A 72089-nucleotide genomic window follows, 5' to 3' on the forward strand; every position below is an offset into this window, starting at 1 on the left:
GAGAAATGCTATAGGGTTTGTCATGATTAAGGAAATTTGCAACAGGTGCTAGATTAACACCAGTAATTTGTAGGTATCTGCAAGTGTTCTCTTATTTTGATGAGTTCTTTTTAACATATTTAATTAAATTGTTTTATACTGTGCTTCAGAATACAGTTAATTTAGGTCCTTCTGCACCTGTTAGGATAACTTCAGACTATGACATTTAGCAAATTGTAGGTTGTTCTCTGATTTTGATCTCCACTTTAACTTTAAAATACAGCCTAACTAGTTCTAGTCTTGAAGAAGAGCCTGTTTAAGACATTTTATGAATTCTATTTCTATTATATGAAAGAATAATTTTCATTTTCGGATGAGCTAAACCTTAAAAGCAAACAAGCACGTAAACTAAATTAAATAATGCAAAGAAAACACAATAAACATGTTTACCTAACATATACAGTATGTGTAATATAAAATGCCACTACTCTTTTCATTAAAAACTCCAGCTACAAATACAGTAATAAGTCTCTAAATATTTACAAGAAATAAACATTTATTGCTTAAAAAGACATAGACAGCATATAAAATGCAATGGTTTAGAATATAATGCCAGCATTCCTTTATGAAACACACATTTAGCTTATAATGAGAGGAACACAGTTCGCAGAGCTCTGGACTGAATGCATTTGCATGTGTTAGACATTTTAAAAGCATTTTTCACTTTTTTTTTACTTTTAATAAAAGTAAAAAAAGTTAGAGTTAAAATTGACACCACTTCTGAGGAAGCCCGCATGACAGTGCTCATAAAGACGTTTTGACTGTTTTTGTCCTTACAATGAAAGTTAATGGGGTACAACACAACAGTGGAACTCATTGACTTTAAATGAAAACACAAAAATAAACACTAATACAATTTTTTGTGTGTGTTCCACAGAAGAGTGTCATACAGAACTGGAATGACATGAAAATGATGACAAAATGTAAATTTTTGGGTGGACTATCCCTTTAACCCACAAGACACAAGTTGTGGTTTACTGGAGTGTGACAGCCTATTTCAAACATGTGGTGAGATTATTAAGATTTACAACTATGGTGAGGCATTTGTTAGAGAGGCTGTCAAGACCGCAGTATCTGCTAACCAAGGATATCTCATGTCAGGCATGCATGATGCCTACATCCTACATGAATACAGCACACTTGTGATCAGTGTTAGTGCTAAACTTGATTTAGGCTAAGTAAGAGTGATGTAAATCTTGAGCATCACTGTTTCTGGGAAACACTAGGCCTGATGGGAACCAGCTCTATGTATATGTTTATGAGTGGGGGGTGAGATTACAGCAGACATTAGAGGTATAAGCAGGTCTGTAGAATGAGCAAGAGACATGCAGTGAGAAGCAGAGCGAGGGAGCGTCCACACTGAAGACATTCTGAGACATTGCTACAGGCCACGACAGCAGTCGACGTCTGCTCTGACTTCAGCTCTGGAGGAGAGATGATCACCCCTTGAATCTAATAGATACAGAAAGAACAACTTGAATCAGCTTTCTGATGTGGATAAGCTACATAACAGTTCATAAACTTGGGGTCAGTAAGAAGTCTGTCATGCTCACCAAAAATGTGTTTATTCGCCTATGCATATATAGAAAATAAAAGAACATGGTACAGATCAGAATCCCTCACCGACCACTCATCCTTGCCGATCTTGGAGCAGCGAACGTTCATGGGGAGTTTGCGTACGAGGTCATTGAATGCTTTCCCTCTCTTTCTTGTCCACTTGTATTTATCCATGGCTTCCGTGAAGGAGAGGTTGCTGTATTTCTTAGGACTCTTAATCACAAAGGGCCAAGTTCTTCAAAGGGAAAAAATATATAATTTGATACATTTACTTAATATCAGAACCTTACTTGCAAAGTGATAGATTTTAAGTTTTCTATACTAGAGTTTTCAAGCTTCAAAAAGGATGCAAAGCACCTGAAATATACCACAAAATGTGTTTATATAGTTATTTTAAATTCAGAGACACATTTGTCCATATCACTATTTTGAACTTTGAATTCAAATAATAGAAATGAACTTTTTTTCTTACTGAAAGATCTATTTGTCTTATTGATTTGTTCATGAAAGAAGTGTTTTAAATAGATCTGTTAAAATTAATAATGATTTACTCAGATTTTAATGGACACTCTGAACCACTTTTATGATATTTTTCAGATACTTTTGTATACTGGAAGCTTCCATTTTTACGCACAGTTACATTGATTGCATGTGGACCAGCACAAATTGTGTTTTATTGAAGAAAGTCACACAGGTTTTGCTCGTCTATACATATTAAAACAAATATAATACTGTAGTTCACATTGATTTAGGTAAGTACAGTCAAGATACTTTTTAGAAGTTTACATTTTTTTTATTGTAAATGAGTAAATAATCTGCAATAGTGAATAATGGTTATAATTAACCTTACTATTTTTTCTGATACTTTGATAACTTACACTTAATCTGTAAAAGTAAAGGAAAAAAAGTTAATTGAAATATTAAAAAATATTTGGTACCATTTAAATGCATTCCTCACAACATATATGATGGTTTGAGTGTCATTAATTGAATGACTGATCAAAGAAACTTCTGAGGCAACTATATATGCTAAATGAGCTTTATGTGTGTGTGTGTGTGTGTGTGTGTGTGTGTGAGTATATGAGGTGATCTACAGACAGGGGGCGCTTGAGGCAGAGCTTTGAAACGAAATCTATTAAGAGTTGCCAGATCTGTCCTCTTATAATCCCCCCTATTCCAGCATCTGAGCACAATACTGCTCTGAGCCTCGGGGTCAAATAAACACACTCCACCAGCAGGGCACTTCAGATGTTCCTCGTTTATAGACGTACACACACACCCACGTCCATCCAAAACACACACATTCGCCCACTCACACGCAAAATCACAAACAAACATGTGCGGACATAACAAACCACACATCTCTCTTTCTCCATACAAAGCAGTGAAAGGAATCTGTGCAAAACATCAGCAGCTCAGCAGACGCCCACAGATCCGGTGAGTCGCAGCTGCTTGACTTGAGACATGAATATATCTTATATATCTTTAGATTTATACTGTGGCTGTGATAACATCTCAAAGAGCTAGTTCTGTCTAAAACTAGCCAAGACGTATTTTTCTTTCTAGATGACTGTTGTAGAACCACCATGCTTGAATGTGTTGCTAACATAATGGAATATACAACAGCGGTGTTATAATGACCACAGATGTCATGTTTAGCACAACGGAAATTCCAGACACATGTGAAAGGAGAGAACTCTCTAAGACTGATGGATTTATTTAGTTTTATCTCAAACTACAAGAAGGATGAACATGATTTGGTCCCATGTGTCTGAAGGCCTTGTGGCTTGCGGTTTCAGAGTGTCTTTCTTTTTTACAAACACATTTAACAATGACCATTCCAGATGTTGCTGTGGGTCGGACAAACAATTTGTACTTTCTGATGAGAGCAAGATGGCACATCTTCTTGCAAAGCTCTTGTGCTGACATGACAAGCAGAACACTTGGATAAGTGAAAACATTTATCCTCATTTGATCAGCTAATCATCCAGTGAGCCATCAATCAATCAATCAATCAATCGCTGTTAAGCTATTAGATTGTGACGCCGGCTTTATGTGAACTAGGCTGTCATCGGAAGGTCTCCCATTTCACAGTATTGTCTAAAGTTTGTTTCATTTAAATGAACTTTTCGTACTTGAACTTTCTTTCCATTTTTTTTCTTCTCTCATTGTTTCTGTTTTTCCCACAGTGTTTGCCTTTTCACACAGTACTCTTCTTTGTAAGTGTTGATGTTAGCTGTTCTGGAACTTAGACTAAAGTCCGTTATGCGGCTTGAAACTGCAAACAGTATTTGTTTTATTATTTTCATTTATCATCATAATATTAAACAAACTCGTTTGCAGCACAGATAGCTTTATGGTTTACTAGACTCAAAAGTTGGACCACGTGTGTACTGTGATGGTGACGAAATTCACATCACACACATTGTAAGCATACTCTCTAGTGGTGAACATTAAAAACACAAGTATACTTGAGGCTTCACAGTGGAATGGAGAGGCTTTTCGAGTAGTTTCAAAGTTTCAAAACATTCCATTCGAACGCAAACTCTATTTGCATGCTAGAAAAACTGAATCTTTGTCCAGTGTCTGCATTATTTCTCTCCAGAAGTTATGACCAATAAAACTGCCTTTGTACCCATTTAACCTAAAGTTATTCTGCAGTTATTCTAACCTAAATCTATTGTTGTTGCAGTCTCCATTAGATATAGCTTGTTGTTGTCATTCCATCTCACTTTTTTCTTTTTTAAGACTGTAAAACAATAGCCTGGGAAAGTGTTGCCACCTTGTGGATCAACAAATTAGAGCAAAAAAGGCACATGTGTGAGTCCTTTGTTTTGATAAACAAAAAAATCTAATTTTTACAGTTTACAGAGTCTCGGGCACAGGGACATATCTGATATTTCAGGATGCTTAATACAGTCATTGGGCTATTTTTGGACTGACGTTGCATTAAATCACTTACAGTACATTTAACATGAACATAATTTAAAATTGGGTATATACAGGGACGTTCATAATAATGAGATAAAATGAAATCATACTACAGCACCATGTACAGTAGATATTCATCATTATGAAGCTAATATGAGTATTTGCCACTAACAAAGAAAGCGTTCACTGAAGTGGTTTCTCAGACTTACGTAACAGGCTCCTGGATCTCTTTGACCCCAATGAATTTAAGCTGGCCAGTGATTTCTGGTAAACTTTCACACCTGGCTAGGTTGACCCTGGGGTAGTACAGCAGATATGACAAACACATCTCATCCCGTGTACTAAGACCTCCCTGTAGAAAAAAGAAATCCACATTTTTAGGGTCAAAGCCTAGGAATACTACACTGACATAATGCATCTGAATCACTGTTGCAGTCAGAGGCCTGTGATAAATTATGCCCAGTACTGAGCAAAGCTGAACTGACATGCATAAAGCAGCAAATATATCTTGATCTCTCTAATATGAATCCAAAACACCAGTGATTTGGCCCTGATATTTATGGATTGTGGACAATCTACAGAGAAAAAGCAGCTCAGCCTATCAGGAGTGCAGCTCACTGGCTGCATGTGTATGGGAAAACGTCAGCAGCTGGATCCATCTCCAGAGACCTGCAGCGGTTTGCAGACACATTGTTTAGCCAAAAGACTGGCTAGAGAAAAAAAGATTCAAAGGCATTTTTCTAATAGAGCTGTTCAGTTTGTAGTCCTAAAATGTCTAAAAGGATTTGCATTGTCGTGCAGTGGGTTCCTTCTGAATACTTTTTAGAATCTTTCATTAATATTATACTTTTGTTTTCAAATGTTTTTGTTTCTAGCAAGATAATACACTACATTTGAACTATAATGGTTGAGCAATTTGTCAAACATGTAAACGGCCAGCCTTACAGCCTTATATTCTTATTAGCAACTTACATTTTTAAAAGACATTAGAGGTTAACAATTCATATTTGAGATAATTTTTTATTTAAAGGGATAATACACCGCAAAAATTAAAATTCTGTCTTGAAATGTTGTTCCAAAGCTGTATGTCAGGACATTAATGGACACCTAATATGCAAAATTTACTTTTACATGTTGTTTGGAACATAAATGTGTGTTGACAGTGTTTGTACACATCCACACTATAATGATAAAAATCCACCCGGTCCTTCTTTTTAATCCCCATACATTTTACTGTTTGTGGGTCATATTTATGCCTAGACAGCAGTATATGTACTGTATTACACGGCTCAGACTTAATAGACAGATCTTACATAAACATGCGATTTCTTTCCCAGCTGTCTACCTTGACAGACATAACCGACAGTGTTTTTGTAACTTGTGTGTTTTTAACATAAACTTGTGTGTATTTGACAGCAAGACAGTGAATTATGCACTGTAAAGTCAGCCCTATTCTGGAAAAGGGGGAGGGGAGCAGCAGCTCATTTGCATTTAAAGATACATGCTCGAAAACAGCCTTTTTCTGCTTTATTATAAATGATCTGTGGGGTATTTTAAGCTGAGAATTCACCATCACATTCTAGGGACATCTGAGAATTATATTACATCTTGTAATATAATGGAATATAATATGTAATATAATAGGTCATAGAATGGCCTACAAATCAGACATCATGACTGAACAGTTCTATTATGTTTGGCTTAGCTTGCCGTTAACCAGGATTTCTATCATGAATAACTCTACAATTTGTGTAATTCACAGGAAAACCTAGCCAAACTATATGACACAAATCTATATAATTGTTAGTAAAAGAATACATGGCTTTAGAAGCCTTAATCTTACCCAGGTCATGTTCATTCTGCCTTTAGTGTTGTATCTACATTCAGTGATTAGAGAATCCCCCTGGTGACAGAAAAACATGTCGCTTAACACACAGATATTAAAAGCAAATTACAAAAAGACATTTGTTTATCTATTATGCTCACTGTTGGGTGCTTGCCAAACAGAATAGGCCACTCAAACTCATTTGAGTATAAACTGTTAAAACCTTGCTGATTGTTATTACACAACAGAAAAGGATAACAAGTCACAACTCACACATGAGTCACCTCTGGCCTGTGGGCACTTTTAAACACACACCAGGCCTGCAGATGCACAGTGTGTGTGCTCTTTACATGCTGAGTTATTACACCACTCTTAGGTAATACAAAGTGTCTGGCTATGGCTGAGACACTGGAGCAGATAATGATAATTGCTCTATTCTTTACTGCTAAAACACTACCAATCCCTCAGCTATAAACTAAGAGCCCTGAAAACAATCTTTATTCAGAGTAAACAGCATATTTAATTTGACCCAAACGAGACTGAGAGGGATAAAAGCCCTCACGTCTAAATTTAATAGCCCATGTTTTCTGGAGTTCTAACAAGGAAATGTGTGAGATGATATTGACACCCAGGAACACATCACTCAGACATACTGAACAGACTGTGTTTCTGTTCCTCAGTCAGCTACACCTTTTGACCATTCGATTGATCCATTATTTTTCCAAGGCTAGAATTCCCATTTGAATCCCTGCTATTTCTAGGTTTTCCATAAATTCGGTAAAGTGAACTGTGAGGTTCACTGTATCTGATGACTATTGCAACATCAATTTCACCCTCAGATGGAGCAACAAAGATTATGAAGCTGAAATGGACTCTGACTGACAGGCAGGATGGTCCTCTCGTGGCTGAGCGGCTGGAACTCCTGGAAGTTGAAATCAAACTGATCGTCTGAGGCTAGTGGCTGGAGCTCGACCTGCTGGCGGAAATGTCTGGCTCTTATAGCTCGACCAGCCAGGTGAGCATGGAGCAGAACTGCAAACACATGAATTCCACTGGGCATCTCGCTGTCTAATGACTTACAGGAAGGAAGAGAGACACGTTATACTTCTTTTTTTTTTTTTTTTTTTTTTTTTATCTAGGCTTTGAGAAGCTTGCAATAGCATTCAAATGTTAGGAAACCAAATTAAAAATGTTTCTGAAGACAATTATTGCTTGAAATTGGATTTAAAAAACAAAAAAAAACAATACAAATATTTATATTTTTATACAATACGACGCACATACTATTTTTATACACTACCAATTAATATCTTTATTCAGCAAGTATGCATAAATGGTGGTCATAAAAAATCCTGAAAAACTGTATCATCATTTCCTCTGCAGTATTAAAGAGCCCATGTGTTTTAAACATTGATAATAATATGAAATGTCACTTCAGCAGCGAATCAGCCTATTAGTATGATTTCTGAAAAACCATGTGACACTGAAAACTCGAGTAATGGCTGCAGAGAATTCAGCTTTGCCATTATACAAATCAATGCCATTTTAAATATATGAAAAACATTTTATTATTTTAAACTGTTCTAATATTAAATAATAACAGTGTTTTTGTTTTATTTTGATCAAAAAGATACAGTCTTGGTGAGACTTTTAAAACAGAGTTTATTTACATAAATAGTCATTTGTAATAATATGTACTGTAATTAACTGTAATTAAATGCATCCTGAGTATTGATTTCTTTCTAAAGCACTCTGTCATAGTGATTACAAATGTTTCAGTAGCAGAGCAGGTCTCAAATATGATTTTATAAAGAGTAAATGGAGTGTAATAACAATCATTTGTGTGTGTGTGTGTGTGTGTGTGGCCCCACCTCTTGGAGACACTCCTGTGTACAGTGTCCTTCTGTAATATAATCCTGCATGCCTGGGGGCAGCATGTGGTAGAGACTGACCCACACTCCTGTCTCGATGACCCCAGCATCATAGCGCCTCAGGCTGGGGCTGTAGTACAAACGCAGGCCTGAACTGTCCACTATCCCTGTGGTGAGAGCAAAACTCTGAGAAGCTCAGACGACTCAAACCTTACAGAAAAGCTCATTAGTTATTAGCTGAAAACCACTGTTATACACCATGGAGACTATACTGATTACTTATCAGATACTCACAGATACATAAAATAGACTAACAGGAAATACTGTAACTGTAAGGTTCTTTAGTCGTGCCGTATGTCACTTAGTGCAGTGTGTGAGTGTATCATGATGTACAGTACCTCTTTGTATAGATGGGTTATCAAAATGAATCTCCATTTGTACATAGACTGGGTCTATTGAGGTTCCTATAGACATTCCAACATGAGGAGGGTAGGTGAAGCCCTGCAAGGGATAAAAATAATTTCTATTCAATATCTGAAACTTTTTACTATTAGAATGATTATGAACTTATGAAATACCACCTCTCCCCCAATAGCCCAAGCAAACAGGACAGTTTCACAGGTGAAGAAGGAGTCTGGCATATTTGGATGGTAGCATTCATGTCCTCTGTTGATCTCACTCTCGTTTAGATCACTGTCACACTGGTAGAGCAGAATGTGATGAACCAGATTCTCATGACCCTTCTGAATCATTGGCTCTATCTAAAAAATTACAACAAGCAGAGAGGAATATGAATAGCTGCGCTGTGCGCTCTCAGAATTGAATCCAATTCTACTTCTGAATTTGAACAAAGATAGTATCCAGAATTGTTAGAAGTTAATTTGAAGGAATTAAAATGGTACTAAAATCAAACAGGTAAAATAGTAAACTTAGCAGTATAGAAACCTTTATTATTGAGGACTAATTGATAAATGTTATTATTTATTTATTATTATTATTAGTATTATAGCATTATTGTATCAGTATTATTATTGTATTTGTTTATTATTATACTGTAGCTATAGACGGAATCTGAAAGTTGAATCATAAATGCCAATAAATATATCAAACAATGTGGTTAACATTTTGTGTTGCTACTTGGTAAAATTATTTATGCAATATTAATACATGGCTAAATTTAGTTGAATTTTGTTACAAGTGTTACAAATTTTAATGCATTTCAGAGAATGAACTGAAATATTTAATCCAAATTGTTTATATTTTGTCACAAAATTCACTAAATTGTCTTTCAAATTCAAATTCTAGTTCAACAACAAATTATTACATACAGTACAATCTGAATTTAACCTAGCCCTGATTAATATTTAGTTAATGTACATTAACACTCAAAAGTTTGGAGTTTGTAACAGTGTCTTACTCACCCATGGTGCAATTTGATCAAAAATACAGTACAAAGGTGCTGAATTATTAAGATAAAAAAATAGATTTCTATTTGTAATCTGTTTTAATTTGTTTTCCTTTGATGGCAAAACTGATTTTTTTCATAATTAATAACAATGCCTTTTTAGTCACTTTTGATTTAATGTGACCTGCTTATTAAAAGTATTAATTTCTTGAAATAAACCTACTAACAACAAACTTTTGAACCGCAGTGCATATATAATATAGTGAAAGTATTGCTTTAACAAATCTGAGAAGTTCATTTCTTGAATCTACAACAAGGACACTTTCCACTACACTGTTCCAAGCTTTGATAAGGATAAGCCATGCAGATTTGATAAATGTAGGTTATCTTTTTAAACCACTTTATTTTGAACTTCTAAAAGAAAACTCTCTCTCTCTCTCTCTGTGTGTGTGTGTGTGTGGATTGTTGAGCTAAATCTAGCTTGGATAGCTCTGAAAAAGGAAGTGGGGGATTTTAGTATTATTTTTCTCCTCACAGTGGGCTTCTTCTGTCGGAAACTGGAATTCTAAATAAAAGCATTTCCAACAGAGTGAACTGTGTCCTTCTCTTCCAGGGGTCTCTGCCTGAAGGAGTGGGACCCAGGGCCAAACAGTGGCTAAATAAATATTCAAACATTCCTTTATTTCCCTTCCACCTCCTCTTTTTTAACCATTTGGAGCCCTTTTGTTTTGAAGCCCCCAAATCTAGTGAACATGTAGATTGTGTAGCAGCATTCTGTTGTTTCTAACCAATAACAACATTTCTGATCCATCCAACTAAATCCATCTTATCATCCTTATAATGCTACTGTTATACTGTAATACAGTGGTTCCCAACCCTGGTCCTGGAGGCACCCCAACATTGCACATTTTGCATGTCTCCTTTCTCTAACACACCCATTTCAGGTCTTAATGAGACATGCAAAATGTGCAGTGTTGGGGTGCCTCCAGGACCAGGGTTGGGAACCACCACTGTAATACATCAAACAGTATGATTGTATGCACAAGGCTGTATCAATGTCACTCAAATGGATGCTTTAAATGATGCAACAACATTTTGTGCACTTTTCACTGAGAAGTTACTAAAATTGCTTGCAATCATTCAAAAATGTCATCATTCTGGGAAATTGCTCATCACAGAGCCAAAAAAGTGAAAACATTTGTGACAATTACCACAAGCACAAACCTAATTTACTGTAAGTATGTGTATGTGTACTGTATTTGCATGAGCCGATTTATGCGTTTATTCCTAGTAAATAATCTGCAATATGACTAAACATATAAAGTACACTGAAAATGATGATTATGATTATTAGAGCACATTTTTACAAGTCTTTATATTTCAATTAAATGTCATTTTAATTTTAAAATGTCAATGCCCCCCATTGTACCCTTTATTTTGGATCTTAGTAGCACTATACTGTATAAAGTACACCCAGCTAGCCTCTTCTGGCATCAAACAGCATGAGGTTTTTGATTGAATAAGGACAGTTACAATATGGCCTGAATAGAGACAGTGAGAACACAGTGTCTGGAAAATCTACTTCTGTTTGACAGTTCAACATCTGCTCCATGAAACTGAGTGGGAACAGAGCAGGAAACATCCAGACACTGCTGTGGTTATGGGGCAGCTGTTGGCATCTGACTAACACAGCCTGGAGCTTTCCGAATTCCAGGCTACTGTATGTAGAGAGGACAGGAAAAGAGGGCGAAGAGGGGTCACAATAATTATTCACTAGCTGATGTTAATGAAAGGTTAAATGGAGGCTTGATGTAATATCTAACTCAAACATGATCCATTTAAATGTACCCAAGCAATATTTAGGCCACGATTAAAGTGCATCTAGTGAATGTTAGAATGTGTCAGTGTGCACTTGTCTGTTTGTTTCATCATCTTGTGAACCCCCGGACTACGCACAAGTCTATTCACTGTAGAGTCTTTGTCTCCGGTGCATTAGATACTGAACACTGCAGCAAACTAAATGGGTTACATTCATACTGTGAGCTGCTCACTTCTGCATGTGCAGCGCTTATGTTTTCACTAAAAACGTGGAGCTGTAGCCATAGTGATGAATTCATGTCGATGAATGCATGCCTGGCTTTCCACAGCTGAATTTTACATGGGCACGAACTGGTGACTACAAAAATTAAATTAAATTAAAGGTTAGTGCATGTGAAAAATTAGCCTGAAAGGATGATGCTAAATTGTAGTATTTTATCATATGATTAAAGTATCTATTCTGCCTCTAATTAAGACAACTTGAAAAGCTTAGTTACGAGAAGACTCTTTCATCTGGGTGAGAGTGTATACTTTCAGAAACATGTCTGATCTACAAATAGCAGCTGCAAAAGACAATAATAAGCAGGTGAAACAAAAAGAGAAGCCGAGGGAGAGAGAGAGACAGAAAGAGATCTGAACCGATGCAGGTGACAAGATGCTGTAGCAAAATAAACAATGTAAAAACAACCAATATGAGGTAAAACATACCATGTTTTGAAATGAAATAATGTATGAGGAATCTAATTTATGCTTTATTTAGAAAATATAGCATCCAACAGAGTAACAAAAGTAACTAAAAATAGTGACACTACTTAATCAATAACATGAAATTCATGCTTAAACCAAAACTGTTCAGCATTCACACTGACACCAATTAAATCTGTAAAGATCACAGATTTGGATCCTCTCTGTCTTACATTGTAGTTTTTTATTTTCTTCTTTTTTTATTTTCATGATTCATTTCACCCAAACTGTCAACTCTCTCTCATATGTAGTGTTGGAAAAATCTGATACATTTTAGTGAATTACATGTATAAACCACAGGGCTTATAATAAAACAAACCAATAAAAAAACAGGTGCAGACACTAATCAAATCAATTGGTAACTAAGATAATCTGTTGGTGGAAAGTAGGAACAAAGGAAACTAGGTCAAACAACATACATATGCAGAACATAAATGTGACAGATGCATTGTAAAGTTAGATTAATTCTTGTGAATTGTTTAAAGTGGTCCTCCTTCACATATTATTTTAGTGAATCTGTTAATTCAGAAATGAACCGATTCACAAAGATGATTCACTAATTTGAGTTGTTGTGTTAGGTTTTCAACATAGTTGTGTAAATTATTGTTATTGTACTAGAAAATATATATTTTAGTGTTGCTAATTTTAAAAAAAAGAAGCTTGACTGAAGCTTTAACTGCTTCATACTATGTTTGTTTTGTAGCTTGCAAGCTTATCTAGATTTTCTTGGCATTTACATTTTGTAAAGATCATATAAGTTAATAACAGTACTTAATTGTCAGGAATCCATTTAAAACTTCATGAAAACCCATAAATGTAAGTACAAAAGAAGTGAACTGAACTAGCAGAAGGTACTTCACAACAGGGAGCCGTTAATTGGCATTATGTAAGCCTGTAATTTCCTAAGCATGCATCTCTGGAATAACAGTCGCTGTATATCTTCTCTGGTTTAAAACATGACTTTAATGAATTTAAATGTTTTAAAACATTATGATTTGATTATGATGGGCATTCTTGAAAATGTTAAGAATTGTAATACTCACTCTGATTATATGATGCTTCTTCTTCAGCTCTGGAAATTTAAAGATCTGACACCAGTACGTCGTATCCTTATGTGGTACAGGAACCTACAATATTTGCACGTTAACAAATTTATAGACAAAATATTTGCATCAGTCACAAAACAGTTAAATGTAGCAGTTAGACGGCAACAAGGAGAAGTATTCCATTGTGGACTGGAGAGCATGGACGTTTTATTAATCCAATTTCCTGTTTTTTTCCTATTCAATGCTGAGTATTTGTTATGCGGTTGTAAATATGTACACTCTTATAAAATCTGGTGTTTGGCAGTATCCCACAAGCATAAAAGGGGCCTTGTTTTCATTCAGAATACCCAATCAGGAAGCAAAAGGGTCTTTATGTAAAAAGGATTCATATGTAACCACAAGGACTTTGATTCCTAAGCATGCAAAAATAGATGAAACATTAGGTATTACACTGCCTAGGGCTAAACCGTTCTCTGTCATCAAATGCTCCAGCAGTCTGCTGAATGCACTTTCCTCACCTCTTCGTTTTGAAGGTCAAAGAAAGCTGTTCCTGCTGGGATGCTGGAGCTGGTTCCAGGGTTGAGTAATCGCAGACTCTTTCTGCCTCTGTTCGTACCATGGTAGACTGGTCCTGACATTCCCACGTCCTCCTCATGGAATGCCCAGATCACTCTCACTGTACTGCCCTGGGCATTGACAAATTATGGGTACTTGTAGACAACATTTTGGGGAAGTGAGTTTATTTGACTCCTCAGTAAAACACCATACTGTACTATAATTTCCCCTGAACAAAAGGCAATGTGCTAAAATTGCAACCAAGATTTCAAACAATGGCTCCAAAAAAAAAAAAAACTGGTTACAGACACTGCCACTGATGGTTCCAGATTTAATGATGCATGCAGTCAAACCTACCGTAATGATTTGGTCATTGTCATCACAGGTCTGGAGGTTTCTGCTAAAAGCCAGAACAGTATGCGTGTCATTCTCTCTGCCGTACAGCAGCTGGTAGCTCTGAAGCGCATCTTTATGGACCTTTCTGTTTGAGTCTGTATAGTAGTCCTGAGCAGAGTGAGGAGGAACGAAGTTAGCCCATCTCAGGTTTGAGTCTGAATCAGAAAAGAAGCTATTTTTGAGGAGTACTGGGATCATGTGAGTAAATGGATGTGTGTGTGTGGTCACATTTGATAACCTGCTCAAAATGTTTGCTAAGCTGCACTAGCAAATGTCCCATTTGTTTCCAATACATTCAAACACCATTAAAAATATGTTCCGGAACAAAAGACGTCATGACTCGTGCTTACAAAACTAAAACAGAAATGTATTGATATAAATGAGCCTTCATTACACAATGCTGATGAATAGTGCTGTGTTGAAATCTAATCATAAACTACTATTGTATACATCAGCTGGATGGAGATTATATGCTGAGAATATACAGCAGTGTGGATGTAGTAAAATATTGGGCTGCCTGCATTTGAAACAGTAGTGTTTATGTGAGTACTGTCTGAATAAAATCCAGGTCACAACAGGGCAGCTGATTGTTGTCAGGTCAGTGGGTCAGTGGATGATCTCATTGCAGTAGATTTCAGGACACAAAAAGCTATCACTGTAGATTTAAATGTTTCAAAGTGAGAGTGGAGAGTGGCCACGCACTCTTAAAACCTGAATATAATTTTAAAAGAAACTCTTTGAACATTGCATGTTTAAGATTCCCATTTACTGTAAAAAATTTAAATATGGAAGTCAAGTAAAAATGACAAATTCTAACAACAATCAATATAGTTTTTGTGACCATTACCAATACAGATGTTCTGATAATATACAATATACAGAATATGGATTTTATTTCTGCTTTATTGACACACACAAATAAGTAATAATAATTACAATGATAATTTCTAATATTTATGCAAAGTTGTTTTGTGATCCAAAGTATTGCTCATTATTTTTCATGTTTTGGGGTATGTTTAATTGAAAAGGTTGAGCAATTAATATAAAAGTTGTATATTATATAACTTTAGTAGTTCTGCCTGTGAAGTGTGAATGCTGATGAACTGAACTGATGAATGCAAAGTGGCATCATGGGACTGAAACGTTATTTATGCATTCATATATTCTTACAATTATTGTTATATAGTTAAATGGATGGAAGAAAAGATTATCCACAGCAGACTACCCATAACACAGACTGACCAAAACAGATCCATTCCAAAAACTTTTTTTTTTTTGTTGTTAGAAAAACAAACAAACAACTAAATACGACTCAAATGTCATCATTTTAGTACGTATAACAGAAATACTAATAAATCCAGCTCGACATGTACAGAGATCAAATGCAGCAGACTGATTTTAAATTGTGAGTCAGTGTTCTCTAACTGTATGATCAGCGTTTCATGTAAGATGCATTCAAGCCCAAAGGTGTGTGCACACTTACCTGCAGATATGGACTTCCGCTGAGCACACCACCTATCACGATATCGGACGAGGACATCGCACCGGTCGGTGACAAACCGAATCCTATATATCCTCTCGTTTCCACTTCTACTTCAAACGTTATCGTGGATTCATCAAATCCCCACTTAATGCTGTATCTCCCATCCGCATCTAGTGCAGCTGAATGAACGAATCGTGTCCCCTGTGAGCATGCCGAGCAGAAGAGTGAAGTTAGGAAAACTAGAGCCCAAAGAGGCTGATTTTCAGACATTTCGAGCTTAATCGCAAACAACGCCGACTGGACTCAAGGACGCTTTTTATCCATAGAGCAGTTTATAGATATATGCAACTTCCGAGGGCAAGAGTGTTTGTTTGCTTTGGTGCATTGGAAGCGAAGGATCCTTTCAAGCGCTGGCAGCCTCCCACCGCTGAACTGTTGGAACTTGTGTGATTTCGCTTTGATGTGGAAAGACATGTAGAGCTGAACACCGTGTCTACGAGCGCGACGCGACAAAAGTAGAACGCTCGCGTTATTATCAAGCCGTTGGCGTACAGTCATCAGCGGCGTGATTACAATACGCTACTGTTAAATCTGTGTAAATGTATCTATTTTCAAGTACAAGGCGAAGAAAATGTTGAACTTTGGTAACTAACTTGGACCCAAACGTTGTTTAGATTAGAACCTGCTTCGTTGAGTAGCTTTTTTTCGTTCCGTTATACACTTTCAATTAAAACAATTAATAACCTAATTAATGTATTCATAAGTAAGTGAAAAGTAGCCTTAAGCTAATCTACTAAAAAAAAAAATATATATATCAGATGAGTAGGATGTCAGCATGTGTATTTGTAGTATGAGAACATCATACCTGGATGACCTCGGCTACAGTGGTTGTCAACCAGGGGCCCGGGGCCCACCTGGGGGCCTCAGAGGGGCTCAAGATCAAAGGGGGCATAAAAGGCAATAAATAAGCCAAAACATTGAAAAATCAGGTTGTCCATCAGGTTATCTATTTTAATTAATTTTTACTTTACTTTCACTTATATTTACATTTATGCCTGGATAAATCATGAAATTAAACTCAGTCACTTTTACAATAGTTATGTCAAGCACTAAATATTCCATTGAGTTGAAATTTTTTTTTTTAATCACAAACACCTGAAAAAGTGATTGGGATGTTCAAATGTTGTGGATGGTGGTGTGCCTTGGAGTTAAAAAGGTTGGGAACCACTTCATGCATCCAGTGTGATTCTGAAGTGTGCTTTACATATCACTTTGGTACAACAGGGAAACATGGCTCATATTCATTAAACTAGTTTAATTACTGTACCATATGTATTTTTTTTATCCTTGTTAATTTAGTCTACCAGTGAAATACCATTAATTTAAAAAATACAGTTTCAAACGGCACCGGTTGTATATATTATTTCAACTTCTATTCTGTTCTACAATTCTGACGTGAACATTTGTAACTTAACACTGCCATCTACTGGTAAGAAAGCACATTATATTTAACACTTCACTTGTAATGACGATGTGCTTCACATCCATCCATGAAATCCTATTCAGGGTGATGAAAAAACACATTTTGTGCCGTTTTAAACTTTTATATTTAGTCATTTATCAGGCGTTCAGTTAAATAAATAGAGTAGAGTTTTTTTAGGAATAGAATTAGAATAGAGTGCTAGAGTTAGATGGGTAAATAAAGATGGAAGAGATGTGTTTTTAGCCGATTCTTGAAGATGAGGATTGAGTTGGGCTGGTCATTCCACCAGGAGGGAACATTTCACTTAAAAGTCTGTGAAAGTGATTTTCTGCGTCTTTGGGATGGCATAATAAAACAACGTCCACCTGTATTGCTTAGACAAACCTTTTTTTTTTTTCAGATCGGAATCTTAGAAATCTTAGACAAAAGTACAAAGTATGAATGATTTCAGTAAATACCTGTTTCTTTTTAATTGATGTATATTGCATTTGACATGAACTGGTGGACAGAAAAATGCTAAGTGTGTTAGCTCAATGGCTTGCTTTTGATGTTTAAGAATGCTGTTATGGAAACAGATTGAGGTGGTTGAAACGACTGATTTTTCTTTAGGCAGAATATCAGAAATTGTATATATATACTTCGTGAGGCTCATTTGTTTGTTGTGCCTTTCTCATTAATACCTTACATCAACAACAGCAGGACCATGGTTTTTCACGGACATTCCTGGTACCTGCCTTTTAGTTTCATCTACAGACACTAGAGGACGGCAGAGGACAGGGATTAACTGAATAGCGTGAATAACATCAACTTTCCTAAACAACAAAATGTGTGTGTGTGTTCATATATATATATAACACACACACAAATATATTTAACTGTGGTAACGTACCTTCGTTCTAGGGGATGAGTTAAAATTCCCATGAGTTTGGGATCCAACAGTTTTTTTTACCTGCTTGGTAAGTCTTAAAGTAGCCTATTTTCTGGTGGTCTTGCTGTTATGATCAGAGTTTGAGACTGAAGTATTACTGACAAGTTAAATTGAGACTCCATGACAGTTTGTATTAAATATCTACTTTCTATCTGTATTATTTACTTAAAGCCTGCATGCGCACGTATAGGCCTACAGTATATATAATTTTTGGGCATGACCTCTCAAATTTACACCAAAATCTAAATGTTTTTTTTTTTTTTTTTTTTTTTTTTAGTAGTTTAAATTTAAGTATTTGGTGATGCTATAGATTTTTTACTATAAGTTTTGTTAACATGGTGTGTTGTCATTCTTATAATTAAGGGGTTTTAATGTGCAAACAAAGTTTTCTAGTCTTGATGTGTAATGATGTTAATTCCAACAAGGTAGTGTTCAGATCTTGGAATGAAGCGTGAAATTGCTTTTCTTTTGGAAATGTAGAACACTCCTCCACCTAAGTTTAAAAGTTGTTAAAAAAAAGAAGAAAAAAAACTTTCGCTAATGTCCTTACCAAGAAGAAGTGTTAGAAAAGCCCTATTAAAAAGTTACTCTTTTGTTCAAGTGATGCAGCTTTCCTCTCTGGAGACCTCCAACAGCGTTCTGAGAGCTTCTTCATTGAGACTGACTCATATTCCCATATATTAGGCCAAAGGACATTACTGTATTTGCACAGTTATTTTATAGACACTGTAAGTACTTTACGTCAAATGGGTGCTTTCAGTCGCATATAATATGCAGCATAATTGACTTCAGAAGCTTGTGTGGAGTTAAACTGCTGATAATGGCTTCTGACCACTCAGCTGAACTTTCAATATATATCACATTGAAGATATTTAGCCTTCACCAGAAGCAGCTGCCCAGACTGAGATTAGCACACTGTCAGAAGCACAAGCATGCATGCTGACCCATCCTTGTAAAACGAGCATATGGAATGCATATTTTAACTGAGGAAAAAAAAAAGAAATAACATTCTCCATTATAGGGGACTCAAAGATCTGCCCATGTTTCAAAAGCCATACATTTTACATTTAAATAAATGTTTTATATATATATATATATATATATATATATATATATATATATATATATATATATATATATATATATATATATATATATATATATATAATATCTTTTGCATTATGGGAGATGTAGAGATCTGTCTATGTTTCATTTTTTTTAAATATGAAATAACTGTGACCATGGACCACAAAACCAGTCATAATTGAGATGTATATATCATATGAAAGCTGAATAAGCTTTCCACTGATGTATGGTTTGTTATGATAGGATAATATTTGATTGAGATATTTTATCTATTTAAAAAAAAATTATTTGAGGGTGCAAAAAAAGAAGAAGAGAAAATTGTCTTTAAAGTTGTCCAAATGAAGTTCTTATCAATGCATATTACTAATCAAAAAATAATTTTTCAAATGTTTACAGTAGGAAATTCACAAAATATCTTCTTGGAACATGATCTTTACTTAATATCCTAATGATTTTTGGCATAAAATAAAAATAATTTTGACCCATACAATGTATTGTTGGCTATTGATTCAACTATACCCATGCTACTTATGACTAGAATACTTTTCAGAATAAATATATTTGAATAAATTATTTAAAAAATAGATAACATTTATAAAAAATATTATAAAGATTATAATATATATATATATATATATATATATATATATATATATATATATATATATATATATATATATATATATATATATATATATGAAAAATTTCTTTGTTTTTGTGTGTGTGTGTGTGTGTGTGTGCTCTTGTTTTTGTGACATATCAGGACACAACTCTGTATAATGACATGGGTATGACACAGGTATAACAAGGAGAGGGTGACTTATGAGGACATAACCCATGTCCCCATTTTTCAAAACGCTTATAAACTATACAGAATTAGTTTTTTTGAGAAAGTAAAAATGCACAAAGTTTCCTGAGAGGGTTAGGGTTAGGTGTAGGGTTGGTATACAGTTTGTACATTTTAAAAACCATTACGCCTATGGGATCTCCCCACTTTTCACAAAAACAAACGTGTGTGTGTGTGTATATATATATATATATATATATATATATATATATATATATATATATATATATATATATATATATATATATATATTGCAAAACCCAGGATATTATATTCAATATTCTACTTCTGTATGAATTACTAGAGGAAAAAGTGCATATTGTAGCACTACATGCATTACTTTTTAAATAAGTTAAAACATAAGTTTAAATCAGGACTATGAGTCTCTATACTGTACCTGTTTCGGCATGGTTCCATAGAGACAGAGACTGAATCAATCCCACTCTCAACACTCAACACCTGCGTTTTCACTGATGCACATCACACACATGCAGCACCTCATGTAGTGCTGCCTAGCAGACAGATCCACTGCGAAGGGTTCAAAAGGTCTCTGAGGGCAGCCCAGCCTCTCTAAACATGCCTCCTGTCCCTGCCAGTTTCCTTCCTGATGAATCTTTCTGTCTGTTTTTGACTTTGTGTCTCATACTCGCTGTTCTCTTAGTCTCTGTGATGCTTTGCAGTCTCTCTACATTACTGTCGTCCTCCTAGTCTCTCTCTCTCTCTCTCTCTTTCTCACCCCCTCTGATTAACCCTAGGCCCCCGCTGAGCTGACTGCCAGACGGAGCCATTTAATTTTCACTCAGATCCTTTTCATTTCTCTCCTCCAGGCATATCCCTCTATCACCTCAGAGTGGATAAAATACGAGCAGCTTTCAGGGGACACTCTCTGCGAGAGGAGACTCGGTCGCACAGCTTTCGTACGTGAATTGTGAGTTATGTATGAACTTTTAAATTTTTGTCTCCTTTTATAGCGCGTCACCATAAGCTATCATTGTTTTAATGTTCAATCAACTTAATTTACCATCTGTTCCTCCATGTATAATTGGAAATACCTGTGCTTTTTAGAGACTCCCACCGGATGAGATTCCCCTGAAAGTGTGTGATGTGAACAAAAGAATAAAGGATAAAAGAAATAAACTCTTGTTTCATTTATGCTAAAGAAATATTTGGTAATGAACTGACACAAAAAAAAAAAAAAACATTTTCCATCTGTGTGTTCTTTCATTTTGGGCCGCTCACACAATGAGACATGTAAACAGTGGCTTTCTGGCAGGTTAGATTGGGCTGCTCAGTGGATTTAAATGTTTATTACAGTACATCTTATGCTATCGGGTTTTATCACTGTGTCCACCTAGCAAATCAGCAAGGTCTAAAAATAATGGGTTTTGCATTTCATGCAGCATTAATCTGGCATAAGTGCTACACTTTACACATACGCAGACACCGCGGACGCCAACCTACTTGTATTTATACTACCGAAATTAGACGTTCCATACATGCGCAGGAGATCGGCTTGAACAGTAAACAAACATCTGAACAAACAATTGCCAAGAGTTATTACACATCTGGCTGTCTTTATATCGTTTTATCGACTGATTGTACTGGTCCGAGTAACAACGGGCTTCTTCACACATTTTGCGCATGTGCAGTAGCGTATTGATGGGAGTCACTCGAGTGATGGGAGTCCTCTCCGATGACGATTTTTATGTAACATGGAAAATATAACACAGGCTTTAGGTACCAAACTATTTATAACCATTGGACTGAAAGCACAAGCAAAGCTGTGCATATCCTTCAGGAAACACAGACACACACACACACACACACACACACACACACTGAGGTGGTCACAGTCAGCTGCTGTGTATCATTCCAGTTGTGGGGTTAAGTGCCTTGTTCAAGCACAACACTGGCAGATGGACCACAGCATGCTTCTGCCTGTTACTTCACTCCTATCACCCCTTGCCAGCCGTGGAAACCAGCTATTTTATGTTGATTTCCCCATCTAGAGATTCACTGACCACCCAGTGCATTGACATCTTAACACAATATCTATCAAAAAACATTATATCTAACAAATATTACATTTTAAAGGTCCATTCACCCGAGATGATTACTATAATAATAACAATAAAAATGTAGGTTTTAAAATATGTTCTAGATTCAAAACAAAAGCTGAGTCCATACCACAACAACAACAGCAACTGCATAAAGAAACAATGTCAAGGGCATATATATATATATATATATATATATATATATATATATATATATATATATATATATATATACAGTATTTATTGTAATTTTCTAGCTGATGGACTATAAAAACATCGACAGCCAATCAGAAACCAGCCTGTTCAAGCATTTAAAGTGGCAGACAACAAAATGTCAGTTCGTGGCTATAGTAAATGAACTCTTCACATGATCACTTCAGCATTTTACCGCTGCACTGCTGTTTGTAATTGTGAACAAATTATCACAAAATTTAATCTTTATGAATGGTACACTGGTAAGGATAGCTTAACTAGAAACTTAATATTAAATTAATACTATTTAAAAAAATATATATATCCTACTATTATATAGTTTGCTTATACCAAAAGCTTTTAGGGAAAATACATTGACAAAGATGTCCATTCAAGATCTTAAGGGGAATTAAAGTTACATCCCAATATGTGTACTTGTGCACTATTCTATTCCACTTTATAAATAGTGTGTTCACATTGAAAATTCTAAGAAAGATTGAAAGAAAGAAAGAAATAAAGAAAGAAAGAAACTGGTACACTTATTTTTTTCACCTTTTATGTAACATTGTTGCTGCTTGCAGTTTTCATTCAACAGCAGCATTTTAAATATGTATATAGAGCCAAAATTATTATTCAGCAAGCAAAAGTGAGTAATATTAAGCTATCCATGGGACCAAGATTTCAATAAAATAAAAACAGCTGTTATGCCATTTATATAGCCTTTATTTCATGTGAAAATGCATGCTTTCAGAGAGAGAGAGAGAGAGAGAGAGAGAGAGAGAGAGAAAAGATTGATTAATGATGATTAATGCGTATTCTGTATATTTATGTTGGTTGAAATTGTACACGAAAAGCAAAACTAATCTGTACAATAAACAATGTATCTCTGTCTCCCTCTGCAGGCACAGTGTAACAATACAAGCAAAACAAAAGCAGGTGAGAGTACAACAGCTGGAAAGGAAAGGAACATTAACACCCGTACCCAAAACTGTTACTAGGTGTTCCCAGCTTTCTCCATTTAGAGATAATTATGTAAATGGTGTTAACACCGAGCCAACATCAGCACAATTTCCCCCCATTCCCTTCTCTCTGACACCTTCGTTCTAGCCTTCAGCTTGTGTTACTTTGTCATTGATAACTTGTGACTGAGAATGAATTTTCCAGCATACCGCATACACATACATATGACAGAGTACAGACGTGCAGGAATCTAATCTGAGCTGAGCTGTTTCCACTGAATGGTCACTGTGTGACCCAGTAAGACCACCATGCTCCTTTAATCGAAAAATAAACTCCGGGTGAGAATTAGCCTTCAGGTGCTAATTACAGTCCTTCAGCTGCCCGCTGTCTCCTCTGAGGAGCTGCGAGCACGAGCTGAGTGAAAGAATAAATGCTTTCATAGTCATAGTCTGCGTGTTCCTAAAGGAGACTACAGAGGTGGCACAATTGGTGGCTTTCACATAATTTCGCTAGTATGGTTAGGCGGCAAAGTGGCCATTGAGTGAGACTGATTTACATTCTGTGAAGTTGTTTCAAATGTTCATTATTCTGATAAACCCACTGTTCTAGATGGAGAAAATAAATGGTACTTTAGTACTTTAAATATTTAAGGGGAACGCTACGGCAGCATTAAAGTGAGAAACCTTTGTCTTGGGGAAATTCATCTGCGTTCCCCTTTTTTTAATCCTGAGGGCTGATATGAAATATTAATCTCTGCCTGTGAATATATGTCCTACAGACGCCTGCATGTGGAGTGTTTTGCTGTGGATCAATTGTTTGAATGCCTCAAAAGCATTAAGTCAGATTATGAATAAATAAGAAGCAGAACTGATAAGGCTTCATTGCGCTAAAGGAGGGGCAAGAGTTCATGTGTCTAATTCTAGACTTCAAAGACCGCCGTGCCTTTTTCATGTGTAGGCAGTCTTTCAAGAAATTAGGTCGAGTTTTCTCAGTGTTTTAGAAATTAAGAGGGTGTCTCTTTGAAATATAATCACAGAGGAGAGCATGTAGAAACACATAACTTTCATTGGTTTTTGCACTTTCATTTGCATATTAGGCCTAGTTAACTAATCTGGGCTAGACTAATAGTGTTTATGAAAACAGAGACTAAAAACCAGAAATGCGCTTAGTAATAATAATAATAATAATAATAATAACAATAATAATATATGCCTTCTATTTAATTTATATTACTATATTATTCAAATAATAAACTAATATATTTAAAGATTATATGATTATTAATGACAATTATTTATTTTATAAATTATTTTAGGATTAATAAATTATTAACTTAAGAAATGAAAATATTAAATAATTGTATTTAATATAATTAAAGAAATATATTTAATGTTTTTTTTGGTAAGAACAATTTTTTTTTACCAATTGACTTGTTTGTTTTCTTCTTTAATTTCCATAGTGAAACAGTAATAATAATAATAATAATAATAATAATAATAATAATAATAATAATAATAATAATAATAATAATAATGAATATATTCATCTGTTAAATGCATATATCAAATCACAACACTTTTATTGTGTTGTGATTTGATATATGCATTAATTTTTTTATCCATTAATTTATTTTTATAGAATACTGTTTACAGATAACTTTAACATATCAAATGCTGCCTAAATGATTAATGAGGTTAAAATGGTTGCACATCTGAGTTTCCATTGAGCTTTTACTACTGTCCTCCCACAAGTCAAGCTTTCTGCCTTTTATTACTAGTCATCCGCTGCATTGAGCTCATTGTGAGTGATGCTGATGGCAGGCACTGGGCTGTAGAAATGTGCTGCTAGGCCGACGCTGGTGTTCTCGAGGTGTGTGTGTCTGTGGGAGGGAGATAAGTTATGCAGGAGAAGTCGTTGTTTAGCACGATGAAGCGCTCCACAGAGATCTATAGCAGCATGATGAGGAGATGAAATTAAGGTCAGCAAGACCACAACTTTTCCTGTCACAAGAAAGATGCAGTGAATGGGTGGGGGAGACGATGACTTAAACTGTCCCTGGTTGTCTGCGTGGGAATCTGATTTCTGGAGTCATTAATTTTGTTCTCTAGCCATTAACACAGCTCAGTTATGAAGGGCTGAAGCTGCTGCATTGTGTAAGGATACCTGGGATTTTCAATACCATAGCTGGAATTCACTGAATAGTTGTTTTTACCTTTCATGCTCAAAGAGAAAGCTGCTGTCATTTACTCGGTGGAAAATCATGAACAGCCTTTCATTTAATAATTCTCTCCACTTGACCATGAATGTCTGCCAGTATGTCTGGTCCAGCATCTTTCTTCGTCCTACACACACCCACAGAATCACCAGAAGGGCCAATCATTGACACCAAATGCATCAATAAAGTGACAAAGGAAAATCATTTGAAGCTTTGTATGTGAGAAGCCAATAAAAGTGACTTTTGTTTTCATGATCTTCAAGTGTCATCCACATAAGCCAATAACTACAAAAAAGGCAAGTATTTTTGCAAACAAATAATTTAGAGTCCATTAACGTACATTATATATTAAACTGTTAAACCTTGATAAGTTGGCAGAACTCACAAAATTTGAGTTAATCAGTTTATAAACTTAAAGATTAAGTTAGTAGAACTTTTGATTTTGTACTATGCAAGCATGTTAATCACAATTATATTAAAATGTTGATTAAGATAACTGGTCAAGAGCCAGCTGGGATTCTCAGAAAGTGACTGAACATAAAAGGTAAAAAATGTACATTCATAAAGAATATATAATCTACTGGACAGCCCTGAAATCACTGGCCTGTTCTAAATTCTTCACATCACACCACAATGCAATGAAAAATACAATGCAATGTCAAAAGTTGCAGTGACTGCACTTTAATGAAAATCAACATCAATTTGTCACACCAGCTGCGATAAGAAAGTGTAAACACTGACTAGAGGTTGTTCAAAATTACTGGCTCAGAAACTCGTCTATTTTATGATATATATAGCAATTTTAGCCACTTTTTTGGAAACATTTTAGCAAACATGTGCATTTATCTCCAAGCAGAAAAATACACAATGTTCTTTCGATTGAACATTGTGTCTCTTGGCAGTTAAATAGGTAAACTTAGATTACATGGTCTGTTCCCATCACACAGAAAAATTGATATAATTATGAATCAGGTGCACCGTTTCCCTATGTTGGGAAAAAATATATGACTGCAGACTATGCTCTGAGATAAAAATATCATATCTCTGAGGTAGTTTTTCTGAAATCCTTTTGAGAATCAACATATCAAGTTGAAGTGAACACAGTATGCCATACACTATCTCAGCTGTAGTGCGGTAGCTGAGAGAACTATGTTATCCTTCAGCAGGTTTTCTATAGGGACCGGCTATAGTCAGTTTATGACAGGGCTCTCAGGTTCAGCAAAACCTACATCTCTGGCAAGAGTACATTTCCCCCTTTCTTTTATTTAAGCTTGTTTCATCTCTTTCCTCTTCTTTCCCCCTGAAACTGTCAACCCGGTGTGGTCCAAAAGTGTTCCGAGAAGCCACTCAGGGTTTGATTGTCCTCAGCAGGGACAGCGTGCCATAGCTTATCTGTGGGTTAACTGACAGCAAGAGAAGCCCACAGTAACAGATATCAGCTCCGTTACACCAAAGGAGCCCCGGGGGACACTGGCCGGTCAGTTCCACACATAGACCAGCCTCTCTGACACTATCCTGTGAAGACCATGGCACTGGTTACACACCTGTTTTGAGACAGATGTAATTATATAAACAATGAATCTGACCAGTGCTAGACTTTGGCTTAGCGATTAAATTCCCCTTATTGTATCAGAAATTAGATCATAGTTATGAGATTACTTCTACAGTATGTGAAGGAAAACACAAATCAGAATGTAATTTTGCAAGTTTAAAAGCACATCTGTCAAACTCCTGTGACAGGAACGTAGAGGCAAAAAAACATAATATGCTACTGTTGTAATTTTTCTTTCTATGACTTCTCTTCCTCTACGTGTCAAAAGTTTTTTTTTTTTCTTAAGGCAATTTATCAAGAACAAGAGTTTCCTTTCGTGTTTTGGTGGCATCAAAGCATTGGTGAGGGTTGATTCATAGTGATGTCCCAGCATGCACCTGTCAGTCTGAGGGGTTCTCTGCTGAGAGATCTCCTTGACTGGCCATCTGAATCCACAGGAACATGTGCTGCCCGCTCTAGCCAACTTGACAGATAGCTAGGGTTTTCCATAATGTCTGGAGATGAGGTTAAGCCATGAAAAGAATTTAAATATTTATTTATTTTACTGCATATAGTGTAATGCCACACACCATATGAGGGAAATGATTTATGTGAACAGATGTCATAGGGTCTGGATGATAGCATGTGAATTTGATTTTGTAGGTCAGTATTTTTTCTACCTTTTATTGATTCTTTATGAATCCCACAGCCGTTAAGGCTATAAACCAACAATGTCCTGCTCATTTTGCATTAATATTAGTATTATTTGAGGCTATTATTCTTTTAAATATAGTTAAAAAACAACAACAACAACAACAAAAGATAGTGTGAAAAGTTAAATTGCAAGAGGGATGTTTATATATAAGAAAAACATTAATTGTCTGAAAAAGAGCTTTTAGGTTTGAAAAATGTCACCTGGGGCGAGAACACAAATATTTTTCTACTTTTGGAACTGTGGTGTGCCAACTTTGCTTTTCCGTTTTTTACATAATACATAAATAAAAATGATGAATAATAACTGATTTTAGACACACTATTGTAATTTAAATTTTTTACATTTCATCCTTAAAAATAAATAAATAAATAAATAAAATAAAATAAAATAAAAAAACTTGTTACACATCAAGCAAAACATTGTTTTTTTTGTTCTTGAATTAATGTTTTTGAACAAATTGGCTGAATAAATGATTCACTGACTCTGAATATGCTTCCGTACTATAGTATACTGGTGAAAAAAACATGCAAAGAGTACTAGGTACGAATTCCCAGTATTCATAAAACAGTAGACAAAAAGTATCCAAATTACCTATTACTTTTGGCAAGATTTTAAAATGTGCAAACAGCGAACACTTTACTATTTCATGAGGCAACAGGACAAAATTGGTAAATGGCCAATGCAATCTCATGACCAATTCGTACGTATTTTACAAGGTGGCTAATTCGTACAAATTTGTTAATGATTTGTCTAGACCCCAGAAAATGTAGGTTTAGAGATGGGGTTAGGTGTGGGTCATTCGTACAAACTCATACGGAATGAGGAACTTGTAAAATATGTACAATTTTGCAAGAAAGAGCCACCTTATTAAAAATGTTCGAATTGCCATGAGATCGTGTTGCAAATGTCAGTGAAATGTAGTACATCCAGATTCATCATTTTTAGTTGTCAAAGTACAAATTCAGAAGGAATAATAACTGCGAACTGCGCTGATAATAACTGCGAACACACATACACTTTATATTTATATTCACATACACTTTATTTATTTAACACACATACTTAGTATACACTTAAATTTTGCACATAATATACATGTACATACATAACTGCATTTTGTAATATACCTGCCTACAATTGTCAATTTGCATATTGTCATTCATATCTACTTATTTGTATTTTTTATTCTTTTATTATGTGTTTTATGTTCTGTCGCAAATATAATATTATAAAAATACAAATTCCTCATATGTGTAAACATACCAGGCAATAAAGCTCATTCTGATTCTGATTCTGATATCTACCCAGTATGTGATTTTAGATGCAGGCATTGTGTTTTTAAATGAATCTGTTGAGTGGATAACTCAAATTTGTTTCTGCACAAATTGATGTTTTAATGAATCATCTGAAATATAAAATCATTCTCAAATAAAATCAAAGGTTCATACTCCTTCTGAAGTCACCACAAATGTTTTCTGACACCCATAATGCCCATCCATCTTAGATCTTAACTTAAAAATGTATATTGCAAATTTTAAAACTACAGAGATGTACTATATGCCATTTTATTTTTTTTTCAAGTACAGTTGCTAAAATTCAACTTGATTTCAAAAAAAGATAAAAGAGTGAATGAGAGAGTGATAGAAAGTATTAGAAATAGAGAGCGACAGAGACAGAAAAAAAGAGATGACCAAAGCTGACATGTGTGAGTCATTTACATTCTGTTTCCGTTCAGGCCTCTGAGAGGAAAATTAACTCCAACACCGAATTAATAAGACTCCAGTTAAGTCTGAGTGGCAGTCTGTTCTCTAGTAGCATGCAGCATTTAGGATGTATTTTATGCCCATAGCTGGACACCTTTATCAGCCATTACACAGCCCAAATGTGCACCTCAGTAGGGCAGGGGGCTTGATGCAGGGTGTTTTAGTTGCCTCCTGTGGGAAAATGTGAAAACACAGTGTATGAGATAAAGAGTCTGTGCTTTAGCCTGTAAGGATTTCATGAATTCTAAAGTAACTCACAAGTTAACTTTTTTGTACAACATAGACTCAAAAATGTGGCAGTATGTACATTTTTGCAAAACTCCAAAACGTAAACATACAATGTCCAGCCAAAATGAACACTATTGGGAGTTAAACACCAACAGCTTTTATTCCTTTTCTCACAAGTTCCGATTACTGGGGCAGGTTATCAATAAATATTTTTGCATGGTTCCTTGCACAAACTATATTATGATCTTAAAACACTTTTCTCACAGTGCATTATTTGTAAATGAATACATTTTGGCATTTGAATCACATAACCAGCTCTATATCTGTGGTAAACTTGCTTGAAAGCTCACCTGGTACAGCCCTGCCCTTGCAATGCAAGAGTGCTTGGGTATGATTCTCATGAAAGAGGAATATATGAAAACTCAAAAACTTGAGAAGCAAGCTGAATTGGAATGGTTACTTCATCTAATGCTTTTATATCTCACATTTGCTTTAACATTATCGGTTAGGTTAAGGGCAGAGTTTAGTATAATTTGTATATTATTTTCACGCAACAAAGCCTATTAACCTATTAGCGCTACTCACCAGATTTTTATTTCCAAACTATTATGATACAACAACCAATATCATAAAACAGTCAGATTCATGTTCTTCTATAGTTTAGGATAAAATTTGCTTAGCAACAATCACTGAACATTTCACTTTTAAAATGAAACAAAATGTGCAAGAAGCAACATAATATAATTATGAAGTGCTTTACGGTGTCTAGAAGATCACATAATCTATTCTACCTCAGGGTCAACCTGAGCCTACATACTGTTAAAAGGTTTTGGATCATCATCGTGGTCACGATAGCGAATATACTGGCACCCTCCCTCCCTCGCTCCCCTTATGTTGACCCAGTGTCTTCCTGGGCTGTCAGAGGAGCTGTGGTCTTGAAAACAGTGGAGACTGGAATATGTGAGGTCTTTATGACATCATTAATCACTGTCACCCACACACAGCAGCAGAACCGTATCAATACCACACAGAACAGCATATCTATTTTTGCCTTTACCTCTGTCTGCTGCAACATATTGCTGTCACATGTTGGACACAGTCAAAAGAACATTATATCATTTTCTGTTTGATTGTCAGAGCATTTGGCGATGGAGTTGCATTGCAATGGAAGTGTATAGAAAAGATTGCTCAGATTGTATTGTAGGCAACAGAAGAGAATCTTTTCCGTCGTTTATTCAAATGAGATCTGACACGAAAATCTTACATAAGTAAAGAGAATGGAAAGCAAAACTCAATGTGTGGGAAGGCTGATTTCCTTTGAAGACTGCAAACCAACTATGCAAACAGCCTTTGGATAGCACTTAGTCTCATTTTAGCCATTGAAAGTTTGACAATTTCCACACGCTGAAGTAAGACACACTATGACCTTCCTCAGAAACAGATGGGGAGGTTTCATGGCTTTAACACTACACAGACAGGTAGTGCAAAAATGGATTTTTTTTTTACAGCTCATGTTTATGCATGAGCAAGCATTAGATTTCATCCTTTAAGTCATATTCTGCTGTAAAAAATGAACAAGTTTAAATATCTAGGAGTTTAAAAGTTAAAAACCCTCTGAGACATGTCTTACCTTCAGTGGCTGGAAGGAGGTGGGAAAATCAGTCTAGCTGAATGACTGCAAGGCTGAAAAAACTCTCAGTACATCTGATTTACATTATATCCCATTATCTCCAGTTGTCCACTCAGCAGATATATTTCATCCCTGAGATCTCCTTTAAAACTCAGGAGGGGTATATTAGCCAAAATGAAGATTCAAAGCCAGCTGAGAGTCACTTTCAAATTATTGGACTCATTGCAGACATTTAAGCAGTGTGATGTTTTAATTTAAGCATAATTAACACAGCATTATTCTAAAGTTGAGCTCCATACAAATCTAATACAGCAAAATAATTGCACCATTCAGCTAGAATAAAAATAAGGCAGCATTTTCATTATTAAAGACCCAATACTGCAGTATTACAAAGACAACGTTTTTCCCCACATCAAAGTAAGAAAGACTTTCACAAGTAATTTAAAATAGATTTATAAATGTAACATAGTCATGTGTTAATGTGTGTGTGTGCAAAATTCTGTAAAAATATTGTGCTTAAAAAAGGATACCATAATAAAACTCATTAAAATATAATAATACAAATATAATAATAATAATAATAATAATAATAATAATAATAATAATAATATTTTTCTTAAATTGTCATTGGCCCCCAGTACCCCCTTCTGGCCACCTGTACCAAAATTATAGGGATAATAATAATAATAATAATAATAATAATAATAATAATAATAATAATAATAATAATCTTTACTTGTCATTCATACAAGGAATGCAACTCTGAGTACTTTATAATAATAATAATAATAATAATAATAATAATGATAATAATAATAAACAGTAACAAAGCTATTAATGACAAAATGAAGTGGTATGACAAATTATGTTAATGACATTTTGATGTCAAATGAGATATTTTGACAACTAATAAGACTTTTTAAAACAATTTGGCCACATAATAGCATCTCATCTTTACACTGAAACTGAGATCCTCAAAAATGATCAATGGCATAGCTGTGTTCTAACCCATTTTTGTTAATGCTGCAATCTATTTTCATTTATTTCCAATTTTTCAGAGCTTAGTTAATGTTAACAGGAAACAAATGCATATTTTTGCAGAGCCACGTGGTCCACAATTTAGCGGGACATCTGCCCACATGATTCATGACTGCTCCGAAAACACATATACAGACATGTGCACTTACACACTCGCACGGCTGGTGGGCAAAAGAGTTTAACTTTGCCAGAGCAGTGAGCAGAGGTTGCAAAGGGAGTGTGAAAAGTTCATTTGGATTCATCATGAAAAAATCCAGAACAAAGTATAAAGCTCCACACGCTCCTCCGGGACCTGTATCTTCCTCCTGATTTACATAAAGGTCCGTGCATCAAAAGTAGCGGATGCCCTTTTTAAAATATTAATGCACAGCTAGTTTCTCTCTCCCTCATTGCTTTGTAGCACCCTCTATCAAAGGCTGTGTGTGAGAGAGGGAGAGGACAGGGAATACTGTGTGTGTGTGTTTCTGTCTGTTTGGGTACATCTGTGTTTAGTGTTCTTTCAGTTTTGGCCCATTTTCCATCGTCATTTTCGCTGGCCGGCTTGGCAGCTTCTCTGTGCGGCTTTCATTGTCACTCAGACAGCAGCCATTTCGCTTATCTTTCTGGAAGAAAATGAAACAGTCTAGTCTGGTTTAAAATGGAGTTAATGCAAGCATGAATGTATTGGACGGGTTGTTGTTATATAGGAACGGGGTGAAGATGTCGGTTGTCTACATAAGCTGCGAAAAATGCAGCCACTGCAGTTTCATAGAGCACCGCGTCTGAAAGCATTGATGAGTCACTGCGCTTCCTCACTTTGAGAAAGTTTGAGTCGTTTCTGACCCAAAAGGCACCATAGCAGGGGAAAAGTATAAACATTTGGTTGTCGTTAAAGGAATACATACTTAAAAATGGAAAATAAAGTTATTTACTCACCCTCCTGTCGTCCTAAACTTGTTCTTCCATGGAACATAAAAGATAAATTTATGAGGAATATCTTTTTAATTTAACCTGTTAACTGTCACTCACATTTTTGAAGATAGACATGAATGTGCATGATACAAACCTACATTTTTATAATTCATGACTGAAAACATTTTGTAACATGATTTTGATGTACCATTTACATGGTAATGCAATGTCTGATTTTAAAATGGGTTTTAAAGGATGAATTTTGAGATTTTATGTTTTCAAGTGATATATAACTTCTGATGATTTCTAAAATGTGATAGAGAAAAAGGCAACGAGGAAGTATATTTTTTAAACAAAGGTCAAAGCTCCTTTTGTAATGTAGATTTCTGAGGGTGCACTCTTGTCATAAATTAATCTATTACTTTTCCTACATAATTTTTAACAAAAAATATTGGTAAAATATATATTTGGGAGTCTTAGACCTTTCCAACGATATATAGTTTGTCAAGATTAGATTAGATTTAAAGGTGCTGTAGGGAACTTTTGTAAAAAATATTTTTTACATATTTGTTAAACCTGTCATTATGTCCTGACAGTAGAATATGAGACAGATAATCTGTGAAAAAAATCAAGCTCCTCTGGCTCCTCCCAGTGGTCCTATTGCCATTTGCAGAAACTCCATCACTCCCGGTAAAAAATAACCAATCAGAGCTGCGGTCCGTAACTTTGTTTGTGTTCAACATGTAGAAAAATGCATATAATAAGCGAGTACACCATGAATCCATTTTACAAACCGTGTTTTTGGCTTGTCCTGAATCACTAGGGTAATAAGTGTTTATATTGGACTATTTTAGATTGCTGCGGAGTAACCCAGTACCTTTGTGATTCTTCATAGACCTAAACAGAGAGAAGTAGTTCCGGCTACGATGTTCTTCCGCAAGACGCAAGCAGTTCTGTTTATTAACCGCTAGAGCGTCTAAAGTTCCCTACCGCAGCTTTAATTTTAAAATAGTATAGTCAACGTAGGCGTCCCGTATACGGGACGGGGTGACAGTTAACAGGTTAATAAAAGTGAATGAAAACAACAGAAAAACAGTGCAGTGGGATGTAAAAGTGTGAGAAACAGGTTGGTGGAATGAAAAAAATAACAAAAACACACCGTCCAGATATGCAAAATAAATCAAACATTGAGTGTCACTTTGTGAAATTGCAAAATATATGCAAACTCACCTGTCTAGCACATTTTACATAGAAAACAGGTAGAAAACAATTGAACCTAACTTCATTTTTTTTTGAAAGGCCCCTAAAAAGTATTATAAAAATGGTCCACATGCATTGTATTCGAGTTCTTCTGAAATCATACATTCAACAGACCAACATTTACTTTGTATAAAAAGAAAAGAAAAGTTAATGAGAGAAGCACTGTTTGATTCATGAACATATTATTGTTTTGTATTGAATCAGAAGCAACTTATTGATTCAATGGACCAGTGTAAAAGGTTTGAAAGAAATCTTTAAAATGGCCAGATACTGAAATGATATTATACTGTTCTTCAAAAATTCTTCTTTTGTATTCCACAAAGAAAGAAAGTCACACAGGTTTGGAACGACATGAGGGCGAGTAAACGATGACAACATTTTCTTTTTGAGTGAACTATCCCTTTAATCAAACCCAAGCCCAACAGTAAACAAGCTCTCTGTCAGTAACACGTATCATGGCTCTGTGCACATTATCAACATGTTTCTTGTTATAAATCTTTATTTTGTTGTTGTTGTTGTTTACAAAGCACCTTCACATTTCTTTGGGCACAGTGTGAATAGAGAGCAGCTTTGTCTTCTGCAGTGGAGGTAAAACAAGTTCAATTTGCAGTGTTTTGATGGGACACTGCTCTTGATGTTCACTTTCACACACAGATAAAACACACACACACATGGACACAGCTGTTTCAATATCTTTAGGCTTTAAAGACAGGAGATGAGAGGATTTGTGTTTGTGGGCAAGTACTGTTGTGTCCTTTACACATCATACGTGATTGTTATTTTCGGTGTATGCTCAGAGGGAATAGCAATAAATCAAATTAAAAAGTAATTTCTCCCCAGTGGTCCTCCCCAAAGTCATTTCGGCTTCATTTTTCATCACATTACCTTAGTCATTTATCATGTTTTATTGTAGTCTGTGCAGTGGTCTGATTGGAGAAATATTAAACCAAGGTGTGTATGGAGGTCTACCTCATTAAAATTGAGTAATTTTGTTACTCGATTATTTTCCCGAATTGGCCTATTTCCAAAAATGGCTAACGATATTACCGCCTCTGTATCTTCCCAAATGTTACCCGCTCAGAGACGTTGATTGGGCTTCCTCGTTCATTTCTTTTCTACTCCGTAAATACAACAGTACTCAATAATTATATTTTTGCTCTGTGCGGCTGTATAGTCACATAACCCGCTTTAATATCTCACCGTAATTAGTTAAGCTCCCCTCCATCTGCTTCTAACTGAAAAAACAGGGGTCACAGAACCGGTGTGAAACGCTGAGCCTTCAGCCGAATTCTCAAAGGTAGTTCTCAAAATGTAACTCTTTTATATGAGTTCTCTGGCAGACAAGTGTAGGAACAAACCACAAAGCTGTTTATGAAGTGTAACTCACTCTGATGACAGAGAAACTTGCTAGCGCCTACATTCTCTATCATAACTTCCCTGTATAATCTACATGCCCATAAATGAAGACGTCCCTATAGTATGATACTGCACTCAAGGGACTGGAACTAAACAGGGCAGTTTGTAGATGATTTCAACCAGATTTATTATTTTATTCTCGTTTAGAATAGCACACTTGGCCAGCTATTAATCTACTGCTAAAGGGAGAGAGAATCAGTGCAGATACAACAACATGGTTTTGTTCTGTGTGAACTTGTTTGGATGTTTGGAGTTTTCATACAGTATTATCTCATATATGCATAAATAGCACGACAGCATAAAAAATTAATTTGTGATTTCTAATATATATTCTGTTAATAATGCGAGTCAATGATTTGGCACTCGTACTATTTGTCTGGATCTATTCATTAATTCAAAAGCAATTTGTACAATCAATCACTTGAATACACACATGATCATTTCTGAATTAAAGTAGATTTAGGTATTTTCTGGGGGAATACATTTAGAAATGTCAGGGTGATACATAATACAACAATGAAGAAAACGCTGAGCAAAAGAAATACTGTCTTGGAAATCAATATAAGAAGTTTGGCATAATCTTATTATTTATATTTTTTTATTAGGAAAAAAATGTTTTTACAAAACTTAAATGCTAACTAATATTTAAAAAAGCCTAATCAAAGTCATGCAACCTGCATTAGCAGCTGTGAAATGTCATGTTTTAATAATAAAAAAATCAGTTTTTGAATTCATTTTTCTTTTTCAGTTTTTCAAAACCAACATTAAAAGAAGAACTTGTTTCTTAAACTAGATTTCTATGAATATTTTTATGTCATCTTTCTCTGGAAGAATCTGACTTTGATCTAAAAAGTTTAGTGCATTAACAACATCATGTGACATTCTTCCATAGGACTGTGGGTGCAAAGAAATGTCTAGCTCCAGAGTAAAGGGAATTCATAATTAATCACTTGAAAAAACATTCAGTGTGATACCTAAGTGATCATAATGAAGAAAAACAACTGATTAAAATTATTCAATTCTTGAAAACCATAATAGGAAGTTTATGAAAAATATATTAACAAAACTTCAATGATGATTCATATTTGAAAAACATCTATTTAAATCCAAGCAACCCGCAGAAGCAGCTGTAAATTGTCATGAGAAATTTATTTAAAACAATTAATAATAATAATAATAATAATAATATATATATATATATATATATATATATATATATATATATATATATATATATATATATATATATTACCTTTTTAAAAATATTTATATTTAAACAATGTTTTAAAATAATAAGGAAACATTTCTTAAACTTTTTTTTTCAAACCCATATAACCAACATATAAGAATTTACATTTTAAACCAGATTTGTATGCATAATTTCTATGTCATATTTCTCTGGGTGATTCTGTGCATTAAAGAGTGCATTAACAACATCCTGTGACATTCTTCAATAGGCCTTTCAGCTCCAGAGTTCAGCTCTTACACTGGGCGCTCAGTGGCCCTTGTCTATGCTGTTCATGAACCGCACCGCTTCAGCAAGTTTAGGTAATGTAATCTTTGATTGATTTTCCTCCCTTTTTTCAATAAAGTTTTAGCTGTGCTTCGGGGTGCAAACGGCGAAATGAAAAACTTTGCTTTGGCCACCTGCCTAATTACCTGTGCGCTTACCAGGTGATTTATTTTTTTGTTTGTTTCAGGGTTTGACAGTTAACTTTACAATATACAGCTTTTAAATAATTCTGAAGTTTGGGCAGAAAAGCAACAGCCTGGATTTCAGAGGGCCCATGCACCCAGTTGAGATGCTGGGATGTATGGCTCTTCGCTAGTGTTGCATTTCCTTAAGTTGGCTCTAAACTATACACTTTAAACAAAAAGTTTCTCTGTAGCTATACCTCGCTGATCAGGGAGAATGTTCTGATCCAAGTGCATTGGACATGCTCACATGTGCAAGACCTTGAGCAGCACTCAGATTGTGCCAGACTATTTCCACACCCAGAAGGTTCCAAAGCCCCTGGGAGGAGCAGCAAACCAAAGCCTGTGCTGCTAGCTGCAGTCTGCTTCCCAGCCAGTCCCCCCGAGGCTCCTAATCATAGCTACAAACCCAGGAATCAGGGTCAGTAAATGCAAAGCAGAATTTAACAGAACGAAACCCACAGCACCCCGGCAATCACATTCATTGCAGACTGCCTCCTTTCTTTGCAGAGAGTCCCAGTATGGCATGTTATGGGCCCAGTCTGCTTTGCATATATTTATGTAAACATAAAACCACTGCAGAGTTTGAGACACAGTGATATTGTGAGGAAAGGAGATTCGGATGTCTTTCCATTCTTCCACTGATGCAGATACAATCCCATTCGATCTGAAGATGTCAGCATATTTAAAGAGTCAAATGCTGCTGGACAGATGTTTTATTTCTTTGATCTGAAAAAGTCTGTGGCATATACTATTGAAATAGTGTAATCAGAGAGTTTTGCTGGCTCTGTGATTACCAACAGTGCTTTGTGCCCGAGTTCATTATAACCCTGTCTCCTGCTCATTCTGATGTCAATTAAAAGATCTTTTTTATACTTCTTTCCTCATCAATCAACATAGGGACTAAATTAGCATTCAGTCCATGCCATGCAACTCCATTCCAGATGATTTCCTCCCAATTTATCATGACAGGATCCACCAAGGTCTCCACTTTAAAGCTTTGGATATTGGATGCAATTTACAGCATTTCCTGCCGGGACACAGGCCCTTCCTGGGACTTCATGAGGAAGCAATTAGATACAAAGTGATGTAAATACAGCCATAACAGTGACTTAGGCTTGAAGGTATTGCTTTTGAGAGCAGAGGGTAAACACAGGTGAATTAGATTAGGGCTATTAGGGCCTACCTAGGTTTTAAAAATAAGGAAAATAATGTAATAAAAACAAGAAAAAGGAAGCCATCATTCATTGATATTGTTTACATTTGTATCACAATGGATAAGCTCCCTGGTGTTTACTGTAAATCTTTATTTTTGTATTTTTTTATAATGATGAAAATGTTCATTGGCAAAGGTTTTATTTTTATTTTATTTCTTTTTTCGGCAATGATGACTAAAAATGTATATCATAATGATAATTTCATGTTTTTAATTAAACCATACTGCTGACTAGAATACCATAATACTATGCACAGTACATGTTTACGCAAAAAATAATACAGAAATGTACAGTGAATGCTATTTAAAAAGTAGTTGTTTTTCTTGTGCTTATCATTATAGGAGTCATGAACTGATTAACCATAATTCCCTTTATTTTCTGACATATAACAGGTCATTGTACTATATATATATATATATATATATAAAAAAAAAACATTCTGTAAGTTTCAGAAGTTGAACTTTTTTGTTAGTCTAAAAACAGCTTATATTGAAGCCAATCTGCCAAAATGACAGCTTGTGGAATGTAAACAATATGATGTAACAGTGTGGCTAAACACCACCTCCACAGAAGAAGAAACAGGACAGAAGATAGCCTATTACTTATCAATTATGATGTTTTTTTTATGTACAAATCTTGATAACATTATAAGGATCCTCAGAGATGAGTACAAAATCAAAAAGGCATGACCCTTTTAATTAATGAGTTACTGCACCTGAATACCATAAAATCAGTTTATATAACAAAACGCAGAAGTGCAAAAGTCATGGGACTGTCTTCGTATTGTCTTTCTTGTAGTTATAGTATTTGTCCTTTTTGGAGTTTGACAATCTCCTGTCATTTTATGGAGTACAACTTCAGTTGTGGAACAGAATATGAATTTTTTTCATATATATATATATTTTTTTTTTCTTTTTTATGTTTTATGAAAATCTGGGCCCCATGGGCCTGGGATGATGTAAGGGTGAGCACATGATGACAGATTTATCATTTTTAAGTGAATTAACCCTTTACCTTGATGCTTCCTTTTAGGCACAGACCTGAAAAGGACATTTTAGGACAGACACTGCCAACTAAAATTTTATTTCTTTTTCCTCAACTTTTTTTTTTTATTACTCAATATGATGAAATATTTAAGATATTTTCGTTGAAAGACAAAAACTATGAGAGGGAAAACTGTGAAATTGAACACTGCTAGAGGAGGAAACAATAGAGAAGCGCAGTTGCTCAAACATGTGTTTGCTTTAACGCTCAGTGTGTGCATATTCATTGAAGTTGTTGTGTAACACAACAGTGCTTAGGGGAAACTTTCATTTGCAAAAAATGAGATCAAAACTCATCAGATCAATCGGCCACATCGAGCAACACAAGAACCCTGCTGTGGACGCAATGTCATGCACTAAAATGGCCACCAGCACACGATGACACACAAACAGCAGCTCACCCCACAGAGTGTTTTTCTTCGAGGCAGAGAGCACATTTGAGCGACTGCAGTCAGGACACCCTAGCCTTGTGGAGTGACAAGTTTAGTCTTACTTTTTTCCCGGGAACGATGAGAGCTAGACAGCACAATGTACTATTCTTCTAATTTACCGTGTCCATGGCAACCAAGTGTTATTTCATAGCAGGTTACAAACTAAAAATATGTGGTACAGCTGAAAGCTCTTGGGATGAAAATGTGTAAAGAATAAGTAGAGCAACAATGAAGCAGAAAAAGGACACTGTGGTTTAACATCAGCTTTTTTCTAAAATGCAAGTACAAATCAATTCATGTTCTGAACTCAACCCAGGGTTGACTTGATTCCAGGGAGAGAAAATGAGGTCAAGGCCATGATATCTCATTTTTAGTCATTTTATTCCTCATTACTGGGTGCTTGGATATACTTATAATACAATTTAGTTGTTATTGTAGGCCAAACATTTTTTATTGATCTTTATGTGTATCTATTGAGTGCAGGTAGCATTTTAACCTATTTTAACCAGGGCTGTCAATTTAATAACCATCATGTTATTTTTATAAATTAAATAGTGGCATTAAATTTAATTTAATAACTGCTTTGATTGACTTATATACACATACAAAGTTTAAACATCACTGTATTCACACACACACACACACACACACACACACACACACACACACACACACACACACACACACACACACACACACACACACACACACATATATATATATATCTTAAGTGTCACATGATGCTTCAGAAATAATAAGTTTAATATGCTGATTTATAATCAGTGTTGGAAACTGTGCTGCTCAATATTTTTGCACTTATTTGATGCATTTTTCAGGAATCTCTGATTAATAAAAATTTAAAAAGAGTAGAGTTAATTCAAATTAGATTTTTTATATACAATAAACAATACTATTCAAAAGTTTGACGTTAGTAGATTATATTTATTTATTTATTTTTAAAGAAATTCATACTTTTATTCAGCAAGAATGTGTTAAATGGATAAAGCGGTACAGTAAAGAGTTACATTATTCAAAAATATTTTTATTTTGAATATATATATATATATTGTTTTCTTTTTATCAGAGCAATTCACTTTCATTGTTTGTATCAGTCTGCTTGTGTCTGTTCATTAGACACTTTCTGCAGGTTGGTAAGTGGCAAAAAGTGAGTCTCTTAATCATTCATTCAACTGATTCATTCAAAACACTAATTCATTCAGAACAAAACAAGTGAGTAACTCATTGAATCATTATTTTAGTGGAGCTATTAAATCACCTATTCAACCCATCATAAATGTCTGAAATGTAAGTTCCTCAATATTGAAACTTTGTTACTGAACTGTTGTATGAAAGCTATATCACTCAATCATGCTTTTATATAATCACTATTACTATTATCTACTGTAATGTGTTTCATATAAATTAGACATTCATTTTACTGTCAGTTCTAATTTTCCCAACACTATATAAAATACACACGTTGTTCAGAGCTAATGAGCAGCAACATTTCTCATATCCCATCATCCCGAGCTGTGAGAAGGTGAGAATGCCACGCTCAACATAACTCAAAAGAAGTCATCCTGTGTTGAAGAGGTGCATATCTGCACGTTGCCTCTCTCGTCTTGTACGTTTAATGTGTGTTGTACCCTTAGGCTACTTGTGTGAAATTGACATTAATGAGAACAAATTGTCGAGAAGAGATACGGGGGTAAATTCCTCTTGACTTTTTAAACTCAGGTGAACTCCAGGTAACCTCCAGAAGTTGAACGCATATGACGAGGCATTTTTCACAACTTCGTGACAATTCTGGTTGTCAGAAACCGGACAGTCTGTGTCTGAGGATGTGAAGTGCACAGATGACAAGACAAGACTCAGTATTTAACGTCAAGATGCTATTTTATGGATGTTTTGGAGGGTCTGTTACAAGCAGCAGTTTTTATCCTCAAACTATTTAATGCTGAAGAAAGAGAGAACAGCTCACAGTGAGTGAAACAAACCACTCAGGTATGTATAGGAATCAACTGTCTCGCTCTGCCTCGCCATAAAAGAATAAAAACTTCCTGTTACCCTGACATTTGAAGGGCCTGCTCCCTCAGAGGAATTAACTGATACCTATTTTCTGTCAGAGTCTTGCCAGAGAGAGTAACTGAGCACCCCCCACCCAACCCGCATCTATATTTAGATCTCTCTCCACAGTAAGACATGCATGCCAGTATCACACATTAGCAACAGCCTCCTGCTGTTTAGCTCTCTATGACTAGCAGATTGGATGTTTGTGAGAAGTACCCACTCATTAGCAAGTGATGGGGCGGAGGGTTACATGTGCAACTGTGCACTCAACTTCAAGATTCTGTCAGATGCTTCAACATGTTTTTATCCAAATCAGAGACTAACTAATTAACAGAAGCTAATTAATCAGATCCACTGATCAGCTAGAGAGCTGTATAACATGATGTATGACAGCACTGGTTGTTAAAGTCAATAAAGGGGAGACTGGGGCAGGTTGTCACAAGGAGAAACTGTCATAAGGATTTTAACTCGGTAACTGTGAGCTTTTGAGTTAGTTTTCTTTAGCTTGGTTTTAAATTGAGGCTTTTTTGTGAGACTGTTTTTCATGTCAAGTTGTCACATGCGAATGGTACAAGTGCTATACGCTGTAATTTTACACATTTCATTAATCACTTTAATATTCAGTTTGTAGACGAGTTTAGACATTTTGTGCATGCTGTGATTTATTTTTCTTGATTGTACAAGTATATATACATTTCTGCAGTAAAAATTGTGAAAGTTAGTTCTGGCTTTCTGCTGTATGAGATAAAACACTTCACAATGTGATCCCATTAGATAGATCGATTTTATAATATTTACTATTATTATATTATTTGAACAAATAACAATGAGTACTGCAAGCAATGATTGCCATCCAGCACCCAGATTAGCTTCAGTAGTTCTCATCGAGACACCCCAGACAGCTCTTGGTATTATAAAAGTGATCTAAATCAAACAGATTGACAGTGAAAGCTCCTTGATTGCATTACATGATACGACCCTCTTGAGCACATGCTGGGCTGCTAGTGCTAATCAGATGCTACACAGTTTAGTTCTTGTAGCTGATCTGTTAACAAATAAAATGCATTTTCTGTAAGCCGCCAAGCACAAGGAGTGAGGTGTCACTATCTACATGGCAGTCAGAATGTTAGAATTTTACATTGGAGAGTATTTTTTGGTTTGTTTTCAAGTAAAAAAGTTTATCATTCTGATAAAGTTTAAAGAGAGAGAGAAATTGGGACTTGGTTGAATTGTTTATTTTTCTTAGTCAACTAGCATTTCCTCCTTGTTTTTGGCATGAATCATGTAAGCATACAAAAAAAGGGTAATATTACATCCAAACAATGTTTACTGATCAGTTTGAGTCTGTATAATCAGACAAAGGGAGAAACTGCCGTCCACATGCTCCAATCCCTTTAGATTCAGATGCTAATCTGCTGAAGCATCTCCTTGATAAGCATCAGAGCATCTTTCTCACACACTGTGGAACCATAGGACAGGCTCTAATTCTCCCTACCTGTGAAGCTCAGGACACACCTCATGCATTTATGGGTAGATTAAGCGAGTGCTTGAGCTCAGCGTGAGGAAACAGTGGGTACATAATAAAATAAGGCACCGCTAACAATTTGCTTTAGAGTGTCAACATTATATTCTTGATCCCTGTGACACATTGTTTGGATTCACCATATGAAGGCATCTCCTCATTGGCCGTTGGGGTTTAAAAAATCTCACCGAGCTTGCCCTGTGGTTGCGCTGGCCAGCAGGTGACTTCTGTTTTTCAGAGGTTTAACTGTCTTCCCTCTCGAGTCAAAACAGCTACTTAACTCAATAACCTCTCTGGCTGTGAGGAATGGTAAGGAGATTCGGTCTGCTTTTGATAGGCTCAAAAGGAGGCTTAGCAAAGCTGCATTTCTTATTGTTTTGAGCCTGAATGTGACAAATGAAATCTTAAAAAGTATTTTAAGTAAAATTGTGCTTGAGCCGTGACGTTATTGCGTCTCTCTTGAGTATTAGCTGGGCTAGGTGATTTGATCTGGGGATTTATGTTAAATTAGTTTAAAGAAAATATTTTTTTTCTGTCATGGCTGTGCTTTAAAGTATTACATCATCTTAACAATGTTCTTGTTTTCCAGGAAACTTAATTTGACATGGGAAGTGATATATTCCAAACCTTGACCTGTTTTCTAATTTTCTAAGACATGAATTCAGGCTGAATTCCAACTAAACAATGTGTTCCTCTTCCAAGATAAAACAAAAGCATTCTGTAGAATCATTCACAATATTAACCTCAACGTCATGTTTCAATGTAAGAGGTCAAACAGTTGATTATTGAAAAGTTGCTATGAGATTTAATCAATAATGGCTCAAATGGAAAAATCTGTCAGAATTGCAATGATGTCCATGTCAATAAGCCCAGAAGCACCTTTTGTTATCTCAGCGAACCATGTAAAGGCTGCTCTTGGATCAGATTTGAACCCCATACATCTAATCCTCAGTCTGTACCGAAGTAACTGATGCAATAGATGATCAGTTAGTGGCAGTGCTGGTAGAGCTACTCTAACCAAGTTACAAAAGTACTCTACCTATAGGCTTTCACAGAAAAGCTACTGGTTATGTGATATGGAAGAAACAGCATTTTGATCAGCTGACAAAAAAAAAAGAAAAGAAAAAAAAAAAGAGATTTTGGATCAGTTCAGGTGTTCTGGGCCAGTAGGTGGCAATAAGTGACAAGTCTCTATGAATAAATTATCCTGCGATTCAACCAATTATCTTAAAAAGGAACAAAACAAATGAGTCACTAATTTTGGAATTCCTCTTCCTATTTGTGACATGTAAATACATTGGAGAATTATTAATATGCTCTTTCAATATTCAAAATAACACAATCGAAATTCCTATTATTTAGCCACTGAGTGTTTTTATAAGTGAGTTATTGAATCATTCTCTTAAACGATTCATTCATTCAGACACGCCTCTGTTGTGTTGCTTGAGCAGTGGTCTATTCAGGTATTTTCAGTGACCACATGGAGGTTCCATCTCTCCACTAACAAGAAGATTCCAGACAGTGAGTCATTCTCAAAAAGAGCTGAGATAGTTGGCAGTGATGCTTTGACAGGTGTGTGACATACATTTACCTTAACATACTGTTGAACAAAGGTGAATTCTGTGGCTTTGAGTCCAGCCACCTGGAGCAGTTCACAGGTGTCATGTAGCTCTCGTTGTCTCGCCAGCATGGAGGTTAGATGCTGTAGTGCATGGCATGAGCAATTCCACCTTGTCAAGCTGAGTACTGTCAGCTGGCACCATAGCTTGTCTTTGATTATGTGTGAAGCTTGGGCGCTCATACACCCTGGCATTACCCATAGCTGCTCTTGATATAGTTTTCAATGATTTTCATTTGGTCATGGCCTCCTAAACATCTCATTCGGTCGAGTTATTGTTATATCCCTCATGATGCGTGAAATGGCTCTTCTGCATTATTTAGACATTATTGAGGAGTCCCTCAGGGCTCAATCCCTGCATATCTCCTGTTCAATCTGTATTATTTTCCCACTAGGCCAAATAATAACAACAATGCGGATAAGCTTATTGGATATAAACCCAATAGACCTCTTAGATCATTAGCGGCAGACTTTTGACTATCAACATAAAATCTGCTTTGGAGCCTATTCTGGCAAAGAACCACCCATATAGTCAGGACTATGCTGTCTGACTGGTATGTAAAACTAAAAATCACACTTTTTGTCTTTAATTATTTAACAGCAGGTCCATCTGAAGTTGATGACATCACAATAATAGGCTGGCATTAAAAGAACTCATAATGACACCCAAATCTCTGATAAAGGTTGCACATTAGCAGAAAATATATGTACAGTAGGCCTTCAGAACCGCTGTACATCCGGAAGTAATATGTTCGGATTATTTCACAGACAACAACAGCTCTTCTCATACAATGCTGTTAGCTTTATAAATAGTGTTGTTATAAAAAAAAAAAAAAACTTGATTTAGAAAAAAAGTAATGCTAGTACCTCACTGTTGAGAAATAATGGGTCAGAATGTGAAAGAAGTCTTGTTTGAAAAATTTACAAAAAGTAAACTAAAAATAACATGATATTTATAAATATACAACACTAATGTTCAAAAATCTGGTATTGTTAAGTTTATCTATGTTTCTAAAAGTCTCACAAAGGCAGAATTTATTTAAAAAATAATATAGTTTAGTTTTGAAATTGTGAAATATTATTATTATTGCAAATTTAAAATAACCGTTTTCCTGTTTTAATATATTTGAAAACATATTTAATTCTTTTGATGGCTTCAGTCATTACTCCAGTCTTCAGTGTCACATGATACTTCAGAAATCATTCTAATGTGCTGTTTTGTTGCTCAATAATAATAATAATAATAGTAATAATATATATATATATATATATATATATATATATATATATATATATATATATATATATATATATATATATTTTTTTTTTTTTTTTTTACAATTATTATCAATGTTAAACGGAGTATCAGAAAGAAAGAAGTATAAATCTTTTGTAACATTCTACGTCTTCACTCTTTTTTGATCAATTTATTGCATCCTTGCCGAATAAAATAATTATTTTTTATTAAAAAATCTTACTGAACCCAAACTTTTGAACAGTACTGTATATATTTGAAGTATTACATTAGGTAATAGAGTTTAAATGGTTACATTTCAAATTTAATATGAATATCTGCAGTAAAAAATAAAAAACGATTTAGGACTGTCCTAATGTTAGCTCTAATAATCTCTACTATTCTGCAGATACAGAAATGCAAATCTGTTCTAAATAGCTCACTTATAATATTTGTACAGACATTCATATTTCAAAGCATGAAAAATGTCCATTGCATTAAAATGTTTATAATTATTGTTTTACTAGCATTTACTAGAAAAATAACGGATGTCTGTGAAATGATTCCATACTATCGGTCTCAATGACACTCTGTGTGGCCTAGCAGGTCATCATATGATGGGAAACGAGAGCAGAAAAAAGACTGAGGAGAGAGATGGACGCTGACAGACATGACACTGACAGGAAGCACTCGAGTGCTGTGGCAGGTCCTACAATTGATGGAACAGACATGTCAACTTGGGAACTTTAGAAATGATGTTGTCATCGTTTAGAGCAGCTAAATTGTGTACTAGAGTTACCTCAAACCTGCAGTTATTCCAGTGGCTGAATTTGAAGAAAGTGTTTAGTCTTAAACAGCAGTTTGGTGCTCAGTGTATGAGGTCATGACTGCAGATGTCTCATGTCCTGTCCTGTCCTGGGAGGTCTTCTGCAGATGGTGTTCACACTGAGGCTGCATGCTAAACTTATGCATCTCCACCGATGACGTGTTCACATTTGGCCCCCACATCATAACCAGTATGCTCTGCCATTATCGACAGACAGCAGGATGTCTTAATCTCCTGCTATGCAGTGAGTGCTGTCCCTGGCAGTGAGGAAGACCAGGCGGCCGCCCCTGGCAGCCCATCATAGCCCTGTTTTGGGCTTGGCTGTGTGTAAACCTCACACCCCTGGGCAGCACTGAACTTCTGACCCATGCTTGTCCTGGAGAGGTCTGTCAGTGCTGCCTTAATCCTTTAATCCCTTCACAAAGAATCATTCAAAACAAAAAAACACCCCAAACTACAACATAAAACCAACGCTTATCCTTAATACACCATCCTTAAAGTGACAAGTCTATCTATCTATCTATCTATCTATCTATCTATCTATCTATCTATCTATCTATCTATCTATCTATCTATCTATCTATCTATCTATCTATCTATCTATCTATCTATCTATCTATCTATCTATCTATCTATCTATCTATCTATCTATCTACCTACCTACCTACCTACCTACCTACCAGTCTGTCTATGTGTCTGTCTGTCTGTCTGTCTGTCTATGTGTCTGTCTGTCTGTCTGTCTATGTGTCTGTCTGTCTGTCTGTCTGTCTATGTGTCTGTCTGTCTGTCTGTCTATGTGTCTGTCTGTCTGTCTGTCTGTCTGTCTATGTGTCTGTCTGTCTGTCTATGTGTCTGTCTGTCATTTTATCTTTCTATCTTTCTGTTATTCTATCATTCAATTGTTCAATCATTCTATCATTCTATTTATTGTTGTTTTTTGTCGTTCTATCATTCAAATATCTATCTATCTATCTATCTATCTATCTATCTATCTATCTATCTATCTATCTATCTATCTATCTATCTATCTATCTATCTATCTATCTATCTATCTATCTATCTATCTATCTATCTATTTGTCTGTCTATCTATTTCTCTGTCTATCTATTTCTCTGTCTATCTATTTCTCTGTCATTTTATCTTTCTATCTTTCTGTTATTCTATCATTCAATTGTTAAATCATTCTATCATTCCATTTATTGTTGTTTTTGTCGTTCTATCTTTCAAATATCTATCTATCTATCTATCTATCTATCTATCTATCTATCTATCTATCTATCTATCTATCTATCTATCTATCTATCTATCTATCTATCTATCTATCTATCTATCTATCATTCAGTATAACTAGTGTTCTTTGTTTCTTTCTGTCTGTCTGTCTTTCTGACATTAAATATGATTATTGTTTTTTAATACTTAAAATGAGCTGCCATTACATGGGCGAATGTGTCAGAAGTGAGTGAACTTTTGTGTCAGAAGTGAGTTAAGTTTTCTGCCATATGTTCTTGTGTCTGTCCCCAGCTGACTGCATGTTTTGGCCACTGTGAGCTGAGAGATTTGAGAGGGGAACAGGACTCGTGCAAGTCATCAGCTAATCCCCTCTCACAAACACTTAAACACACACTGACGAGAAACCTGATGTCAGTGTTAACCGATTTTGTGGTGTTGGCTTTATTCTCACATACAGGAGACGGATGGGCAATAGAATGTAAGCGTCTATACAAACCAATTCCTGCATAATATCTGCTCAGCGTTTGTGTCCACATTGAGAAAATAGCTATTTTCATTTTTCATTGAAATGTGCCATGCGTATAGTGGAGAAAAAAGAGTGTTTTTCCTTTTCTCTCACTTTCTCTCTTACTGATGTCATATTTATTTAGTCATCTTTCAGAGGCTGGGAGGCAGAAAAAGAGATTATGGTTGTTCCTCCGAGGATTGCTCCTCCTGCCAAACTTTCTATCGTTGCTTTTGCTTCACTGCCAAAGCAAGCCACTGATTGGACTGTCAGAGATATTTTCATACATCTTAATTTGCAAATTAGACCATCTTCATTTGATGCCTGCAGCCATCAGCAAACAGATGTAGACTAATCTTTTAATCAACAATACGCACAAATTTTGTTGTATCCTTACAAATTCTAAACCAACATATTGAGATATAATGAATAACCTGTTTGTGAATCTATCAGCATTTTTAAATAAAAAATAATGTTTAATGCACTGTTGTAGACATATTTTGCGAACTGATGAAAAGTCATGCAACTCAAGAACAAATTTTTTTCTCACAATATTATCTTATATACTTTGTGACTATGAGTAGTGTCCATGATGTTAATAAGTAGTGTTTGCATTAAAGCATGAAAAAATGAATCTCTTTGTGAAGCGCTTGTTCTGTGCTTTATAAGACACGCTTCTTCTCAAGATTTCTTTGTTACAAAAGATTGCTTTACTAATATTAAATCATGTTTATGTAAAAAAAGAGAAACTGAATTAAAGGTAAACAGAGCTTTTTCTTATTTTTGCAGTCTAAATTCATGCACACAAACTTTGGAATATGCATCTTTACATGCCACATCCAATTTATAAAATATGCTGTGAACCCCAGCAGCCTTCAGTGTATGAAATTTTGCTGAAAAGAATTTCATATAGCCAGAAGCTCATTTGCTGTTATTCTATCCATTATTAGACTAATTTGCAATTATGACTCACTGAAAAATGTGCATACTTATTTAAATAGAAAGTGCTTTCTAGTTCCTCCTCCAGGCTGCTAAACCTATTCATGCTTTAATCACAGTGTATACATCAAAGTTGAAGTCACACATCCAAAGCGAGACATCATTTACATTTATTTTTTGTGTCCTCACAAAGAACAGTGTACTAAAGAAGTGTTTGATGTCCAAATTGAATATAAATCCCATTCTCTATAGATAATTGCTGGGGAAGATGAAGAAAGTTATTTAAACTTAGAGCATTAAAAGTGATTCAAATTTAAAATCCATCTGATGGAGACTAAGGATTCACAGACAAACGTGCTGACTTATGGGGCACAAAAAGTGTTGACTGAGGGCAGAAGTGTCACAGCTTAGCACTGATTCTTGTAGTTCCACTGGCTCCCAAAACAAAGACTTTAAGAGCTGATAAATGTGAGCTCAGGGGACATAGATGATTTAAATCTCCCTTCTTTCAGCTGTAATCTCTTTCAAGACTTTTGTCCTGACAAAGGTGTTCTGTCCTGACCCAATGAAGCTGATAATATCAAAACAACAGATCCCCTATATATGATGGTGGTAAAATAAAAAAAAAAAAAAAAAAAAAAAGGCATCACTCTCCTGTTCTTCATTTTGCCACTAATATATATAATGCATCATAGCAATGCATGTTAGTTGTGAATAAAAATTGCATACTAGTTGTACAAATAAAGAGCATATAGATCAAATATGAGTCATTCCATTTTGGTCCCTGCAGTGAAATACATTTACAAACGTATACATAGAAAGCATTTGCAAGTAAAGTGTCCTTTAATGTTTCAAATAATGTCTGTGAAAATAAAATGTCAAAATACAGGTGGAATAATGTCCCATCGTCATTCAATGTAATGGATATATTTATGTAAAAATGAAAAACAAAACAAACAACAAAAAACATACTTATTCTGACCAGTACTTATTAAAATAAATAAAAGAAAAAGTGATCATATATAAATTATATTATGTTTATTAATTAAAAACCTCATGGGTAAAACCTAGAAGGAAAATGTGTAAAGCCTAGAAAGAAAATGGCAAAGATTGGTAAAGATTTCATGTGAGTTAATTAGTTTTGGGGGTATGCTGTGGTATTTAAATAGAGTCTTTCAATGAAACGTAATGATTGTTGTTCTAAATACTGTATGCCTAACAAGATGTTTTGGTATATGAATGTAACAACGTTCATAGGTTGGGAAGAAGGAGGCGCGAACCAGCAAACATTTAAATAACACTTTAAAAACAAAATAAACGCAAAACAGCACAACAGCCCTTGCGGACGAACAAAACCTCATCTCTTGTCCAACATTGTTGACACTTCTCTTTTTATCCTTCCGGAGCTTTTCTGTTTGACTCGAGACCGGAAAAATCTTGTTCCAGTTCCCAGACACACTGCCACTCGACCCTCCACTAACTGGGTGAACTCTTTGGCGGTGGCACTGGATAGGCCTCGGTGGACGGCACTACACTCCTCTGCCGCCCAGTTAGCGGTGACACCTCCTCCAGATTCAGGCAGCCCCCCCTGCTCCTCCCCATCATGGCGGATGGCAGCAGGCTCTGTCCTCAGGTGAACGGCAGTGACTCATCCGCTCCCTCACGAAGGCAGCTGTCCCTCCACATCCCAGGCAGTCGGCAGCAAGCTCATCGTTTCCCCCGTCAACTCACTCCAGCCCACCGCCTCGAGTGTCCATGACGGCAGACTGCTCTGCCATGCTCGATGGCACCGCGGATTCACTACAGCAGTGAAGGATCTTTGGCAGCATGTCCCTCCTTCCTCCTGGGTTTAAGCACCAATGTAACAATGCTTGTAGTACAGGAAGAAGGAGGCGGGAACCGGCAAACATTTAAATAAAACTTTAATAACAAAATAAATACAAAACAGCAACCACAAACAGGACCAAAACACTACATAAAATCCAGGCCTGGTCATCTCTCGTCCAACACTGTTGACACTCCTCTTTTTATCCTTCCGGATCTCCTGTGTTGGACTCGAGACCAGTGGCGCACGTGTTGCGCAATCTTATTAGCTCCACCAGCCTCGCTCCGTTCCCACGGCTCTCGGACCCGCCCCTCTTGTCACAATGAACTTTTGTTGATCTCCTGATTTAGTGGATAAATCATGGTAAAACAAAAGTATGTTATTCATTATTATTATTATTTTGCTCATGGAAATGTGTCTAATGTGTTTAGTTTTTTTTTCTTTTTAAATGCAAGTTATATTTAAAGTTAAAATGTAATGCTGTATTATACTTTCATACTTTTAGTATTTTGATGGTTGAAAAGCCCTGCCTGTCTTTGAACCATCATGCATAATTTATATTTATTAAATTGTATTATTTTATATTACTTATATGACACCACATACCCTCTATATATTAAAAGTCATCTCTTTAAGTGTCCTCCTTTCAGAAATGGAAAACAAATATTTACTTGACCTCTGGATGAACTCTGGCATATTATGTAAAAAGTGTGTTGTTTGTTAATTTGAAATGCATGAGAACTGCTTTGGTTGTGCCATTGGCAGTAATCTGTCGCGTTTCCCTTAGCATGTGTTCAAAGGCTTCCGTCAGACTAGCCATGGGGTACTGTCTGAGACGCCTTTATATCTACTGATTTTTACGCTTTGGAGATGAAAGGTCTTCATTAGAGGAAAAACAAAATGATAAGTATAATTATAGAGACAGTCGCCCAACAGAAGAGGGGAATGGAAATGAGAATAAGGGCTGTTGATGGGGATTACACTGCAGTCTTAAACTCCGGAACATGGATGTAAGAAGACATAGGCATGAAATTTGTCTTCCGAAACAACTCTTTATGAATAATTAAATTTGATTATGTTTATGACCCACACATCAAGCTTATCTTGCTTATCTGTACCATGTGTTTATCTGGAAAACATTTAATTAGAGCCATATATTGTGTTTTGATTACCGTAATTGTCACACAAAGTGTTGTTTTAACTTACCTCAAAAGTATACTTTTTAGAAGCCTTTAAAAAAGTACTGTATATTTGTACCAAAAGTGTTACAATCTTCACTTCCTAAGCAATAATCTCAGTAGCTTCAAGGCTGGGGTCATAGAGAGTGCTGCCAAAATGCTGTTTCCCAGATTAAAAGCAAAAATATAATGGTTTAAATTAACACACTCTTTTAAGTGCTTCTAAATGGATGCCAGGCTTACCACAGCTTCGTTTCAGCTATGAATCATTTTAACATGCATCTGACCCAGTTGGGTAGCAGAAAGAAAATAGCATAATCCACCTCCCCCCTCATTATCTCAGGAGATAAGGTGTTATGCTCAAGGGGCTTTCTGCAGATATGCTTTCCCCCTCAATAACACCTTTCCAGTGTTTCAATTATGAACATGTCCACTCTTGATTGTCTAGTTAGAGGGGAAATATGATTTTCACATTATTGAGTGGTTTGGGCAGATCTATTGATTTTTTGCATTTTCATGAAGAGAACATTGTTGCAAAGGCATCCTGGGTTTTTGATGAGTTTTGTACCAACTTATGAGTTATATGCAATGCTTAGACATTCGTCCTTAATTAGCGCCATTTGTTTTTCACCTAAAAATGATGACTGAATAAAAAGATTAGCCTGCATGATTAAATTACCTCATATTCCCATTTTTCACCAAACGAGCACCAGTCATTCAGGTCACGCTCACAAAAATTATATTCCTCATTAAACAGCCCACTCATATTGTATTTATTACAAATATTGTGTCTTTTCTGTACTCTAACCTAAAACAAATATATTTTGTACAAAAACAAGTAGAGAACGCTTACTCACTTGCCCCCTTCAGATCGCACGTCATCTCCAGCCCTCCTATCGCTCTCAGAGAGGCTTCTGGGGAGCGGAAGTGATTAAGAACAGAGCGCTGCTCCAACTGCTATTCTGAGTCTTTCTATCAGTAATAACGGAAAAGACTAACACATAAAGAGTGCTCTCCAGATGGCAGCCATTCTTTGGATATTTAAAGTGGATTTGTGTTATTAAAGGGTGCTTTTGGCAGGTAAACCACTGAATGCTGTAAATTACTAGCAAATAAAATGAAGAATATCATTTTTCAGTGGGCATTCTGAATAGGAATGAGTGGAATTGTACAGTTCACTGAAGTTCACTGAAAGTTCAATGAATGGTGTGATGAGGGTGTCTTGATTATGCTATCATAATCAAAAAGTGTTTCTTGGTTCTCAAACGTGCATTCAATCAGAACACAATACTAAAATAAACCTTACAATTATTTTGCAATAACATAGCGAAATAGAGCCCCAATTCTTTTAATTGAATCAAAAACAGCACAACCAGTGTAGTCCAGTTCCTAAACAAAAGAATGGTTTAGTAGGTCAAAAACATCACACTCTACGCTAAAGCTATTTTTACAATTCATATGCGATTGTAACAATTACAATCTAATAAATATAATATATTATTTTATATAACAATATATTATAATCAATAACAACAATATAAAATAATGATGCCACCTTATATGGCTCATTCGGTGCCTATAGTAGATACTACTACCACCACTACTACAACTACTGTACTACTAATAATAACAATGCTCTATACAAAGGTAAAGATGCATTTGATCATCCAGAATTAAGTGGTACTCCTGATTTTTTTCTCATCTGGACAGATGTTATAACACTAAGCACAAAAAATTCTCGGTTACGTATGGTAACCCTTGTTCCCTGAAGGGGAACTGAGACGTTCCCTTTCACGGTTTCCTGGTCACTCTTGACGTCACATCGGTGATTGTTTACTACCTCCTGGGGTACTGTAGGTCACCTAGAACCTCCATGTCCCGTCCAGGGATCAGACATGGAGTTTACAAAAGTCTGGATGCGGGTGCCAAATGGTGCCTCGTCTCTGAGTCAGTAGATCCTTACTCAGAAGAATTGGCCAAGGAGGGGCTGTCGTGAGGAGCACTAGTTTGCGGAACCAGGTCTGAGTGGGCCAATACGGCACCACTAGCAAGACTTGCTCCTCGGCCTCCCGGACTTTACACAGTGTCTGTGCGAGAAGGCTCACTTGGGGAAAACGCATATTTGTGTAGGACCTGCGGCCAGCTGTGTGCCAGTGTGTCCGTGTTCCCTCGGTCAGGGAGTAGAACAGCTGGCAGTGAGAGGTCTCTGGAGAAGCAAACAGGTCAGCCTGAGTGGCTCTGAACCATCTCCAAATCAGCTGGACCATCAGGGGATGGTGTCGCCATTCTCCCGGTTGAGCAGGCCCAGAATGTGAACAGCACAAAGTGACCTCAGAACCTTTCGACTTCAAAGGAGGAGACAGGAGCGCAGACCACCTTGACGGTTGATGTACGCCACAGTTACTGTGTTGTCTGTGTAAACCACAGCATGCCTGAATATCTGATCTAGGGGACCCCTGCCAGGAGGATCTGAGTGTGGGGTAAGGGTTTGGCGACAGGCCGGTGTAACTTGGACCCGGTGAGTGCCTCGCTTCCACGCCCACCTCGGGACTTGGCCATGAAGCCAGTGCTGGAGTGGTCTCATATGTAACAGGCCGAGCGGTGTAAGTGCTGCTGCGGCTGCCATATGTCCCAGGAGGCTCTGAAAGAGTTTCAGTAGGACCGCTGTCCTGTCCTTAAATGTTTTCAAGCAGGCTAGCACTGACCGTGCAAGCAATGGGAACATGATGCATCCACAAAGGCCACCTCAGCGTGCTCGACGCCCAAACATGTGAGGCAGCGATCGTGACCATCACCCGGTGCCAGGTACAACCGCACCCAGAAACGCACAGGTGAAATGGCATCCTTACAAGGACGATCTTTCGTCTTTATAAAGACGCACCCATGGAGCTCTTTTAGAGGAAATTGCTCTTTTGGGAATGCTCTTTTATTGCTGAGGTGCACAGGGGAGATGACCGCTTGCAACACGACGGTGCAGCCTGAAGTGTGCAATCCACTCGACACTGGAACGACCGTCTCGCCAACACAAAAAGCTTCTGGGAGCATGCTGAACTCTTAGTTCACTGTAGACACAGCTGAGCAGAATGATACTGTGGTTTGACTCTGAATCAAAAAGGTGGTATGCACTGCTCCTGCTGCCCCTTCTTATACTCACACTGTGATCAGCCGCAGCTGGATGCAATAATTGCATGCCAATGTGCATTGGGTCGTTTAGTTTACACTCGAAGTAGATTGGTCTATTGAATCGATATCCCAATTTCGTCGGTCACCGACATGACATCGAGTGTGACTGACTGAAAGGGAACACATTGCATAAGCACATGCGCGCTTATCACAGAGACATTTGGAGCATTGAGGCTGAATTGAGATTGGGATCCAGCTGACGATTGGCCTAAGAGACTCCTCACACTGATCCACCAGGAGAATAATTAGTCGAGCAAAGAGAGTGTACAATTGACTGGAGCGAAATTATTTCATTAGCTGTATTGAACCCATTCATTGTCCCCGTAGACTACATCTGAACTGAGGAGACAGAAAGAGTCAGTGTGAGAGAAAATCAAGTTGCTAAGCTGTCTGTCCGACTGACTGGAATTTTAAGGCATTCAATCTAATTCCATACTGCCAGGTATCAAAAGGCATGGGCAATGGTACAGCCTGATTAATAATTCTCTCCCTGTCAGGAGTTGCAAAGTCTGTCCTTCAGAATCAGGGAAGCACAACCTGAAATGTTTGTTCAGCTTGAGTACAATGTAAAGAGGTGCTGGCTGTATTGTTGTTACTTATAAACATGATGCTTTTGCTTTAAAATGATAAGTTCACTGATTTTCAACCAACTTTGTGTTTGTTTCAATAGAAGTAGTTTATGTAAATGAACAATGAACACTTTCTCCATGTTACTGTATCTGCACCCAGATACCCCGTTTGTTTTGCAGCCAAGGTCTGCCGAATGATATAGTGGACTTTTGTACAATGCAAGGTTCTGCATTTTTATATTCTTGGCCACAGACAGTCTGGTTGACAAAGAAGCATCACCAAAATCAAAAGTACATAGGTGTTGAAGTTTTTGACAAAAGGAAATTCCACAGCCCTCTTTTTGATGACACTTTATTTTAAGGTGTCCTTGTTACAGTATAATGATACATTTAAGTACTGAGTAATATTAATTAACTACATGTATTTATATGGTTAGTGTTAAGATTAGGGTTTGGCTTACTTGCATATTATGGATAGTTTATTGTTATTATAATAGTGAGTACGTGTAATGTGTAACAAGCACAGTTTAAAATGTTAAATTTTTTCATGTTTCAAGTTTAATATAAAAGCCCATCCTGCCAGAAGTGAATTTGTCCTTTTAGGAGCAAATACTCTCGTTATCACTGAAAATTATCCTACATTTTAATATTATTATTTTATTTTATTTTTTTTATTAAATGTTATTGCAGAAAGTGGACCTCATTGCCAACAAGCAAACAACTTATGGAATTTATAATATTTGTAAGGACATTTATATACTGTATGTCAAGGGCAACATCATGCAATAAACATACCGTGATTTTTGTTTGTTACAAAAATTGTTCAGAAACATTACTCTGAATGCTTTAGATTTCAGTGATTTACAAAATATTATGAATCATATTTTTGTGAAAAATCGAATTCATTATGTGAGGGCAGCTCTTGCAAACAAGAATGTGATGTGCATCTTCTCGACTGCATTTTTTGAAAATATTTCAAAATGACTGCAAAGATATAGTGTAACCAGAAAATAAATAAACAAATAAATAAATAAATAAAGTCATACATTCATTATTATTTTAATGCAATACTTGCTATATATATATAAAAAAAAACAATATCTCTATAGAAAATAATAAATAAATAACTTAAAAACTGAATCTTGTCATGGAAAACAAATGAACAATCCCTCTATTGAAAATAAATAAATAAAATAATAAATAAATATATACATAATCATGTCATGAAAAAATAAATAAATCAATTAATCAGTTGATAAATAATGCATTTGTTGCACAAAAATCTTTAATGTTGTAGGCAGACCACAAGTATTTTGTTTTTCTAAAGGCCAAGATTAAACTTTAAATCAGAAAAGACAAGTACACACACACTATCAAAGAAACATCCAGCAAGCATTTCACTTCATTTGCACAAGGAGGGGCATCCATGCATTAAACAATAGCACTGTTCTTTGGAGCTGTACGGCTTCTGTTTTAAAGTTATTTGTATGGAACAGGCGGGGCATTGTTGATTTCCCCTCTCCTCCTTTCAACTTCTCTGTCAGTGTTTAACTGTCTGGACACTCAGTTGGGAAAACGGGTCTTAATTCTTATTCAGAGTGGAATGACAGCTTAGAAGTTCAGAAGGTATACTTTAGTGCTCCCAAGACAGCACTTTCTCAGGCTTAACTTTATTACAGAACATTTCAAGTATATCATTTCCCCCTTGCCAAACTCCACTGAGGTTCTAGGACTCCTCTCTTATGTCAAGGATCCCTACTCAACTGAAGATGACACACAATAATTCATATTCAGACATTTAAAGACAAAGGCATAAGGATTCTCTGCAATGCATTCTGAACAAACCACTGGAGCAATCTCTTTACTGCTTGACTATATCAATGGAAATCCAACCATTGAGCTATTCTTGTTTCTAGTTTCCCCACTTACATTAGTGTCAGAATTGCATGTGTAATAAACAATACAAACTATCCAAAAATAAATGTGAATGTCCTGCACAAATGGAATATGTAATTTTAGCCATTTATGCCTCTTCATATACACTACTCGCTTTGCTTGACAAATCTGTTATTTATTTTTTGGTTGTAATGACATCTTTGGATGCAACCCAAGCAGATTATTTCATTAGACAACAAAGTAAACTGATTTTACAAATGATATTTTTGTTAGAGTACTGCTGTTTTGTCTTTATTTAGTTTTGAACTAAGCATTTAAATATCTTCACTGTCATTTTGCAGTCATTGCAAGATGTAGCTGCTTTTATTGCCTAATGTATGGACATTAAAAAAAGGCCAACATTCTCTAGCGTAAACACATTTAATCTTATGACTAATAGATTCAAATCATACTACATTCGTTCTCTGCCAGTTTTCACACTCCTTTTTCCTTAACTGGCATTAGTCCATATTACCCACAGCTTTATCTTAATCCTCCTTTTCATTCTTTTGAGGCCCTTGGACCAAACTCAGACTCTGTCTGCTCTAGGGGCATTCATTGTGTGGATAGCCAAATGTTTTGACCCTCCTTTCTGTCTTTAAATGGATATGCAGGTAGGTCTGTGGTCAGGTCAGATGAAGTTTGGACCTTACAAATCATTATAATCCCTCTATGGAAACTGTCCAGGGGTGGAAAATAATCTTCTCTTCTAACCTTTTGGTTCATTCTAAACTAAAAAAAAGAAAAAGAAAAGACCAAACTGGTATGTCTGCTGAAATTTTTGCTTCCAATACGATCATTTCAAGTGTCTATATGGTTGCTTTTTTAGCTGAAATTTCAAGATAAAGTTCAGGTATTAAAAAAACTGTTCTGTTCTTACTTGCAGAATATAAATATGTATACATTAACAGTCAAAAGTTTTGAATAATTAATAATAAAAAGAAATGTTTCACGAACAGCAAAATCAGCATAGTAGAATGATTTCAGATGAACCATGTGATCCTGGAGTAATGATGCAAAACAAAAAATGCTTTGTCATCACAGAAATACATTAATTTTTAAATATATTAACACAGAAAGGATTTGTTTTCAATTATGATAATATTTCACAATATTACTGCTTTTACTGTATATTTTTGTGTATGATATTTTATATTAATATATAATATTAAATAATTAAATCTAAATATATTGTGTGTGTATACAACTGCTCAAATTTTTAGGATTGGTAAGACTGTTCTCTGTGCTAATATATTTTTACAAAGTAATTTATTCATGTGTTGGCAAACTTGCATTTTCATCAGCCATTATTTACTCCAGTTTTCAATGTCACATGATACTTCAGAAACCATTCTAATATGCTGTTTTGCACATTAAATTTGCTTATTTGCTTAATCTTTGTTGAAAGTGTGATAACAAACAGATAACCTGTTTGATCAGTGTTTTCTCTACTTCCTGTTGGCCTTCTGTAGCTATTTTTTTCTAGAATCTTTATCTTACTATCACTGTCTTTTTTTTTTTAAGTTGTAAAATATATCTTAATTCACACCATATTTCTGATATTATCGATCAATCTTATCAGATTAACTTTGATCGTTCACTTTTCCGTGAGTGCAGTACACCTGCAAAGCATTAGCACTCGTTAGCTTGTCATTAGCGTTTTCTTTTCTCCTCTCCTCTCTCTCGCTCCAGTTTTTCACAAGTTCATCAAACAACCGCAGTAAGAATATTTCATCAAGCACGGTGAGTGATGGCTTCACCTGCTATCGTTATTTGCACCTCTTGCCACATGTGCAGTTTATCTATCTCTGTCGCTGATGAGGGATTCACATGTGATAAATGCAGGGAAATAGTTAGGCTGACAGAGAAGATTTCAGAATTAGAGACACGCATCCAAACTTTAATTGAGGACAGTAAGAATGTTAGGGCTCTAGATACGGCTTTGGATGCGTCTAGCTCAGGGATTCCTGTACATTGTTCGGTTCCGGAAACAGAGCCCCTGCAGCAGGGCAACTGGGTGACGGTGAGGCAGCCGTGGGTCAAAACACCGCTCTTCTGTTCCGATCAAAACATGAAACCAGAACATGTTAAGCCTTTTCTTAATAGGCATGATCTAGAAAAGGTGATTCATGCTTTTATTAGTTCGAGGTTGGATTATTGTAATGCTCTCTATGTAGGTTTAAGTCAAGGCTCTATTGCACGACTTCAACTTGTGCAAAATGCTGCCGCTCGGTTTTTAACAAATACACCTAAGCGTGTACACATTACTCCTGTCCTCTATTCCTTACACTGGCTTCCAGTACAGTTTAGAATAGATTTTAAGATTTTGTTGTTCGTTTTTAAGGCCCTAAATGGCCGAGCACCGGAGTACATAAGTGAGATTTTAACCCTGCGTGAGCACAGCCGGTCGTTACGGTCTTCAAATCAACTGGTTTTAGAAGTCCCAAGGTCAAAGTACAAGCGTTGGGGTGATCAGGCGTTTGCAGTTGCTGCCCCAAGACTTTGGAACAAGTTACCCCCTGATATCCGTACAACTGCAGATGAAACTCTTTTTAGGTCTAAACTTAAAACCCACCTGTTTAGGATGGCTTTTAATACATAGTAGTGGTGACACAATTTCCCTCTTGCTGTTTTCTTTTTTGTTATATGTATTTATTGTATGATATGATGTTTATTGTATTCTATGATGTGAAGCACTTTGGATACCTGACAGTTGTTGTAAAGCGCTATACAAATAAATGTTGATTGATTGATTGATGAAACCGGTTCTCCCCACTCAGTGATTCAACACTGAGAAACCTGATGAAAGTGCTCTAGTTATTAGTGATTCTAATGTACGGAACGTGAATATAGAGACACCAGCCACCATAGTCAAATGTTTACCGGGAGCCAGAGTGCCTGACATCTTGGCAAATTTGTAAAACTGCATTTTTCCATCTCAAAAATATATCTAAATTACGGCCTATGCTCTCAATGTCAAATGCAGAAATGTTAATCCATGCATTTATGACTTCAAGGTTAGATTATTGTAATGCTTTATTGGGTGGACTACAGCTAGTCCAAAATGCTGCAGCAAGAGTTCATACTAGAACCAGGAAGTATTACCATATTAGCCCGGTCCTGTTAACACTGCACTGGCTCCCTATCAAACATCGTATAGATTTTAAAATATTGCTTATTACTTATAAAGCCCTGAATGGTTTAGCACCTCAGTATTTGAATGAGCTCCTTTTACATTATACTCCTCTACTTCCGCTACGTTATCAAAACTCAGGCAATTTGATAATACCTAGAATATCAAAATCAACTGCGGGCGGCAGATCCTTTTCCTATTTGGCGCCTAAACTCTGGAATAACCTACCTGACATTGCTCGGGAGGCAGACAGACTCTTGCAGTTTAAATCTAGATTAAGGACCCATCTCTTTAACCTGGCATACACATAACATACTAATATGCTTTTAATATCCAAATCCGTTTTTTTTAGGCTGCATTAATAAGGTAAACCGGAACCAGAAACACTTCACATAACACCCGATGTACTTCATTAGATCATCATTAGAAGAATGGCATCTACGCTAATATTTGTCTGTTTCTCTCTTGTTCCGAGGTCACCGTGGCCACCAGATCCAGTCTGTGTCCAGATCAGAGGGTCACTGCAGTCACCTGGATCATGTATGTATCCAGACTAGATGGTGGATCAGCACCTAGAAAGGACCTCTACTGCCCTGAAAGACAGCGGAGACCAGGACAACTAGAGCCCCAGATACAGATCCCCTGGAAAGACCTTGTCTCAGAGGAGCACCAGGACAAGACCACAGGAAACAGATCATTCTTCTGCACAATCTGACTTTGCTGCAGCCTGGAATTGAACTGCTTGTTTAGGCTGGTCAGAGGAGAACTGGCCCCCCAACTGAGCCTGGTTTCTCCCAAGGTTTTTTCCTCCATTCTGTCACCGATGGAGTTTCGGTTCCTTGCCGCTGTCGCCTCTGGCTTGCTTAGTTGGGGTCACTTCATCTACAGCGATATCATTGACTTGATTGCAAATAAATGCACAGACCGTGTTTAAACTGAACAGAGATGACATAACTGAATTCAATGATGAACTGCCTTAACTATCATTTTGCATTATTGACACACTGTTTTCCAAATGAATGTTGTTCAGTGCTTTGACGCAATGTATTTTGTTTAATGCACTATATAAATAAAGGTGATTGATTGATTGATTGATACATTTTTGCAGGATGTTTTGTTGACAAAAATTATAGTTTTTATTTGTAATAGAAATTTGATAAATGTATTTACTGCAACTTTAAATCATTCTAATGCATCCTTGATTAATAAAATGATATATTTTCAATTTATCTTACTAAACCCAAATGTTTGTATTTTAGTGTACTTTATATTGTACATATTGTCATTGAATAAGACCATATGTGTTGAATCAGCACATAAATATTAAGACATAAATACCACTAATGGGCTGCCAGTCTGCAGTGATTTAAACCATGACCCCAAGGTGAACAGTGCCTCACCCAGTAGCTAAATACACGGAGTTGGTTGATCATCAGATGGCCTACGGGTCTGCCTATAGGCCAGGCTGCCTGCCTGAGTCCCCTCACTGTCACTCAGCATCCCTCTGCAGGCTGATGGGAACACACTATCACCAGCTGACACACACCCATCGGATTGACGCAGATCATTCTGATTAAAGATGATTTTCACTTCCAGATCTTGACTTAAACATAGTCTGGCACTTAAGTGAAGTATGTCATTTTTTTCCCCTAAGTTTAAATACCTTCTATTCTTGTATAATAATGTGTGGAGACAACTTTAAGTAAGCCATTCATAGGTTGAGTTGAAAAGTGTAAATGCTGCAGCTCTCTTTTTGCTTGTGCAGTCAACTTTTGGCTTAGAGAAAACTTTCTTTATAACTTAGAATTTACTGATCACATAGCATTGATTTCAAATCACACCATCTCGAGCGGGGAACGAATGGCCAGTCAATCATACAGTATATACTGTAATGTAATATTTTAGATGTTAGAAATATGTGTACGGTACTGTTCAAAAGTTTAGATTCAGTATAATGGCAAAGCTGAATTCTCCTTACTCCAGGTCGCATGATCCTTCAGAAATTATTTGAATATGCTTGAGATGGTGCTTAATAAATATTTATCAATGTTTAAAAAAAGTTGTTGCTTAATATTTTTGTGAAAACATTGATGCATTTATAATATATATATATATATATATATATATATATATATATATATATATATATATATATATATTTTTTTTTTTGTAATATTACAAATTTCACTTTTGATTGATTCAATGCTTCCTAAAAACATATTACTGACATTTGATGTTGATTATATTCATATTACATACTGTATACAACTCAGGTTATTGGCTCAAAACAATCTGGCTTCTAAACGACCCCCAAAATGGCATTTGTCTGAGTGACATGCCCAGCGAACTGCTTTTAAGATGAATAGGAATAGTAAAAAAAACATCTTCATGTATTTTAGACTTTCTACATAAAAAATAAATACAACATATTTCTCCCCAAATTATAATTCAGAACACGACTTCTTGGATAAAATGTCCTTTTTATGTATAAAAAGCACCTCAAAAGACTAAACCTCATTTCAAATCAGTGAAGGGACCTGATACAGATAATAGCCCTCTTGTGCTCCTTTTGTTGTGAAATGGGAACATTCTTCACAATCAGACATAAAACAGTCCCAGAGGGGCAATTATTTGGAACACTGAGCATGCAAATGCTCGGCAGGACATACCTGCCTTACAGAAATCCTACTGCTATTACCGGGGTAGATTTAGACTAATATCCTGTACCGCTACTTCACCTGCCACCGCTTTGAACAAATGTCAAATTAGTCAGTCAGTCAGGACATTTTTTTCTTTTGCAGCACTGATATGGAAAGTGAGACCATTATGCACTGAGGATGTAGAACTTCCATGTTGTTCAGAGTGAGAGTGAGTTTCCACAGTGACCTGCTCCATTTATACACATGACTGCATAAGGATACATGCTGTTATTTACAAATTTATACATTGTGAGGCCTGGGGTGTCTCTTTGGCTGAGGTTGAAGCATGTCATGGTTTAGCAGTTTAACTAGTAGAAATCTTCTTGTTCCTTCTCAAATGAGTTAGCCGGTGTGCTCTAGGCTAACTATCACATGGCCTGCAAAAACAGCTGTTGAAACATGAAAAAGCACTAATCAGAATTACTACTTCATCTGCTCACTAATTTCCCAGCGACAGTGGAGTGGGAATTTTTCAACTGTCTACCTTATTATATCTTTACTCTGAATCCGACACACAGTTTGTTCTCTTTCTAAGCTTGAGAGAGGGTGGCGTGTACCCGCAACGTGTTCCCATGTTCAATAGAGACATCAACTTTCTCTCTTTCACCTTACATCCTCATTCTTTACTCCCTCACCCACCATCCCCCCATCTTTTTGTTGCATTTTCTTGTGAAGTTTGCACACTTTAAAGCTTGTGGATTGACAGGGACGCAGACTAAAAGCTCCCATTCATCTAGCGGGTGGAATTAGGTTGCCGTCTCTCTCAAGCACTACTTCAGAAAGCAGCTCTCATCTCTTTAAATATCTGGCCTCTGCATGACATCCTGGAAAGAGAGAGAAAGAGAACTAAAACTTCCTGCTAGGAGAAGCTGGTAAAAGGGGAAAAAAGTAAGTGTGAGGGAGAGTCATATCGGTGCAAATTGCAATGATATTCCCCGTTTGCAAATTTGTAAATGGGTGATGAATGTCAACAGGGATTCTTCTTTTGAGAGGCTGTTATGTGTGGGAATGTGAAGGAAGAGGTACAAAAAGAAAAAAAAATGAGCAAGGGAGAGACACAGAGTGACAGATGCATACCGGAGGGGGAATAGATTTGGAGGGGAATGATAATGAATTTCATTGCTTAACTGTTCCATTAAGGGACAGTTTACCCAAAAATGACAATTGTCATCAAATACAGGTATTATTACCTGTAATAATATTACCTGTGTTATTTAATGTGGCTCAAGATGGCGCTGAGTATGGCCGCCATGTTGTAAGTTCCGATCTAAGCTGGCAGCTTTTTGTTGGTTTTGTATGTAATTTGGATGTTTCTTGTTCTGGATATTGTCTCCCTAATTGTTTACAACAGACAAACACATGCAAACCAGACTTTAAATTCCTCAACACTGACCTGACAACACTTCAGAGCCCTTTGTTTTGGCCACCCGACCGCAACGTCGAAAATAGAGCCAGAGGAGAGGGAAGAGAGCCAGCGTCCTCTTCAGATTAAGACAGCTTGCAGACGGACTACCATTTCCAAGTATGCTACTGGCTAACTCCAGTCCCTGGACAATACACTCTGAACTGAGAGAGCAGATTTCTTTCCAGCGTGAGATCAAGGACTGCTTCATCATTTTTACTTGCAGAAACCTGGATTTCTCGAGAGGTACCAGACCTTGCCATCGAACTCACAGGATTCTCTATGCATTGCGTGGATAGAATACCAGATCTCTCAGGTAAAAGTAAAGGAGGAGGTGTATGCTTCATGATCAACAACTCATGGTGTGACCGGAAGAACATACACCCTGTACAATCTCTTTGTTCTTCTGTCCTGGAATACGCTTCTGTGCCAGCCGTTTTGGTTACTGAGGGAAATCACTGCGGTCATCATTACAGCTGTTTACATCCCCCCTCAGGCGGACACAGATGCAGCACTCAAGGAACTGGGATTTTATGCAAACAGGAAACAGTGCACCCTGACACTGTACTTATAATAACCGGGGATTCTAACAAAGCCAATCTTAGGAGGGTTGCGACAAAATTCTTCCAGCAAATATCATGCAACACACGTGGAAATTGGATTCTGGAACACTGTTACTCACCCTTCCAGAATGCTTGCAAGTCCATCCCCCACCCACCTATAGGCAAATCAGATCACTCTTCTGTTCTGCTCCTGCCTGCTTACAGGCAGAATTTGAAAAGGGAAACAACTGCCCTCAAGACAATTCAGCTTTGGTCGGACCAATCTGATTCTATGTTACAGGACTGTTTTGATTACGTCGACTGAGATATGTTTTGGGCTGCATCCAATGACAACATCAATGTTTACACAGACAATGTTATATGCTTCATAAGGAAGTGCATAGAAGACATTGTACTGACAAAAACAACCAGGACCTACCCAAATTAGAAACTGTGGATTAACGCTGATGTTTGCATGGCTCTCAACGCTCAAACTTCTATCTTTAATTTCGGTAATGCGGATGATTATAAGAAAGCCAGCTATGCCCTCCCATCAAGACCGCAAAATGCCAGTACAAAAATAATACTGAAGCACAATTCACCACTTACAACTGAAGAGACATGTGGCAAGGACTCCACAACATTATGGACTACAAGGTTCGCAAACTGCGTGACAGGCTCAACGTATTCTTTGCTCACCTTCGAAGTCAGTGGCTCCTGCCCCACACAGAGCGCTCCCACAGCCGAGACTGCTGAGGATCTTCCACTCTCCATGTAGCGGATGTTACCCAATCGCTCCCGTGCATGATTTTCTGCAAAACTGCAGGTCCAGATGGCATTCCTGGTTGAGTCCTTAAAACATTCCCTCACCAACTAGCTCGAGTCTTCACAGACATTTTTTACCTTTCCCTGTCTGCTGTCCCCCATTGTTTTAAAACATCCACCATTGTGCCAATAAAAAAGACACTCAAAGCTTCTTGATTGAATGTCTGGCACCCTGTTGCTCTGACTCCAATCATCAGTAAGTGCTATGAGAAGCTTATCAGAGATCACATCTGCTATCTGCTACCTGCATCACTCGACCCACTGCAGTGTCCCACTGCAATAACCGCTCCACAGATGATGCAATTGCCTTTCCCATCTAGACAACAGGAAAACATATGTGAGAATGTTGTTTGTTGACTACAGCTCAGCGTTTAATACCATAGTGCCCTCTAAGCTTGTGGTAAAACTCCAGGCTCTGGGTCTGAACAGTTCTCTGTGCAGCTGGATCGTGGACTTCTTGACTGCCAGAAGGCAGGTGGTCAGATTTGGCAGCAACATCTCCCCGCTGATCCTCAACACTTGAGCCCCACAGGGCTGCATTCTCAGTCCTCTCCTGTACTCCCTGTGCACACGACTGTGTAGCCACACATAACTCCAACATCATCATCAAATTTGCGGATGACACAATGGTGGTAGGCCTGATCACCAACAATGATGAATCAGCTTAGAGAGAAGAGGTGCACACCCTAAATAACTGGTGCCACAAAAACAACCTTTCTCTGAACATCAAGAAGACAGAGGAGCTGCTGGTGGATTTCAGGAGATGGACCAGTGAACACTCCCCCATCACAGTCGACGGGATGGCAGTGGAGTGGGTCTGCAGCTTCAAGTTCCTCAGCATTTATATCACAGAGGACCTTACCTGGATTACTCACACACAGTCAGTAGTGAGGAAGGCCCACCAATGTCTCTTCTTCCTCAGGCTATTAAAGAAATTTGGTCTGAGCCTAAAAATCCTCAGTCAGTTAGTCAGTTCAGACAGTTGAGATCATCTTGACTGGCTGCATCACCGCCTGGTATGAAAACATACACAGACAAAACCAAATTAAATCCTGTGGCTCGTGACGATACATTGATGTTTAAAGACACAAAACGATCGATCTGTGCAAGAAACTGAACAGTATATACATTGTTTTTTTGTTTTTTTTTACCTCTGATGCACTGCAATGGCTGAACTGTCTGAACTTTATAAGCGCCTTGTCAAAACACTTTTTAACAGTGAGAGGCAGGCAAAAAGATGGGATAGGCCAAGAGTGATAATTAAACAAATCTGATCCAGCTAATGTAATCATTCAGGCTTATTTGAAAACTACATGGTATGTGTGTTGGAGCAGGGCTAGAGCTGCGGCCCTCCATGAACTTTTTTGAAACCCCTGGGACAGGCCTATAAATCTCAAACCAGTTGTTTTTAATTAAAGGAATCAGTTATTAAGAATAAAAAAGAAAAGAAAATTGGTCTCAACAAAATTTCAATATTCAATGCAGAGGAAACACAGAAACTTCATCGGAAGTGGGATTTTGATGTATTTACCCACTGTTTAATGCAGGACATGAATGCATTTAACCTGCTGTTACAAATGCAGAAATTATGTTTTGATGTATAAGACATAAAATGTTAAATAGTCTTTTGAAATAAATGAAAACTGTGCTATGGTGGCTGTATTTGGAATTATTTTTGTTGAGGAAATAGAGCAAAAACAGGCAAAATGGTGTCTAAAATGCAAGTCTCTTAATGAACTTCTTTTTTATTGAACCGTGGTAAAAAAAAAAAAATTGTATGTAATCATGCTGATTTTTAAAGGAAAAAATGGCACTCTTCATGTGATATTGATTTACTATATGAAATTATATAAATATATATTTTCTGCCCATATATCTTACATTTTGTGATCATTCTAAATGCATTTTAACAGATTAAATCACGCATTGAAAGAACATACTCTAAATGCATGCACACTAATCTAATCTACTAGACTTCACGGCACTGTAGGAGTTTTGTTTGCTTATCCGTCTGTATCTTTCTTGTTATTTTAGCACCAGTTTGTTCTCCTGCCCATTATTTACTTAAAGGGGGGGTGAAATGCTATTTCATGCATACTGAGTTTTTTACACTGTTAAAGAGTTGGATTCCCATGCTAAACATGGACAAAGTTTCAAAAATTAAGTTGTACGTTTGAAGGAGTATTTCTGTTCCAAAAATACTCCTTCAGGTTTGTCACAAGTTTCGGAAAGTTTTTTTCGAGTATGGCTCTGTGTGACGTTAGATGGAGCGGAATTTCCTTATATGGGTCCTAAGGCACGTCTGCCGGAAGAGCGCGCGCTCCCGTATAGCAGAGCAATGAGAGGCTGTGCACAGACAATCACTGATCAGAGCGAGAGCGTCGCGAAATGTCACAAAAGGAGTGTGTTTTTGGTTGCCAGGGCAAGACAACCCTGCACAGATTACCAAAGAAAAAACAGCATTAAGGGACCAGTGGATGGAGTTTATTTTTACAGAGCATCAATGGAGTTGTGCAAGTGTTTGTGTTTGTTCCCTGCATTTCTAAAACGCTTGTTTTACAAACAAAGCCCAGTTTGACGACGGATTTGCATATCGTTTATTTCTTAAGGATAATGCAATCCCAACGAAAAAGGGTCATGATTGTGTGCTGGAACCGCGGGCGGTGAGTAAAACTGCTTCAAATATCTCTGCCTCCTTGTTAGTGCGTCTGCCTCCTTGTTAGTGCGTCCGCCTCCCATCGGAGACCCGGGTTCGAGCCCCGCTCGGAGCGAGTCCTTGCTGCTGCTGCTCTCGTTCAGTTTCAGCCTTCACAGCTGTCACAGCTTTCAAAAGCTCTCAACGCAACTGGCGCTCGTGATTCTTTAGCTCCGCCCACACGTCACACCTCCAGGCGCTCGTGTTTTTCCGGTAAAAATCGGTAAAGACTATCTTTCTCTTATGAATATAATAAAACTAAAGACTTTTTGGAGTTATGAAGGATGCAGTACTACTCTATAGGTACTCAAGATTAACATGATATTGAGTGAAAACGAGCATTTCACCCCCCCTTTAAGTAGTTTCCAGGGAGCGATTTATATATATATATATATATATATATATTATATATATATATATATATTTTTTTTACTCAGTAATAAATGTGTTTTTAAATGTAGCGAAGTGCAATACTTCAAACAAAATATACTTAAGTAAAATTTATACTTTTAAGCACTGTTGGGAACGTTACTTTAAAAAAGTATTTAGTTATAGTTACTCACTACATGTTCCAAAAAGTAACTGAGTTAGTAACAATTACTCTATAATAAAAGTAACTCGTTACCAGGGAAAGTAACTATTTGCATTACTGTAAAAAAAAAAAAAGTTTCTATATGTCAGATAATTTGTATTTTTTTTTTTTTTTTTTGCAGTTTTCACAAGTCAGTTGAAATGAGTAGAACAGACGTTTGTACATAACTTTCAATATTTACTGCACGTCAACAGACAGCAAGAGTTTTATCCTGCACTTCAAGTATTATATTTGTAAGAAAAGTGTTTTTGGCCACTATCTTTGTAGATGCGTGTCACACATTACATGTACACATTACATGCACGTTCCTGCCTTTGACCCCAATGAATTTGAAGTAGTGCTTAATAAGCACTGCTTATATCTCCACCTTGAAAATGCCAACTTTTCATCGGATTGCTCCTGACTCGCCATTTCTGCTGCTGCTGCGAATCTCTGTGTTTATTAAATCAATGCATAGTAACACACCGCATTTAACGTTCAGTAACATTAACGGCTTTGTAACAACGGGACAAGTAATTAGTTAGATTACCCTGTTACTGAAAAAATAACGTCGTTACCTAACGCCGTTCTTTTAAACGCCGTTATTCCAAACACTTTAGCATACTTTGAGTACATCACTAGTTTACATCTATGTTTGTAGTTTGTACTGCAATTATACTAAAAGTGAACTTATATGTATACTGATAGTTTACTAATTAAATACTTTGTATATGTTGAAGTATAGTCTCAGTTAACTATGAGTCTAGTAGTTTTATACCGCAAGTATACTAATACGTTTTCTTTAAGTGAATCATACTTTAAGTATAATACTATGTCCCTATTTAGGTTTTAATGTGTACATATTTTGTTTCATGAATATCTGAACATACAAAACATCCAAATAAAGAACAAAGAAATCTGCTTGAAACAAAAACGTTTTATTCTAGCTTCATGCATTCTTTTTTAAACACTTTATTGTGTTTTATCAAAAATAAAGAAATAACATTTTGAATAAAAAGCTGAAAAAAGACTATGAACTGGATTCAGAATGATAATCAAATGTAGATGGAGTCGATCAACACCCCAAAGCTTGACTGTTATTATTACCTCTTCATCGGTCATTTTATTGATGCTGTTTCATGTCAGATGATCGTGTTACATGTGTTAGTATCCGGTGTTCCTTTTTTGTTCTTCACTTGTGTTTTTTTTTTGGAAATTTTGTGCAGAAGATGTGTACTAGCACCCTCTACAGTGTAACAATGAAAACATAGATTCTAGGAGTGTAGCCTTAA

General features: G+C 36.3%; 1 protein-coding gene across 1 annotated transcript; it reads right to left on the minus strand.

The window, feature by feature from the left end:
- Positions 1–515: 515 nt before the first annotated feature.
- On the minus strand, positions 516–15940 carry LOC113120984 (DBH-like monooxygenase protein 1 homolog). The gene is made up of 12 exons (XM_026291158.1): positions 15671–15940; positions 14149–14295; positions 13755–13922; positions 13234–13317; positions 8805–8984; positions 8622–8724; positions 8224–8390; positions 7236–7427; positions 6371–6430; positions 4737–4879; positions 1663–1831; positions 516–1491 (listed from the first exon to the last, which is right to left on the minus strand). The coding sequence occupies exons 1-12, from the start codon at positions 15938–15940 to the stop codon at positions 1327–1329; spliced, it is 1848 nt and encodes a 615-aa protein (XP_026146943.1). The 3' UTR covers positions 516–1326.
- Between the last annotated feature and the right edge of the window lie 56149 nt (positions 15941–72089).

The sequence above is a fragment of the Carassius auratus genome, chromosome 20 (genome assembly GCF_003368295.1).
Source record: "Carassius auratus strain Wakin chromosome 20, ASM336829v1, whole genome shotgun sequence".
Lineage (NCBI taxonomy): Eukaryota > Metazoa > Chordata > Actinopteri > Cypriniformes > Cyprinidae > Carassius > Carassius auratus.

Bases quoted from the DNA above. Each gene is read 5' to 3' on its own strand.
- LOC113120984 (XM_026291158.1), bottom strand. From the start codon at position 15,940: ATGTCTGAAAATCAGCCTCTTTGGGCTCTAGTTTTCCTAACTTCACTC. The intron at 14,296-15,670 runs GTAAGTGTGCAC...CACTCTGCTCAG, and splicing joins GCGGAAGTCCATATCTGCAG to GACTACTATACAGACTCAAA. The intron at 8,985-13,233 runs GTGAGTATTACA...GTAATTTTTTAG, and splicing joins AGAAGCATCATATAATCAGA to ATAGAGCCAATGATTCAGAA.